This window comes from Triticum aestivum, chromosome 7B (genome assembly GCF_018294505.1).
Source record: "Triticum aestivum cultivar Chinese Spring chromosome 7B, IWGSC CS RefSeq v2.1, whole genome shotgun sequence".
Lineage (NCBI taxonomy): Eukaryota > Viridiplantae > Streptophyta > Magnoliopsida > Poales > Poaceae > Triticum > Triticum aestivum.
Genome location: NC_057813.1, coordinates 458,571,629 through 458,643,717, shown reverse-complemented (window position 1 = coordinate 458,643,717; position 72,089 = coordinate 458,571,629). Strand labels below are relative to the sequence as shown.

General features: G+C 43.9%; 2 protein-coding genes across 2 annotated transcripts in view; one reads left to right on the top strand and one right to left on the bottom strand.

Annotated features, from left to right (window-relative positions):
* Positions 1 to 43,076: 43,076 nt before the first annotated feature.
* Positions 43,077 to 45,939, bottom strand: LOC123158052 (protein FIZZY-RELATED 1; the record flags this gene model as incomplete). Its single annotated transcript, XM_044576193.1, has 7 exons — positions 43,077 to 43,508; positions 43,607 to 43,675; positions 43,810 to 43,872; positions 43,960 to 44,061; positions 44,617 to 44,850; positions 45,389 to 45,493; positions 45,574 to 45,939. Coding segments are annotated over 7 exons (999 nt in total), but the record flags the coding sequence as incomplete, so codon positions are not given.
* Positions 45,940 to 71,425: 25,486 nt separating this feature from the next.
* Positions 71,426 to 72,089, top strand: part of LOC123156346 (RNA-binding KH domain-containing protein RCF3) — an 8,945-nt gene continuing 8,281 nt past the window's right edge. Inside the window, exon 1 of the mRNA XM_044574480.1 lies at positions 71,426 to 72,089. This exon is cut by the window's right edge and continues 271 nt beyond it. Within this exon, the coding sequence (XP_044430415.1) occupies positions 71,620 to 72,089 (470 nt within the window). The 5' untranslated portion in view covers positions 71,426 to 71,619.

Here is a 72,089-nt window from a genome sequence, read left to right as displayed (position 1 = left end):
TTCCTCTCTAGTTGGTGTAGGCATCATGGGAACGGATTTCTTGGATGAGCTACTTTCCAAATTGAGAGAAGGTACAGTTACCTCATCAAGTTCTACTTTCCTCCCACTCACTTCTTTTGAGAGAAACTTCTTCTCTACAAAGGTTCCATTCTTGGCAACAAAGATCTTGCCTTCAGATCTATGGTACAAGGTGTACCCAATTGTTTCCTTAGGGTATCCTATGAAGACGCACTTCTCCAATTTGGGTTCGAGCTTATCAGGCTGAAGCCTTTTGACATAAGCATTGCATCCCCAAACTTTAAGAAACGACAACTTAGGTCTATTGCCAAACCACAATTCATACGGTGTCGTCTCAACGGATTTTGACGGTGCCCTATTTAATGTGAATGCAACTGTCTCTAATGCATAACCCCAAAATGATAGTGGAAAATCGGTAAGAGACATCATAGATCGCACCATATCTAATAAAGTACGGTTACGATGTTCGGACACACCATTACGCTGTGGTGTTCCAGGTGGCGTGAGTTGTGAAACTATTCCACATTGTTTTAAATGAAGGCCAAACTCGTAACTCAAATATTCACCTCCACGATCAGATCGTAGAAACTTTATTTTCTTGTTACGATGATTCTCCACTTCACTCTGAAATTCTTTGAACTTTTCAAATGTTTCAGACTTGTGTTCTATTAAGTAGATATACCCAAATCTACTCAAATCATCTGTGAAGGTCAAAAAATAATGATACCCGCCATGGGCCTCAATACTCATCGGACCACATACATCGGTAAGTCACTGGCTCGTTCCATTGTTCCGGAGAACAGAGTTTTAGTCATCTTGCCCATGAGGCCTGGTTCGCAAGTATCAAATGATTCATAATCAAGTGATTCCAAAAGTCCATCTGCATGGAGTTTCTTCATGCGCTTTACACCAATATGACCTAACGGTAGTGCCACAAATATGTTGCACTATCATTATCAAGTTTGCATCTTTTGGCATCAATATTATGAATATGTGTATCACCACGATTGAGATTCAACAGAAATAGACTGATACATCTCCAACATATCTATAATTTTTTTTTTGTTCCATGCTATTATATTACCTGTTTTGGATGTTTATGGGCTTTACTTTACACTTTTATATCATTTTTGGGACTAACCTACTAACCGGAGGCCCAACCCAAATTGTTGTTTTCTTGCCTATTTTAGTGTTTCAAAGAAAAGGAATATCAAACGGAGTCCAAATGGAATGAAACCTTCGGGAGAGTTATTTTTGAAACGGAAGCAATCCAGGAGACTTGGAGTGCACGTAAGGGAAGCAACGAGGAAGCCACGAGGCAGGGAGGCGCGCCCTACCCCCCTGGGCGTGCCCCCACCCTCGTGGGCCCCTTGTGGCTCCCCTGACCAACTTCTTTCGCCTATATATATATATCCATATACCCTAAAAACATCGAGGAGCACAATAGATCGGGAGTTCCGCCCCTGCAAGCCTCTATAGCCACCAAACACCAATTGGGACCCTGTTTTGGCACCCTGCCGGAGGGGGGATCCCTCACCGGTGGCCATCTTCATCGTCTCGGCGCTCTCCATGATGAGGAGGTAGTAGTTCACCCTCGGGGCTGAGGGTATGTTCCAGTAGCTATGTGTTTGATCTCTCTCTCTCTCTCTCTCTCTCTCTCTCGTGTTCTTGATTTGGCACGATCTTGATGTATCGCGAGCTTTGCTATTATAGTTGGATCTTATGATGTTTCTCCCCCTCTACTCTCTTGTGATGAATTGAGTTTTCCCCTTGAAGTTGTCTTGTCGGATTGAGTCTTTAAGGATTTGAGAACACTTGATGTATGTCTTGCCGTGCTTACCTGTGGTGACAATGGGATATTCACCTGATCTACTTGATGTATGTTTTGGTGATCAACTTGCGGGTTCAATGAACTTATGCATAGGGGTTGGCACACGTTTTCGTCTTGACTCTACGGTAGAAACTTTGGGGCACTCTTTGAAGTACTTTGTGTTGGTTGAATAGATGAATCTAAGATTGTGTGATGCATATCGTATAATCATGCCCATGGATACTTGAGGTGACATTGGAGTATCTAGGTGACATTAGGGTTTTGGTTGATTTGTGTCTTAAGGTGTTATTCTAGTACGAACTCTATGATAGATCGAACGGAAAGAATAGCTTCATGTTATTTTACTACAGACTCTTGAATAAATCGATCAGAAAGGATAACTTTGAGGTGGTTTCGTACCCTACAATAATCTCTTCGTTTGTTCTCCGCGATTAGTGACTTTGGAGTGACTCTTTGTTGCATGTTGAGGGATTGTTATATGATCCAATTATGTTATTATTGTTGAGAGAACTTGCACTAGTGAAAGTATGAACCCTAGGCCTTGTTTCCTAGCATTGCAATACCATTTACGCTCACTTTTATCATTAGTTAGATTGTTGTTTTTATATTTTCAGATTACAAAAACCTGTATCTACCATCCATATTGCACTTGTATCACCATCTCTTTGCCGAACTAGTGCACCTATACAATTTACCATTGTATTGGGTGTGTTGGGGACACAAGAGACTCTTTGTTATTTGGTTGCAGGGTTGTTTGAGAGAGACCATCTTCAACCTATGCCTCCCACGGATTGATAAACCTTAGGTCATCCACTTGAGGGAAATTTGCTACTGTCCTACAAACCTCTACACTTGGAGGCCCAACAATGTTTACAAGAAGAAGGTTGTGTAGTAGACATCAAGCTCTTTTCTGGTGCCGTTTCCGGGGAGGTGAGTGCTTGAAGGTATATCTTTAAATCTTGCAATCGAATCTTTTTGTTTCTTGTTTTATCACTAGTTTAGCTTGTAAAAGAAAACTACAAAAAATGGAATTGAGCTTGCCTCATACGCTTCATCTTTTTAATATCTTTCGCGAGAATGATGGAAAGGAAAAATGTGCTCAAGTGCTAGAAGAAGAAGTCTATAAAATGTTTGGCACTAAATCTTTGAATGATGAGCATGATTGCAATGTTGTTAGTATGAACTCTTTGAATATCCATAGTACTAATGATGATTGCACTAGTTATGATGAAAATGTCTCCTATAAGCATGTCAATTTTTGTGGAGAGTATTGGGTTTGCAAGTACAAACCAAATAGGGAAGATAGATATTGCAAGAGGCATAAGCATTTAGAAACTAAATGGTTGCAAGAAAGGCTAGACAAGAGTGTTGCAAATTTATATCTTTATCGTACTTGTGAACTTTGTAATGAACATGGTCATTTAAATCTCCGATGCAAATTGTTTCATGATGGAATCATGTCCAAAAATTGTGATGATTTGATTTCCCTTGCACATCATAATGAACTCAGTTTGCTTTTGGGTTATGAAGAATTGAAACGTGCAACTAAGCATATTACAGAATTTCACCTTAAGAAATTCCTTGATATTGATCTAGAGGAGATTTATATGTATTATGCGGTGAATTGCATTGAAAATCCTTATATTGCCAATTAGATAAAGAAAAGAAAGAAAATAGAAGATGAAGAGAATACTAATGAAAGGGAAGAGACTTCCCAATATCCTCCTATTATTTCTTATGATGAATCAGGTAACGAGGAGGAGCTTTCTATTCAACCATCTCATTAATAAAGAGCGCAAAAAGGAGGATTGAACCTACACATGATGTGAAGAAGAAAAACAAAAGACGGAGAAGCAAAGGTAAAAAGGTATCCCTCCCAAATGATGCTTCTCCTATTACTCATTGTGATGATGATAATTGTTATACTATTGGTGCTATCCATACTATTAATGATGAGAGTGATTATGCTTATGATATGAAAAGGCCCAAGATTGGGGATGCTATGTTTGATGAGAATGACATGTTTGAGAATATATTTGCTTAAATTAATGTTTGTCCTAAGCTTGGGGATGCTACATTTAATGAAGATGATATTTTTAGCCTCCCAAGTTTTGATTTGCAAAGTTGTTATGATGATAGCATGCCTCCTACCTATGATGATTATATTGATGAAAGTGGGTTTGGAAGAGTGTCAACTTTAGGAAGTAATGATCCCACTATTTTGGAGGATGTTGAATCTTATAATGAATATGAAAGTGGATTTGGAGAGGTCATGACTTTATTTAGTGACGATTCCACTATCTTGGAAGAGGTCTCAATCGATTATGATGAGAACAAAGTTGCTACTTATGATGATTATTGTGATGAAACTTATGCTATAAAAGGTAGTGATGATTATATTTATAAAAAAAATCATGATTATGATTACCCTTTTTATGAACATTACTCTTTTAATGTGGAAACAATTTTTAGTATTCGAGTCTCTTATGATACTCCCACTATTCCGAATAAGAAGAATTTTGCTTATGTGGAGAGTAGTAAATTTTCTATGCAAGTAGATCATGAAAAGAATGCTTTAGGTGCTGGTTATATTGTTGAATTCATTCATAATGCTACTGGAAATTATTATTAGAGAGGAACATATGCTTGTAGGAATTGCGATAATGTCAAGTTTCCTCTCTATGTGTTGAAAATCTTGAAGCTATGCTTGTTTTGCCTTCCTCTGCTAGTTGATTATTGTTTCCATAAGTTATTTTATCACAAAATCCTTATGCATAGGAAGTGGGTTAGGCTTAAATGTGCTAGTCATATGCTTCATGATGCTCCCGTTATGTTTCAATTCTTATCTTTCATGTGAGCATCATTGTCATCATCATGCCTAGCTAAAATGCATTAAAGAAAAGCGCTTGTTGGGAGACAACCCAATATTTACCTTTACTGTTTTTGTGTGTCCACATGATTATGCTGCTGTAGTAATCATGTTTTATAGCTTTTGTTTCAATAAAGTGCCAAGTAAGACCTTTAGGATAGCTTACGGTGATAGTTGTGTTGATCCTGCTGAAAATCAGAAACTTTTGCACCAAGTAAATTAGTTTTGGTAATTCACATAAACGTGATTATGATCTGATTCTTTTTGCTATGGATGGGTACACAAATTTCTTAGGATTTCCTAGTTTGGTAGGATTTTTGGAGTTACAGAAGTATACGTTTGATACAGATTACTACAGACTGTTCTGTTTTTGACAGATTCTGTTTTCTATGTGTTGTTTGCTTATTTTGATGAATCTATGAGTAGTATCAAAGGGTATGAACCATAGAGAAGTTGGAATACAGTAGATATTACACCAATATGAATTTATAATGAGTACACAACAGTACCTAAGTGGTGATTTATTTTCTTATACTAACGGAGCTTACGAGTTTTCTGTTGAGTTTTGTGTTGTGAAGTTTTCAAGTTTTGGGTAAAGATTCGATGGACTATGGAATAAGGAGTGGTAAGAGCCTAAGCTTGGGGATGCCCAAGGCACGCCAAGGTAATATTCAAGTACAACCAAGAGCCTAAGCTTGGGGATGCCCCGAAAGGCATCCCCTCTTTCGTCTTCGTTCATCGGTAACTTTACTTGGAGCTATATTTTTATTCACCATATGATATGTGTTTTGCTTGGAGCGTCATTTTGTTTTATTTTATTTTGCTTGCTGTTTGAATAAAATACCAAGATCTGGAATTCTTAAATGTTAGAGAGTCTTCACATAGTTGCATAATTGTTCGACTACTCACTGATCTTCACTTATATCTTTTGGAGTAGTTTGTCATTTGCTCTAGTGCTTCACTTATATTTTTTAGAGCACGGAGGTGGTTCTATTTTGTAGAAAGTATTGATCTCTCATGCTTCACTTATATTATTTTGAGAGTATTTTAGAACAGCATGGTATTTGCTATGGTTATAAAATTGGTCCTAGAATGATGGGCATCCAAGTTGGGTATAATAAAAACTATCATAGAAAGTGAATTGGATGTTATGGTCAATTTGATGCTTGATAATTGTTTTGAGATATGAGGATGGTGATATTAGAGTCATGCTAGTGGAGTAATTATGAATTTGAGGAGTACTTGTGTTGAAGTTTGTGATTCCCGTAGCATGCATGTATGGTGAACCGCTTTGTGAGGAAGTTGGAGCATAATTTATTTATTGATTGTCTTCCTTATAAGTGGCGGTCGGGGACGAGCGATGGTCTTTTCCTACCAATCTATCCCCCTACGAGCATGCGTAGTACTTTGTTTTCAATGGCTTGTAGATTTTTGCAATAAGTATATGAGTTCTTTATGACTAGTGTTGAGTCCATGGATTATACGCACTCTCACCCTTCCACCATTGCTAGCCTCTCTTGTGCCGTGCAACTTTCGCCGGTACCATACACCCACCATATACCTTCCTCAAAACAGCCACCATACCTACCTATTATGGCATTTCCATAGCCATTCCGAGATATATTGTCATGCAACTTTCCACCGTTCCGTTTATTATGACACGCATCATCATTGTCATATTGCTCTTGCATGATCATGTAGTTGACATCGTAATTGTGGCAAAGCCACCTTCATAATTCCACACATGTCGCTCTTGATTCATTGCATATCCCGGTACACCGCCGGAGGCATTCATATAGAGTCATATTTTGTTCTAAGTATCGAGTTGTAATCTTGAGTTGTAATTAAATAAAAGTGTGATGATCTTCATTGTTAGAGCATTGTCCCAAGTGAGGAAAGGATGATGGAGACTATGATTCCCCCACAAGTTGGGATGAGACTTCAAACTTTACAAAAAAAAGAGAGAAAGGCCAAAAAAAAGAGAAAGGCCAAATAAAAAAATGAGAGAAAAAGAGAGAAGGGACAATGTTACTATCCTTTTTACCACACTTGTGCTTCAAAGTAGCACCATGATCTTCATGATAGAGAGTGTTGTCACTTTCAAATACTAGTAGGAATTTTTCATTATAGAACTTGGCTTGTATATTCCAATGATGGGCTTCCTCAAAAAGCCCTAGGTCTTCGTGAGCAAGCAACTTGGATGAACACCCACTTAGTTTCTTTTGTTGAGCTTTCATACATTTATAGCTCTAATGCATCCGTTGCATGGCAATCCCTACTCACTCACACTGATATCTATTAATGGGCATCTCCATAGCCCGTTGATACGCCTAGTTGATGTGAGACTATCTTCTCCTTTTTTGTCTTCTCCACAACCACCATTCTATTCCACATATAGTGCTATGTCCATGGCTCACGCTCATGTATTGCGTGAAAGTTGAAAAAGTTTGAGATTACTAAAGTATGAAACAATTGCTTGGCTTGTCATCGGGGTTGTGCATGATTAAATACTTTATGTGATGAAGATAGAGCAACAGCCAGACTATATGATTTTGTAGGGATAGCTTTCTTTAGCCATGTTATTTTGAGAAGACATGATTGCTTTGTTAGTATGCTTGAAGTATTATTGTTTTTATATCAATATGAACTTTTATCTTGAATCATTTGGATCTGAACATTCATGCCACAGTAAAGAAAATTACATTGAGAATTATGCTAGGTAGCATTCCACATCAAAAAATATGTTTTTATCATTTACCTACTCGAAGACGAGCAGGAATTAAGCTTGGGGATGCCTGATACGTCTCCAACATATCTATAATTTTTTATTGTTCCGTGCTATTATATTACCTGTTTTGGATGTTTATGGGCTTTACTTTACACTTTTATATCATTTTTGGGACTAACCTACTAACCGGAGGCCCAGCCCAAATTGCTGTTTTCTTGCCTATTTCAGTGTATCGAAGAAAAGGAATATCAAACGGAGTCCAAACGGAATGAAACCTTCAGGAGAGTTATTCTTGGAATGGAAGCAATCCAGGAGACTTGCAGTGCACGTAAGGGAAGCAACGAGGAAGCCACGAGGCAGGGAGGCGCGCCCTACCCCCTGGGCACGCCCCCCACCCTCGTGGGCCCCTCGTGGATCCCCTGACTGACTTCTTTCGCCTATGTATATCCATATTGTTGGAAATATGCCCTAGAGGCAATAATAAATTAGTTATTATTATTATATTTCCTTGTTCATGATAATCATTTATTATCCATGCTCTAATTGTATTGATAGGAAACTCAGATACATGTGTGGGTACATAGACAACACCATGTCCCTACTAAGCCTCTGATTGACTAGCTCGTTGGTCAATAGATGGTTACGGTTTCCTGACCATGGACATTGGATGTCGTTGATAACGGGATCACATCATTAGGAGAATGATGTGATGGACAAGACCCAATCCTAAGCCTAGCACAAAGATCATGTAGTTCTTATGCTAAAGCTTTTCTAAAGTCAAGTATCATTTCGTTAGACCATGAGATTGTGCAACTCCCAGATACCGTAGGAATGCTTTGGGTGTACCAAACGTCACAACGTAACTGGGTGGCTATAAAGGTGCACTACGGGTATCTCCAAAAGTGTCTGTTGGGTTGGCACAAATCGAGACTGGGATTTGTTACTCCGTGTAACGGAGAGGTATCTCTGGGCCCACTCGGTAGGACATCATCATAATGTGCACAATGTGACCAAGGGGTTGATCACGGGATGATGTGTTACGGAACGAGTAAAGAGACTTGCCGATAACGAGATTGAACAAGGTATCGGGATACCGACGATCGAATCTCGGGCAAGTACAATACCGCTAGACAAAGGGAATTGTATATAGGATTGCTTGAATCCTTGACATTGTGGTTCATATGATGAGATCATCGTGGAACATGTGGGAGCCAACATGGGTGTCCAGATCCCGTTGTTGGTTATTGGCCAGAGAGCTGTCTCGGTCATGTCTGCATGATTCCCGAACCCGTAGGGTCTACACACTTAAGGTTCGATGACGCTAGAGTTGTTATGGGAATTGGTGTGCAGTTACCGAATGTTGTTCAGAGTCTCGGATGAGATCCCGGACGTCACGAGGAGTTCCGGAATGGTCCGGAGGTAAAGATTTATATATGGGAAGTCCTATTTTGGCCACCGGAAAATGTTCAGGATTTTTCGGTATTGTACCGGGAAGGTTCTAGAAGGTTCCGGAGTGGGGCCCACCAGCATGGGGGGACCCACATGAACGTGGGTAGTGGGGGCAAGGCCCCACACCCTTGGTCAAGGCACACCAAGATCCCCCCTTAGAAGGAATAAGATCATATCCCGAAGGGATAAGATCAAGATCCCTAAAAAGGAGGGATAACAATCGGTGGGGAAGGAAATGATGGGATTTCTTTCCTCCCACCTTTGCCAACGCCCCAATGGACTTGGAGGGCAAGAAACCAGCCCCCTCCACCCATATATATAGTGGGGAGGCGCATGGGAGCTTCAACCCTTGCCCCTGGCGCAGCCCTCTCCCTCCCCAACACCTCCTCCGTAGTAGTAGTGCTTGGCGAAGCCCTGCCGGAGAACTGCAAGCTCCACCACCACGCCGTCGTGCTGCCGGAGCTCTCCCTCAACTTCTCCTATCCCCTTGCTGGATCAAGAAGGAGGAGACGTCCCCGGTCTGTACGTGTGTTGAACGCGGAGGTGTCGTCCGTTCGGCACTAGGATCTCCGGTGATTTGGATCACGATGAGTACGACTCCTTCAACCCTGTTCTCCTGAACGCTTTCGCTTAGCGATCTACAAGGGTATGTAGATGCACTCCCCTCTCTCTCGTTGCTAGTTTCTCCATAGATAGATCTGTTGGGGAACGTTGCAGAAAACAAAAAGTTTCCTACTCGTTTCACCAAGATCATCTAGGAGTTCATCTAGCAACGAGTGATTAGATGCATCTACATACCTTTGTAGATCGCACACGGAAGCGTTCAAAAGAACGGTGATGATGTAGTCGTACTCGACGTGATCCAAATCACCGATGACCAGCGCCGAACGGACGGCACCTCCGCGTTCAACACACGTACGGAACAGCCACGTCTCCTCCTTCTTGATCCAGCAAGGGAGGGAGGAGAGGTTGAGGGAGATGGCACCAGCAGCAGCACGACGGCGTGGTGTTGATGGAGCTGCAGTACTCCGGCAGAGCTTCGCTAAGCACTATGGAGGAGGAGGAGGTGTTGGGGAGGGAGAAGGAGGCAACCAAAGGCCAAGGCGTTCAGGTATGAAGTCCCTCCTCTCCCCCACTATATATAGGAGGGCCAAGGGGGGGTGGCCGGCCCTAGGAGATCCAATCTCCTAGGGGTGCGGCGGCCAAGGGGGGTTTCCCTCCCCCCCAAGGCACCTAGGAGGTGCCTTCCCCTCCTAGGACTCTTCCCCCTTCAAACCCTAGGCGCATGGGCCTATGTGGGGCTGGTGCCCTTGGCCCATTAGGCCAAGGCGCACCCCCTTACAGCCCATGTGGCCCCCCGGGACAGGTGGACCCACCCGGTGGACCCCCGGGACCCTTCCGGTGGTCCCGGTACAATACCGATAACCCCGAAACTTGTCCCGATGCCCGAAACAGGACTTCCCATATATAAATCTTTACCTCCGGACCATTCCGGAACTCCTCGTGACGTCCGGGATCTCATCCGGGACTCCGAACAACATTCGGGTTACTGCATATACATATCCCTACAACCCTAGCGTAACCGAACCTTAAGTGTGTAGACCCTACGGGTTCGGGAGACAAGCAGACATGACCGAGACGACTCTCCGGTCAATAACCAACAGCGGGATCTGGATACCCATGTTGGCTCCCACATGCTCCACGATGATCTCATCGGATGAACCACGATGTCGAGGATTCAATCAACCCCGTACGCTATTCCCTTTGTCTATCGATATGTTACTTGCCCGAGATTCGATCGTCGGTATCCCAATACCTCGTTCAATCTCGTTACCGGCAAGTCACTTTACTCGTACCGTAATGCATGATCCCGTGACCAGACACTTGGTCACTCTGAGCTCATTATGATGATGCATTACCGAGTGGGCCCAGTGATACCTCTCCGTCATACGGAGTGACAAATCCCAGTCTTGATCCATGTCACCCAACAGACACTTTCGGAGATACCCGTAGTCTACCTTTATAGTCACCCAGTTACGTTGTGACGTTTGGCATACCCAAAGCACTCCTACGGTATCCGGGAGTTACACGATCTCATGGTCTAAGGAAAAGATACTTGACATTGGAAAACTCTAGCAAACGAACTATACGATCTTGTGCTATGTTTAGGATTGGGTCTTGTCCATCACATCATTCTCCTAATGATGTGATCTCGTTATCAATGACATCCAGTGTCCATAGTCAGGAAACCATGACTATCTGTTGATCAACGAGCTAGTCAACTAGAGGCTCACTAGGGACATGTTGGTGTCTGTTATTCACACATGTATTACGATTTCCGGATAACACAATTATAGCATGAATAAAGACAATTATCATGAACAAGGAAATATAATAATAATGCTTTTATTATTGCCTCTAGGGCATATTTCCAACAGTCTCCCACTTGCACTAGAGTCAATAATCTAGTTACATTGTGATGAATCGAACACCCATGGAATTCTGGTGTTGATCATGTTTTGCTCTAGGGAGAGGTTTAGTCAACGGATCTGCTACATTCAGGTCCGTATGTACTTTACAAATCTCTATGTCTCCATCTTGAACATTTTCACGAATGGAGTTGAAGCGACGCTTGATGTGCCTTGTCTTCTTGTGAAACCTGGGCTCCTTGGCAAGTGCAATAGCTCCAGTGTTGTCACAGAAGAGCTTGATCGGCCCCGACGCATTGGGTATGACTCCTAGGTCGGTGATGAACTCCTTCACCCATATTGCTTCATGTGCTGCCTCCGAGGCTGCCATGTACTCCGCTTCACATGTAGATCCCGCCACGACGCTTTGCTTGCAACTGCACCAGCTTACTGCCCCACCATTCAAAATATACACGTATCCGGTTTGTGACTTAGAGTCATCCAGATCTGTGTCGAAGCTAGCGTCGACGTAACCCTTTACGACGAGCTCTTCGTCACCTCCATAAACGAGAAACATTTCCTTAGTCCTTTTCAGGTACTTCAGGATATTCTTGACCGCTGTCCAGTGTTCCTTGCCGGGATTACTTTGGTACCTTCCTACCAAACTGACGGCAAGGTTAACATCAGGTCTGGTACACAGCATGGCATACATAATAGAACCTATGGCTGAGGCATAGGGGATGACGCTCATCTCTTCTATATCTTCTGCCGTGGTCGGACATTGAGCTGAGCTCAATTTCATACCTTGCAACACAGGCAAGAACCCCTTCTTGGATTGATCCATATTGAACTTCTTCAATATCTTATCAAGGTATGTGCTTTGTGAAAGACCTATGAGGCGTCTTGATCTATCTCTATAGATTTTGATGCCTAATATATAAGCAGCTTCTCCAAGGTCCTTCATTGAAAAACTTTTATTCAAGTAGGCCTTGATGCTGTCCAAGAGTTCTATATCATTTCCCATCAAAAGTATGTCATCTACATATAATATGAGAAATGCTACAGAGCTCCCACTCACTTTCTTGTAAACGCAGGCTTCTCCATAAGTCTGTGTAAACCCAAACGCTTTGATCATCTCATCAAAGCGAATGTTCCAACTCCGAGATGCTTGCACCAGCCCATAAATCGAGCGTTGGAGCTTGCACACTTTGTCAGCATTCTTAGGATCGACAAAACCTTCCGGCTGCATCATATACAATTCTTCCTTAAGGAAACCATTAAGGAATGCCGTTTTGACGTCCATTTGCCATATTTCGTAATCATAGAATGCGGCAATTGCTAACATGATTCGGACGGACTTCAGCTTCGCTACCGGTGAGAAAGTCTCATCGTAGTCAACCCCTTGAACTTGTCGATAACCCTTAGCGACAAGCCGAGCTTTATAGATGGTCACATTACCATCCGCGTCTGTCTTCCTCTTAAAGATCCATTTATTTTCTATGGCTCGCCGCTCAACGGGCAAGTCAGTCAAAGTCCATACTTTGTTTTCATACATGGATCCTATCTCGGATTTCATGGCTTCCAGCCATTTGTCGGAATCCGGTCCCGCCATCGCTTCTTCATAGTTCGAAGGTTCACCGTTGTCTAACAACATGATTTCCAAGACAGGGTTGCCGTACCACTCTGGTGCGGAACGTGTCCTTGTGGACCTTCGAATTTCAGTAGGGGCTTGATCAGAAGTATCTTGATCATTATCATTAACTTCCTCTCTAGTCGGTGCTGGCACCTCAGGAACATTTTCTTGAGTTGCGCCATTTTCCGGTTCAAGAGGTAATACTTCATCAAGCTCTACTTTCCTCCCACTTACTTCTTTCGAGAGAAACTCTTTCTCCAGAAAGGACCCATTCTTGGCAACAAAGATCTTGCCTTCGGATCTGAGGTAGAAGGTGTACCCAATAGTTTCTTTTGGGTATCCTATGAAGACGCATTTTTCCGATTTGGGTTCGAGCTTTTCAGGTTGAAGTTTCTTGACATAAGCATCGCATCCCCAAACTTTTAGAAACGACAGCTTAGGTTTCTTCCCAAACCATAATTCATACGGTGTCGTCTCAACGGATTTCGACGGAGCCCTATTTAAAGTGAATGCGGCAGTCTCTAAAGCATAGCCCCAAAAGAAAGCGGTAAATCGGTAAGAGACATCATAGATCGCACCATATCTAACAGAGTGCGATTACGACGTTCGGACACACCATTACGCTGAGGTGTTCCAGGCGGCGTGAGTTGTGAAACTATTCCACATTTTCTTAAGTGTGCCCCAAACTCGTGACTCAAGTATTCTCCTCCACGATCTGATCGTAGAAACTTGATTTTCCTGTCACGTTGATTTTCAACCTCACTCTGAAATTCCTTGAACTTTTCAAAGGTTTCAGACTTGTGTTTCATTAAGTAGATATACCCATACCTACTTAAATCATCAGTGAGGGTGAGAACATAACGATAGCCACCGCGAGCCTCAACACTCATCGGACCGCACACATCAGTATGTATGATTTCCAATAAGTCGGTTGCTCGCTCCATTGTTCCTGAGAACGGAGTCTTGGTCATTTTACCCATAAGGCATGGTTCGCACGTGTCAAATGATTCATAATCAAGAGACTCTAAAAGTCCATCAGCATGGAGCTTCTTCATGCGTTTGACACCTATGTGACCAAGGCGGCAGTGCCACAAGTATGTGGGACTATCATTATCAACCTTACTTCTTTTGGTACTCACATTATGAATATGTGTAGCATCACGTTCGAGATTCATAAGGAATAAACCATTCACCATAGGAGCATGACCATAAAACATATCTCTCATAAAAATGGAACAACCATTATTCTCAGATTTAAAAGAGTAGCCATCTCGAATTAAACGAGATCCCGATACAATGTTCATGCTCAAAGCTGGCACTAAATAACAATTATTAAGGTTTAAAACTAATCCCGAAGGGAGATGCAGAGGTAGCGTGCCGACGGCGATCACATTGACCTTGGAACCATTCCCGACGCGCATCGTCACCTCGTCCTTTGCCAGTTTCCGCTTATTCCGCAGCCCCTGCTTTGAGTTACAAATGTGAGCAACTGCACCGGTATCAAATACCCAGGAGCTACTACGGGCACTAGTAAGGTACACATCAATTACATGTATATCACATATACCTTTTGTTTTGCCGGCCTTCTTATCCGCTAAGTACTTAGGGCAGTTCCGCTTCCAGTGACCGCTTCCCTTGCAATAAAAGCACTCAGTCTCGGGCTTGGGTCCATTCTTTGGCTTCTTCCCGGCAGCTTGCTTGCCGGGCGCGGCAACCTCCTTGCCGTCCTTCTTGAAGTTCTTTTTACCCTTGCCTTTCTTGAACTTAGTGGTTTTATTGACCATCAACACTTGATGTTCCTTCCTGACTTCTACCTCTGCTGATTTCAGCATAGCAAATACTTCAGGAATGGTCTTTTCCATCCCCTGCATATTGAAGTTCATCACAAAGCTCTTGTAGCTTGGTGGAAGCGACTGGAGGATTCTGTCAATGACCGCATCATCCGGGAGATTAACTCCCAGCTGAGTCAAGCGGTTATGCAACCCAGACATAGTGAGTATGTGCTCACTGACAGAACTGTTTTCCTCCATCTTACAGCTGAAGAATTTGTCGGAGACTTCATATCTCTCGACCCGGGCATGAGCTTGGAAAACCATTTTCAGCTCTTCGAACATCTCATATGCTCCATGTCTCTCAAAACGCTTTTGGAGCCCCGGCTCTAGGCTGTAAAGCATGCCGCACTGAACGAGGGAGTAGTCATCGAAACGTGCCTGCCAAGCGTTCATAACATCTTGTTCTGCAGGGAGAACGGGTGCGTCACCAAGCGGTGCTTGTAGGACATAATCTTTCTTGGCAGCTATGAGGATGATCCTCAGGTTCCGGACCCAGTCCGTATAGTTGCTGCCATCGTCTTTCAGCTTAGTTTTCTCTAGGAACGCGTTGAAGTTGAGGACTACGTTGGCCATTTGATCTACAAGACATATTGCAAAGATTTTAGACTAAGTTCATGATAATTAAGTTCAACTAATCAAATTATTAGTGAACTCCCACTTAGATTAGACATCCCTCTAGTCATCTAAGTATTACATGATCCGAGTTAAACTAGACCGTGTCCGATCATCACGTGAGACGGACTAGTCAACATCGGTGAACATCTTCATGTTGATCGTATCTTCTATACGACTCATGCTCGACCTTTCGGTCTTCTGTGTTCCGAGGCCATGTCTGTACATGCTAGGCTCGTCAAGTCAACCTAAGTGTTTGCATGTGTAAATCTGTCTTACACCCGTTGTATGTGAACGTCTGAATAAAACACCCGATCATCACGTGGTGTTTTGAAACAGCGAACTGTCGCAACGGTGCACAGTTAGGGGGAACACTTCTTGAAATTATTGTGAGGGATCATCTTATTTACTACCGTCGTTCTAAGTAAACAAGATGCAAAACATGATAAACATCACATGCAATCAAATAATAAACGTGACATGATATGGCCAATATCACATAGCTCCTTTGATCTCCATCTTGGGGCTCCATGATCATCTTGTCACCGGCTTGACACCATGATCTCCATCATCATGATCTCCATCATCGTGTCTCCATGAAGTTGCTCGCCAACTATTACTTCTACTACTATGGCTAACGCGTTTAGCAATAAAGTAAAGTAATTTACATGGCGTTTCTTGATGACACGCAGGTCATATAAAAGAATAAAGACAACTCCTATGGCTCCTGCCGGTTGTCATACTCATCGACATGCAAGTCGTGAATCCTATTACAATAGCATGAACATCTCATACATCACATATAGATCATTCATCATTCATCACAACTTTGGCCATATCATATCACAAACCACTTGCTGCAAAAACAAGTTAGACGTCCTCTAATTGTTGTTGCAAGTTTTACGTGGCTGAATTAGGGTTCTAGCAAGAACGTTTTCTTACCTACGTTAAAGCCACAACGTGATTTGTCAACTTCTATTTACCCTTCATAAGGACCCTGTTCATCGATTCCGCTCCAACTAAAGTAGGAGAGACAGACACCCGCCAGCCACCTTATGCAACTAGTGCATGTTAGTCGGTGGAACCGGTCTCACGTAAGCGTACGTGTAAGGTTGGTCCGGGCCGCTTCATCCCACAATACCGCTGAAGCAAGAAAGGACTAGTAACGGCAAGAAAGTTGACAAATCTACGCCCACAACAAATTGTGTTCTACTCGCGCAAGAAGAACTACGCATAGACCTAGCTCATGATGCCACTGTTGGGGAACGTTGCAGAAAACAAAAATTTTCCTACTCGTTTCACCAAGATCATCTAGGAGTTCATCTAGCAACGAGTGATTAGATGCATCTACATACCTTTGTAGATCGCGAGCGGAAGCGTTCAAAAGAACGGTGATGATGTAGTCGTACTCGACGTGATCCAAATCACCGATGACCAGCGCCGAACGGACGGCACCTCCGCGTTCAACACACGTACGGAACAGCCACGTCTCCTCCTTCTTGATCCAGCAAGGGAGGGAGGAGAGGTTGAGGGAGATGGCACCAGCAGCAGCACGACGGCGTGGTGTTGATGGAGCTGCAGTACTCCGGCAGAGCTTCGCTAAGCACTATGGAGGTGGAGGAGGTGTTGGGGAGGGAGAAGGAGGCAACCAAAGGCCAAGGCGTTCAGGTATGAAGTCCCTCCTCTCCCCCACTATATATAGGGGTGCCAAGGGGGGGTGGCCGGCCCTAGGAGATCCAATCTCCTAGGGGTGCGGCGGCCAAGGGGGGTTTCCCTCCCCCCCAAGGCACCTAGGAGGTGCCTTACCCTCCTAGGACTCTTCCCCCTTAAACCCTAGGCGCATGGGCCTATGTGGGGCTGGTGCCCTTGGCCCATTAGGCCAAGGCGCACCCCCTTACAGCCCATGTGGCCCCCCGGGACAGGTGGACCCACCCGGTGGACCCCCGGGACCCTTCCGGTGGTCCCGGTACAATACCGATAACCCCGAAACTTGTCCCGATGCCCGAAACAGGACTTCCCATATATAAATCTTTACCTCCGGACCATTCCGGAACTCCTCGTGACGTCCGGGATCTCATCCGGGACTCCGAACAACATTCGGGTTACTGCATATACATATCCCTACAACCCTAGCGTAACCGAACCTTAAGTGTGTAGACCCTACGGGTTCGGGAGACAAGCAGACATGACCGAGACGACTCTCCGGTCAATAACCAACAGCGGGATCTGGATACCCATGTTGGCTCCCACATGCTCCACGATGATCTCATCGGATGAACCACGATGTCGAGGATTCAATCAACCCCGTACGCTATTCCCTTTGTCTATCGATATGTTACTTGCCCGAGATTCGATCGTCGGTATCCCAATACCTCGTTCAATCTCGTTACCGGCAAGTCACTTTACTCGTACCGTAATGCATGATCCCGTGACCAGACACTTGGTCACTCTGAGCTCATTATGATGATGCATTACCGAGTGGGCCCAGTGATACCTCTCCGTCATACGGAGTGACAAATCCCAGTCTTGATCCATGTCACCCAACAGACACTTTCGGAGATACCCGTAGTCTACCTTTATAGTCACCCAGTTACGTTGTGACGTTTGGCATACCCAAAGCACTCCTACGGTATCCGGGAGTTACACGATCTCATGGTCTAAGGAAAAGATACTTTGACATTGCAAAACTCTAGCAAACGAACTATACGATCTTGTGCTATGTTTAGGATTGGGTCTTGTCCATCACATCATTCTCCTAATGATGTGATCTCGTTATCAATGACATCCAGTGTCCATAGTCAGGAAACCATGACTATCTGTTGATCAACGAGCTAGTCAACTAGAGGCTCACTAGGGACATGTTGGTGTCTGTTATTCACACATGTATTACGATTTCCGGATAACACAATTATAGCATGAATAAAGACAATTATCATGAACAAGGAAATATAATAATAATGCTTTTATTATTGCCTCTAGGGCATATTTCCAACAGTCTCCCACTTGCACTAGAGTCAATAATCTAGTTACATTGTGATGAATCGAACACCCATGGAATTCTGGTGTTGATCATGTTTTGCTCTAGGGAGAGGTTTAGTCAACGGATCTGCTACATTCAGGTCCGTATGTACTTTACAAATCTCTATGTCTCCATCTTGAACATTTTCACGAATGGAGTTGAAGCGACGCTTGATGTGCCTTGTCTTCTTGTGAAACCTGGGCTCCTTGGCAAGTGCAATAGCTCCAGTGTTGTCACAGAAGAGCTTGATCGGCCCCGACGCATTGGGTATGACTCCTAGGTCGGTGATGAACTCCTTCACCCATATTGCTTCATGTGCTGCCTCCGAGGCTGCCATGTACTCCGCTTCACATGTAGATCCCGCCACGACGCTTTGCTTGCAACTGCACCAGCTTACTGCCCCACCATTCAAAATATACACGTATCCGGTTTGTGACTTAGAGTCATCCAGATCTGTGTCGAAGCTAGCGTCGACGTAACCCTTTACGACGAGCTCTTCGTCACCTCCATAAACGAGAAACATTTCCTTAGTCCTTTTCAGGTACTTCAGGATATTCTTGACCGCTGTCCAGTGTTCCTTGCCGGGATTACTTTGGTACCTTCCTACCAAACTTACGGCAAGGTTAACATCAGGTCTGGTACACAGCATGGCATACATAATAGAACCTATGGCTGAGGCATAGGGGATGACGCTCATCTCTTCTATATCTTCTGCCGTGGTCGGACATTGAGCTGAGCTCAATTTCATACCTTGCAACACAGGCAAGAACCCCTTCTTGGATTGATCCATATTGAACTTCTTCAATATCTTATCAAGGTATGTGCTTTGTGAAAGACCTATGAGGCGTCTTGATCTATCTCTATAGATTTTGATGCCTAATATATAAGCAGCTTCTCCAAGGTCCTTCATTGAAAAACTTTTATTCAAGTAGGCCTTGATGCTGTCCAAGAGTTCTATATCATTTCCCATCAAAAGTATGTCATCTACATATAATATGAGAAATGCTACAGAGCTCCCACTCACTTTCTTGTAAACGCAGGCTTCTCCATAAGTCTGTGTAAACCCAAACGCTTTGATCATCTCATCAAAGCGAATGTTCCAACTCCGAGATGCTTGCACCAGCCCATAAATCGAGCGTTGGAGCTTGCACACTTTGTCAGCATTCTTAGGATCGACAAAACCTTCCGGCTGCATCATATACAATTCTTCCTTAAGGAAACCATTAAGGAATGCCGTTTTGACGTCCATTTGCCATATTTCGTAATCATAGAATGCGGCAATTGCTAACATGATTCGGACGGACTTCAGCTTCGCTACCGGTGAGAAAGTCTCATCGTAGTCAACCCCTTGAACTTGTCGATAACCCTTAGCGACAAGCCGAGCTTTATAGATGGTCACATTACCATCCGCGTCTGTCTTCCTCTTAAAGATCCATTTATTTTCTATGGCTCGCCGCTCAACGGGCAAGTCAGTCAAAGTCCATACTTTGTTTTCATACATGGATCCTATCTCGGATTTCATGGCTTCTAGCCATTTGTCGGAATCCGGTCCCGCCATCGCTTCTTCATAGTTCGAAGGTTCACCGTTGTCTAACAACATGATTTCCAAGACAGGGTTGCCGTACCACTCTGGTGCGGAACGTGTCCTTGTGGACCTTCGAATTTCAGTAGGGGCTTGATCAGAAGTATCTTGATCATTATCATTAACTTCCTCTCTAGTCGGTGCTGGCACCTCAGGAACATTTTCTTGAGTTGCGCCATTTTCCGGTTCAAGAGGTAATACTTCATCAAGCTCTACTTTCCTCCCACTTACTTCTTTCGAGAGAAACTCTTTCTCCAGAAAGGACCCATTCTTGGCAACAAAGATCTTGCCTTCGGATCTGAGGTAGAAGGTGTACCCAATAGTTTCTTTTGGGTACCCTATGAAGACGCATTTTTCCGATTTGGGTTCGAGCTTTTCAGGTTGAAGTTTCTTGACATAAGCATCGCATCCCCAAACTTTTAGAAACGACAGCTTAGGTTTCTTCCCAAACCATAATTCATACGGTGTCGTCTCAACGGATTTCGACGGAGCCCTATTTAAAGTGAATGCGGCAGTCTCTAAAGCATAGCCCCAAAAGGAAAGCGGTAAATCGGTAAGAGACATCATAGATCGCACCATATCTAACAGAGTGCGATTACGACGTTCGGACACACCATTACGCTGAGGTGTTCCAGGCGGCGTGAGTTGTGAAACTATTCCACATTTTCTTAAGTGTGCCCCAAACTCGTGACTCAAGTATTCTCCTCCACGATCTGATCGTAGAAACTTGATTTTCCTGTCACGTTGATTTTCAACCTCACTCTGAAATTCCTTGAACTTTTCAAAGGTTTCAGACTTGTGTTTCATTAAGTAGATATACCCATACCTACTTAAATCATCAGTGAGGGTGAGAACATAACGATAGCCACCGCGAGCCTCAACACTCATCGGACCGCACACATCAGTATGTATGATTTCCAATAAGTCGGTTGCTCGCTCCATTGTTCCTGAGAACGGAGTCTTGGTCATTTTACCCATAAGGCATGGTTCGCACGTGTCAAATGATTCATAATCAAGAGACTCTAAAAGTCCATCAGCATGGAGCTTCTTCATGCGTTTAACACCTATGTGACCAAGGCGGCAGTGCCACAAGTATGTGGGACTATCATTATCAACCTTACTTCTTTTGGTACTCACATTATGAATATGTGTAGCATCACGTTCGAGATTCATAAGGAATAAACCATTCACCATAGGAGCATGACCATAAAACATATCTCTCATAAAAATGGAACAACCATTATTCTCAGATTTAAAAGAGTAGCCATCTCGAATTAAACGAGATCCCGATACAATGTTCATGCTCAAAGCTGGCACTAAATAACAATTATTAAGGTTTAAAACTAATCCCGAAGGGAGATGCAGAGGTAGCGTGCCGACGGCGATCACATTGACCTTGGAACCATTCCCGACGCGCATCGTCACCTCGTCCTTTGCCAGTTTCCGCTTATTCCGCAGCCCCTGCTTTGAGTTACAAATGTGAGCAACTGCACCGGTATCAAATACCCAGGAGCTACTACGGGCACTAGTAAGGTACACATCAATTACATGTATATCACATATACCTTTTGTTTTGCCGGCCTTCTTATCCGCTAAGTACTTAGGGCAGTTCCGCTTCCAGTGACCGCTTCCCTTGCAATAAAAGCACTCAGTCTCGGGCTTGGGTCCATTCTTTGGCTTCTTCCCGGCAGCTTGCTTGCCGGGCGCGGCAACCTCCTTGCCGTCCTTCTTGAAGTTCTTTTTACCCTTGCCTTTCTTGAACTTAGTGGTTTTATTGACCATCAACACTTGATGTTCCTTCCTGACTTCTACCTCTGCTGATTTCAGCATAGCAAATACTTCAGGAATGGTCTTTTCCATCCCCTGCATATTGAAGTTCATCACAAAGCTCTTGTAGCTTGGTGGAAGCGACTGGAGGATTCTGTCAATGACCGCATCATCCGGGAGATTAACTCCCAGCTGAGTCAAGCGGTTATGCAACCCAGACATAGTGAGTATGTGCTCACTGACAGAACTGTTTTCCTCCATCTTACAGCTGAAGAATTTGTCGGAGACTTCATATCTCTCGACCCGGGCATGAGCTTGGAAAACCATTTTCAGCTCTTCGAACATCTCATATGCTCCATGTCTCTCAAAACGCTTTTGGAGCCCCGGCTCTAGGCTGTAAAGCATGCCGCACTGAACGAGGGAGTAGTCATCGAAACGTGCCTGCCAAGCGTTCATAACATCTTGTTCTGCAGGGAGAACGGGTGCGTCACCAAGCGGTGCTTGTAGGACATAATCTTTCTTGGCAGCTATGAGGATGATCCTCAGGTTCCGGACCCAGTCCGTATAGTTGCTGCCATCGTCTTTCAGCTTAGTTTTCTCTAGGAACGCGTTGAAGTTGAGGACTACGTTGGCCATTTGATCTACAAGACATATTGCAAAGATTTTAGACTAAGTTCATGATAATTAAGTTCAACTAATCAAATTATTAGTGAACTCCCACTTAGATTAGACATCCCTCTAGTCATCTAAGTATTACATGATCCGAGTTAAACTAGACCGTGTCCGATCATCACGTGAGACGGACTAGTCAACATCGGTGAACATCTTCATGTTGATCGTATCTTCTATACGACTCATGCTCGACCTTTCGGTCTTCTGTGTTCCGAGGCCATGTCTGTACATGCTAGGCTCGTCAAGTCAACCTAAGTGTTTGCATGTGTAAATCTGTCTTACACCCGTTGTATGTGAACGTCTGAATAAAACACCCGATCATCACGTGGTGTTTTGAAACAGCGAACTGTCGCAACGGTGCACAGTTAGGGGGAACACTTCTTGAAATTATTGTGAGGGATCATCTTATTTACTACCGTCGTTCTAAGTAAACAAGATGCAAAACATGATAAACATCACATGCAATCAAATAATAAACGTGACATGATATGGCCAATATCACATAGCTCCTTTGATCTCCATCTTGGGGCTCCATGATCATCTTGTCACCGGCTTGACACCATGATCTCCATCATCATGATCTCCATCATCGTGTCTCCATGAAGTTGCTCGCCAACTATTACTTCTACTACTATGGCTAACGCGTTTAGCAATAAAGTAAAGTAATTTACATGGCGTTTCTTGATGACACGCAGGTCATATAAAAGAATAAAGACAACTCCTATGGCTCCTGCCGGTTGTCATACTCATCGACATGCAAGTCGTGAATCCTATTACAATAGCATGAACATCTCATACATCACATATAGATCATTCATCATTCATCACAACTTTGGCCATATCATATCACAAACCACTTGCTGCAAAAACAAGTTAGACGTCCTCTAATTGTTGTTGCAAGTTTTACGTGGCTGAATTAGGGTTCTAGCAAGAACGTTTTCTTACCTACGTTAAAGCCACAACGTGATTTGTCAACTTCTATTTACCCTTCATAAGGACCCTGTTCATCGATTCCGCTCCAACTAAAGTAGGAGAGACAGACACCCGCCAGCCACCTTATGCAACTAGTGCATGTTAGTCGGTGGAACCGGTCTCACGTAAGCGTACGTGTAAGGTTGGTCCGGGCCGCTTCATCCCACAATACCGCTGAAGCAAGAAAGGACTAGTAACGGCAAGAAAGTTGACAAATCTACGCCCACAACAAATTGTGTTCTACTCGCGCAAGAAGAACTACGCATAGACCTAGCTCATGATGCCACTGTTGGGGAACGTTGCAGAAAACAAAAATTTTCCTACTCGTTTCACCAAGATCATCTAGGAGTTCATCTAGCAACGAGTGATTAGATGCATCTACATACCTTTGTAGATCGCGAGCGGAAGCGTTCAAAAGAACGGTGATGATGTAGTCGTACTCGACGTGATCCAAATCACCGATGACCAGCGCCGAACGGACGGCACCTCCGCGTTCAACACACGTACGGAACAGCCACGTCTCCTCCTTCTTGATCCAGCAAGGGAGGGAGGAGAGGTTGAGGGAGATGGCACCAGCAGCAGCACGACGGCGTGGTGTTGATGGAGCTGCAGTACTCCGGCAGAGCTTCGCTAAGCACTATGGAGGTGGAGGAGGTGTTGGGGAGGGAGAAGGAGGCAACCAAAGGCCGAGGCGTTCAGGTATGAAGTCCCTCCTCTCCCCCACTATATATAGGGGTGCCAAGGGGGGGTGGCCGGCCCTAGGAGATCCAATCTCCTAGGGGTGCGGCGGCCAAGGGGGGTTTCCCTCCCCCCCAAGGCACCTAGGAGGTGCCTTACCCTCCTAGGACTCTTCCCCCTTAAACCCTAGGCGCATGGGCCTATGTGGGGCTGGTGCCCTTGGCCCATTAGGCCAAGGCGCACCCCCTTACAGCCCATGTGGCCCCCCGGGACAGGTGGACCCACCCGGTGGACCCCCGGGACCCTTCCGGTGGTCCCGGTACAATACCGATAACCCCGAAACTTGTCCCGATGCCCGAAACAGGACTTCCCATATATAAATCTTTACCTCCGGACCATTCCGGAACTCCTCGTGACGTCCGGGATCTCATCCGGGACTCCGAACAACATTCGGGTTACTGCATATACATATCCCTACAACCCTAGCGTAACCGAACCTTAAGTGTGTAGACCCTACGGGTTCGGGAGACAAGCAGACATGACCGAGACGACTCTCCGGTCAATAACCAACAGCGGGATCTGGATACCCATGTTGGCTCCCACATGCTCCACGATGATCTCATCGGATGAACCACGATGTCGAGGATTCAATCAACCCCGTACGCTATTCCCTTTGTCTATCGATATGTTACTTGCCCGAGATTCGATCGTCGGTATCCCAATACCTCGTTCAATCTCGTTACCGGCAAGTCACTTTACTCGTACCGTAATGCATGATCCCGTGACCAGACACTTGGTCACTCTGAGCTCATTATGATGATGCATTACCGAGTGGGCCCAGTGATACCTCTCCGTCATACGGAGTGACAAATCCCAGTCTTGATCCATGTCACCCAACAGACACTTTCGGAGATACCCGTAGTCTACCTTTATAGTCACCCAGTTACGTTGTGACGTTTGGCATACCCAAAGCACTCCTACGGTATCCGGGAGTTACACGATCTCATGGTCTAAGGAAAAGATACTTGACATTGGAAAACTTTAGCAAACGAACTATACGATCTTGTGCTATGTTTAGGATTGGGTCTTATCCATCACATCATTCTCCTAATGATGTGATCTCGTTATCAATGACATCCAGTGTCCATAGTCAGGAAACCATGACTATCTGTTGATCAACGAGCTAGTCAACTAGAGGCTCACTAGGGACATGTTGGTGTCTGTTATTCACACATGTATTACGATTTCCGGATAACACAATTATAGCATGAATAAAGACAATTATCATGAACAAGGAAATATAATAATAATGCTTTTATTATTGCCTCTAGGGCATATTTCCAACAAGATCTTGGTGACTCGTAGGAAAATTTTGAATTTCTGCTATGTTCCCCAACAGTGGCATCATGAGCTAGGTCTATTGCGTAGATTCTTTGCACAAGTAGAACACAAAGTAGTTGTGGGCGTTGATTTTGTTCAATATGCTTATCGTTACTAGTCCAATCTTGTTTCGACGGTATTGTGGGATGAAGCGGCCCGGACCGACCTTACACGTACACTTACGTGAGACAGGTTCCACCGACTGACATGCACTTGGTGCATAAGGTGGCTAGCGGGTGCCAGTCTCTCCCACTTTAGTAGGAACGGATTCGATGAAAAGGGTCCTTATGAAGGGTAAATAGCAATTGGCATATCACGTCGTGGTTTTGCGTAGGTAAGAAACGTTCTTGCTAGAAACCCATAGCAGCCACGTAAAACATGCAAACAACAATTAGAGGACGTCTAACTTGTTTTTGCAGGGTATGCTATGTGATGTGATATGGCCAAGAAGAATGTGATGAATGATATGTGATGTATGAGATTGATCATGTTCTTGTAATAGGAATCACGACTTGCATGTCGATGAGTATGACAACCGGCAGGAGCCATAGGAGTTGTCTTTATTTATTGTATGACCTGCGTGTCATTGAACAAAGCCATGTAATTACTTTACTTTATTGCTAACCGGTAGCCATAGTAGTAGAAGTAATGACTTGGCGAGACAACTTCATGGAGACACGATGATGGAGATCATGATGATGGAGATCATGGTGTCATGCCGGTGACGATGATGATCATGGAGCCCCGAAGATGTAGATCAAAAGGAGCAAAATGATATTGGCCATATCATGTCACTATTTGATTGCATGTTATGTTTGTCATGTTTATACATCTTATTTGCTTAGAACGACGGTAGTAAATAAGATGATCCCTCTTTAAAATTTCAAGAAAAGTGTTCCCCCTAACTGTGCACCGTTGCGAAAGTTCGTCGTTTCGAAGCACCATGTGATGATCGGGTGTGATAGATTCTTATGTTCACATACAACGGGTGTAAGCCAGATTTACACACGCGAAACACTTAGGTTAACTTGACAAGCCTAGCATGTACAGACATGGCCTCGGAACACAAGAGACCGAAAGGTCGAGCATGAGTCGTATACTAGATACGATCAACATGAAGATGTTCACCGATGATGACTAGTCCGTCTCACGTGATGATCGGACACGGCCTAGTTGACTCGGATCATGTAATCACTTAGATGACTAGAGGGATGTCTATCTGAGTGGGAGTTCATTAGATGAACTTAATTATCCTGAACATAGTCAAAAGCCCTTTGCAAATTATGTCATAGCTCGCGCGTTAGTTCTACTATTTTAGATATGTTCCTAGAGAAAATATAGTTGAAAGTTGACAGTAGCGATTATGCGATCAGTAGAAAGCTTATGTCCTTAATGCACCGCTCAGTGTGCAGAACCCCAAAACGTCGTCTGTGGATGTTGCAAACATCGGCATACACATTTTGATAACTACGTGATAGTTCAGTTAAACGGTTTAGAGTTGAGGCACCAAATACGTTTTTCGAAACGTTGCGGAACATATGAGATGTTTCGAGGGCTAAATTGGGATTTCAGGCTCGTGCCCACGTCAATAGGTATAAGACCTCCGACGATTTTCTCAGCCTGCAAACTAAGGGAGAAAAGCTCAATCGTTGAGCTTGTGCTCAGATTGTCTGAGTGCAACAATCACTTGAATCAAGTGGGAGTTGATCTTCCAGATGAGATAGTGATGTTTCTCCAAAGTCATTGCCACCAAGCTACTAGAGCTTCGTGATAAACTATAACAAATCAGGGATAGATATGATGATCCTTGAGATATTCACAATGTTTGACACCGCGAAAGTAGAAATCAAGAAGGAGCATCAATTGTTGATGGTTAGTGAAACCACTAGTTTCAAGAAGGGCAAGAGGCAAGAAGGGGCACTTCATGAAACGGAAAATCAGTTGCTGCTCTAGTGAAGAAACCCAAGGTAGAACCCAAACCCGAGACTAAGTGCTTCTGTAATAAGGGGAACAGCCACTGGAGCAGAATTACCCTAGACACTTGGTAGATAAGAAGGCTGGCAAGGTCGATAGAAGTATATTGGATATACATTGTGTTAATGTGTACTTTACTAGTACTCCTAGTAGCACCAGGGTATTAGATACCGGTTCGGTTGCTAAGTGTTAGTAACTCGAAATAAAAGCTACGAAATAAATGGAGACTAGCTAAAGGTGAGCTGACGATATGTGTTGGAAGTGTTTCCAAGGTTGATGTGATCAAGCATCGCACGCTCCCTCTACCATCGAGATTGGTGTTAAACCTAAATAATAATTATTTGGTGTTTGCGTTGAGCATAGACATGATTGGATTATGTCTGTCGCAATACGGTTATTCATTTAAGGAGAATAATGGTTACTCTGTTTATTTGAATAATACTTCAATGGTCTTGCACCTAAAAGGAATTGTTTATTGAATCTCGACCGTAGTGATACACATTTTCATGCCAAAAGATATAAGATAGTAATGATAGTACCACTTACTTGTGGCACTGCCATGTAAGTCATATTGGTATAAAACGCATGAAGAAGCTCCATGTTGATGGATCTTTGGACTCACTCGTTTTTGAAAAGTTTGAGACATGAAAACCATGTCTATTGGTGTATACGCATGAAGAAACTCCATGCAAATGGATCATTTGGACTCACTTGATTTTGAATCACTTGAGATATGCAAATCATACCACATAGGCAAGATGACTGAAAAGCCTCGTTTTCAGTAAGATGGAACAAGATAGCAACTTGTTGGAAGTAACACACTTTGATGTGTGCAGTCCAATGAGTGCTGAGGCATGCAGTGAATATCATTATGTTCTTACTTCACGGATGATTTAAGTAGATGTTGAGTATATTTACTTGATGAAACAGAAGTCTGAATTATTGAATGGTTCAAGTAATTTCAGAGTGAAGTTAAAGATCATCGTGACAAGAGGATAAAATGTCTATGATATGATCATAGAGATGAGTATCTGAGTTACGAGCTTTGGCACGCAATTAAGACATTGTGGAAATTGTTTCACAATTAATACCGCCTGGAACACCATAGTGTGATGGTGTGTCCGAACATCATAGTTGCACCCTATTGGATATGGTGCATACCATGATGTCTCTTATCGAATTACCACTATCGTTCATGGGTTAGGCATTAGAGACAACCACACTCACTTTAGTAGGGCACCACGTAATTCCGTTGAGACGACACCGTTTGAACTATGGTTTGGAGAAACCTAAGTTGTCGTTTCTTAAAAGTTTGGGGCTGCGACGCTTATGTGAAAAAAGTTTCATCGTGATAAGCTCGAACCCAAAACGGATAAATACATCTTCATAGGATACCCAAAATGGTTGGGTATACCTCCTATCTCAGATCTGGAAGCAAAAGTAATTGTTTCTAGAAACGGGTCCTTTCTCGAGGAAAAGTTTCTCTCGAAAGAATTGAGTGGGAGGATGGTGGAGACTTGATGAGGTTATTGAACTGTCACTTCAACTAGTGTGTAGCAGGGCACAGGAAGTTGTTCCTGTGGCGCCTACACCAATTAAAGTAGAAGCTTATGATAGTGATCATGAAGTATCGGATCAAGTCACTACCATACCTCGTAGGGTGACAAGGATGCATACTACTTCAAAGTGGTACGCAATCCTGTCTTAGAGGTCATGTTGCTAGACAACAATGAACCTACGAGCTATGGAGAAGCGATGGTGGGCCCGGATTCCGACGAATGGCTCGAGGCCATAAAATCCGAGAAAGGATCCATGACTTTAGAAGAAATACTTGATGGTCGTAAGGCCGTTGGGTACAGATGGATTTTAAAAGGAAGACGGATAATGATGGTAAGAATCACCATTAAGAAAGCTCGACTTGTCGTTAAGATATTTTCTGACAAGTTCAAGGAGTTGACTGCGGTGAGGCTTTCTCACTCGTAGCGATGCTAAGAGTCTGTTGGAATTGGATTGGTAGTTACTGCATTATTTATCAAATCTTGCAGATAGAATGTCAAAACATTGTTTCCTCGACAGTTTTCTTGAGGAAAGGTTGTATGTGATACAACTAGAAGGTTTTGACAATCCTGAAGAATGCTAACAAATATGCAAAACTCCAGCAATCCTTCTAAGGACTGGAGTAAGCATCTCGGAGTTGGAATGTACGCTTTGATGAGATGATCAAAGATTTTGGGTTTATACAAAAGTTTATGAGAAACTTGTATTTCCAAAGAAGTGAGTGGGAGCGCTATAGAATTTCTAATGAGTATATGTTGTTGACATATTGTTGATCAGAAAAGATGTAGAATTTCTGAAAACATATAGGGTTATTTGAAAAGTGTTTTTCAATGGAGAACCTGGATTAAGCTACTTGAACATTGAGCATCAAGATCTATGAGGATAAATCAAAATGGTACTTTCAAATGAGCACATACCTTGACATGATCTTGAAGGTGTTCAAGATGGATCAGTCAAAGAACGAGTTCTTGCCTGAGTTGTAAGGTATGAAGTTAAGAGTTAAAGCTCGACCACGACAAAAGAGAGAGAAAGGACGAAGGTCGTCCCCTATGCTTCAGACGTAGGCTCTATAGTATGCTATGTTGTGTACCGCACCGGAAGTGTGCCTTGCCATGAGTCAGTCAAGGGGTACAAGAATGATCCAGGAATAGATCATTGGACAGCGGTCAAAATTGTCCTTGGAGTAAATAAAGGACATGTTTCTCTATTATGGAGGTGATAAAGAGTTCAGCGTAAAGGGTTACGTCGATGCAAGCTTTAACACCTATCCGAATGACTCTGAGTAGCAAACCGGATACGTATAGTGGAGCAACCATTTGGAATAGCTTCAAGTGGAGCATGGAAGCAGCATTTACAATATGACATAGAGAATTGCGAAGTACATATGGATCTGAATGTTATAGACCCGTTGACTAAAAACCTCTCTCACAAGAAAAACATGATCAAACCCCAGAACTCATTGAGTCTTAATCACATGGTGATGAGAACTAGTTTAGTGACACTAGTAAACTCTTTGGATGTTGGTCACATGGCGATGTGACCTATCAGTGTTAATCACATGGCGATGTGAACTAGATTATTGACTCTAGTGCAAGTGGGAGACTATTGGAAATATGCCCTAGAGGCAATAATAAATTAGTTATTATTATTATATTTCCTTGTTCATGATAATCATTTATTATCCATGCTATAATTGTATTGATAGGAAACTCAGATACATGTGTGGGTACATAGACAACACCATGTCCCTAGTAAGCCTCTGATTGACTAGCTCGTTGATCAATATATGGTTACGGTTTCCTGGCATGGACATTGGATGTCGTTGATAATAGGATCACATCATTAGGAGAATGATGTGATGGACAAGACCCAATCCTAAGCCTAGCACAAAGATCGTGTAGTTTGTATGCTAAAGCTTTTCTAAAGTCAAGTATCATTTCGTTAGACCATGAGATTGTGCAACTCCCAAATACCGTATGAATGCTTTGGGTGTACCAAACATCACAACGTAACTAGGTGGCTATAAAGGTGCACTACGGGTATCTCCAAAAGTGTCTGTTGGGTTGGCACGAATCAAGACTGGGATTTGTCACTCCGTATAACGGAGAGGTATCTCTGGGCCCACTCGGTAGGACATCATCATAATGTGCACAATGTGACCAAGGGGTTGATCACGGGATGATGTGTTACGGAACGAGTAAAGAGACTTGCCGATAACGAGATTGAACAAGGTATCGGGATACCGACGATCGAATCTCGGGAAAGTACAATACCGCTAGACAAAGGGAATTGTATACAGGATTGCTTGAATCCTTGACATCGTCGTTCATATGATGAGATCATCATCGAACATGTGGGAGCCAACATGGGTATCCAGATCCCGTTGTTGGTTATTGGCCAGAGAGCTGTCTCGGTCATGTCTGCATGATTCCCGAACCCGTAGGGTCTACACACTTAAGGTTCGATGATGCTAGAGTTGTTATGGGAATTGGTGTGCAGTTACCGAATGTTGTTCGGAGTCTCGGATGAGATCCCGGACGTCACGAGGAGTTCCGAAATGGTCCGGAGGTAAAGATTTATATATGGGAAGTCCTATTTTGGCCACCGGAAAATGTTCGGGATTTTTCGGTATTGTACCGGGAAGGTTCTAGAAGGTTCCAGAGTGGGGCCCACCAGCATGGGGGGACCCACATGAACGTGGGTAGTGGGGGCAAGGCCCCACACCCTTGGTCAAGGCGCACCAAGATCCCCCTTAGAAGGAATAAGATCATATCCCGAAGGGATAAGATCAAGATCCCTAAAAAGGGGGGATAACAATCGGTGGGGAAGGAAATGATGGGATTTCTTTCCTCCCACCTTTGCCAACGCCCCAATGGACTTGGAGGGCAAGAAACCAGCCCCCTCCACCCCTATATATAGTGGGGAGGCGCATGGGAGCCTCAACCCTTGCCCCTGGCGCAGCCCTCTCCCTCCCCAACACCTCCTCCGTAGTAGTAGTGCTTGGCGAAGCCCTGCCGGAGAATTGCAAGCTCCACCACCACGCCGTCGTGCTGCCGGAGCTCTCCCTCAACTTCTCCTATCCCCTTGCTGGATCAAGAAGGAGGAGACGTCCCCGGGCTGTACGTGTGTTGAACGCGGAGGTGCCGTCCGTTCGGCACTAGGATCTCCGGTGATTTGGATCACGATGAGTACAACTCCTTCAACCCCGTTCTCCTGAACGCTTCCGCTTAGCGATCTACAAGGGTATGTATATGCACTCCCCTCACTCTCGTTGCTAGTTTCTCCATAGATAGATCTTGGTGACTCGTAGGAAAATTTTGAATTTCTGCTACGTTCCCCAACACATATACCCTAGAAACATCGAGGAGCACAATATATCAGGAGTTCCGCCACCGCAAGCCTCTGTAGCCACCAAAAACCAATTGGGACCCTATTCCGGCACCCTGTCGGAGGGGGGATCCCTCACCGGTGGCCATCTTCATCATCCCAGCGCTCTCCATGAAGAGGAGTAGTTCACCCTCGGGAATGAGGGTATGTACCAGTAGCTATGTGTTTGATATCTCTCTCTCTCTCTCTCTCTCTCTCGTGTTCTTGATTTGGCACGATCTTGATGTATCATGAGCTTCGCTATTATAGTTGGATCTTATGATGTTTCTCCCCCTCTACTCTCTTGTGGTGAATTGAGTTTTCCCCTTGAAGTTGTCTTGTCGGACTGAGTCTTTAAGGATTTGAGAACACTTGATGTATGTCTTGTCGTGCTTATCTGTGGTGACAATGGGATATTCACGTGATCTACTTGATGTATGTTTTGGTGATCAACTTGCGGGTTCAATGAACTTATGCATAGGGGTTGGCACACGTTTTCGTCTTGACTCTCTGGTAGAAACTTTGGGGCGCTCTTTGAAGTACTTTGTGTTGGTTGAATAGATGAATCTGAGATTGTGTGATGCATATCGTATAATCATGCCCACGGATACTTTAGGTGACGTTGGAGTATCTAGGTGACATTAGGGTTTTGGTTGATTTGTGTCTTAAGGTGTTATTCTAGTACGACTCTATGATAGATCGAATGGAAAGAATAGCTTCATGTTATTTTACTTTTGACTCTTGAATAGATCGATCAGAAAGGATAACTTTGAGGTGGTTTCGTACCCTACAATAATCTCTTTGTTTGTTCTCCGCTATTAGTGACTTTGGAGTGACTCTTTGTTGCATGTTGAGGGATTGTTATATGATCCAATTATGTTATTATTGTTGAGAGAACTTGCACTAGTGAAAGTATGAACCCTAGGCCTTGTTTCCTAGCATTGCAATACCGTTTATGCTCACTTTTATCATTAGTTACCTTGCTTTTTTATATTTTTCAGATTACAAAAACCTATATCTACCATCCATATTGCACTTGTATCACCATCTCTTCGCCAAAATAGTGCACCTATACAATTTACCATTGTATTGGGTGTGTTGGGGACACAAGAGACTCTTTGTTATTTGGTTGCGGGGTTGTTTGAGAACCATCTTCAACCTACGCCTCCCACGGATTGATAAACCTTAGGTCATCCACTTGAGGGAAATTTGCTACTGTCCTACAAACCTCTGCACTTGGAGGCCCAACAACGTCTACAAGAAGAAGGTTGTGTAGTAGACATCATAGACCACTCTTCAAGGGTGCATGACCATAAAAGATATTATTCATATAAATAGAACAACCATTATTCTCTAATTTAAATGAATAACCATCTCGCACTAAACAAGATCCAGATATAATGTTCATGCTCAACGCTGGCACCAAATAACAATTATTCAGGTCTAAAACTAATCCCGAAGGTAGATGTAGAGGTAGTGTGCCGACGGCGATCACATCGACCTTGGAACCATTCCTGGCATGCATCGTCACCTCGTCCTTAGCCAATCTTCGCTTAATCCGTAGTCCCTGTTTCGAGTTACAAATATGAGCATCCGAACCGGTATCAAATACCCAGGCACTACTACGAGAATTAGTAAGGTACACATCAATAACATGTATATCAAATATACCTTTGTTCACTTTGCCATCCTTCTTATCCGCCAAATACTTGGGGCAGTTCCACTTCCAGTGACCAGTCCCTTTGCAGTAGAAGCACTCAGTTTCAAGCTTGGGTCCAGATTTGGGCTTCTTCCCGGGAGTGGCAACTTGCTTGCCATTCTTATTGAAGTTCCCCTTCTTTCCCTTGCCCTTTTTCTTGAAACTAGTGGTCTTGTTAACCATCAACACTTGATGCTCCTTCTTGATTTCTACCTCCGCAGCTTTGAGCATTGCAAAGAGCTCAAGAATAGTATTTTCCATCCCTTGCATATTATAGTTCATCACGAAGCCTTTGTAGCTTGGTGGCAGTGATTGAAGAACTCTGTCAATGACACAATCATCTAGAAGATTAACTCCCACCTGAGTCAAGTGATTATGATATCTAGACATTCTGAGTATGTGTTCACTGACAGAACTATTCTCCTCCATCTTGCAGCTATAGAACTTGTTGGAGACTTCATATCTATCAACTCAGGCATTTGCTTGGAATATTAACTTCAACTGCTGGAATATCTCATATGGTCCATGATGTTCAAAACGTCTTCGAAGTCCCGCTTCTAAGACGTAAAGCATGGTACACTGAACTATCGAGTAGTCATTAGATCGAGATTGCCAGACGTTCACAACATCAACATTTGCTCCTGCAGCTGGCCTTTCACCTAGCGGTGCATTAAGGACATAATCCTTTTGTGCAGCAATGAGGATAATCCTCAAGTTACGGACCCAATCTGTGTAGTTTCTACCATCATCTTTCAACTTGGCTTTCTCTAGGAATGCATTAAAATTCAAGGGAACGGTAGCACGGGCCATTGATCTACAACATAGATGTGCAAAAACTACAGGACTAAGTTCATGATAAATTAAGTTCTATTAATCATATTACTTAAGAGATCCCACTTAGATAGACATCCCTCAAGTCATCTAAATGATACGTGATCCAAATCAACTAAACCATGTCCGATCATCACGTGAGATGGAGTAGTCATCAATAGTGAACATCTCTATGTTGATCCTATCTACTATATGATTCACGTTTGACCTTTTGGTCTCCAATGTTCTAAGGCCATGTCTGTACATGCTAGGCTCGTCAAGTTTAACCCGAGTATTCCGCATGTGCAAAATTGGCTTGCACCCGTTGTATGTGAATGTAGAGCCTGCCACACCCGATCATCACGTGGTGTCTTAGCACGAAGAACTTTCGCAACGGTGCATACTCGGGGTGAACACTTATACCTTGAAATTTAGTTAAGGGATCATATTATAATGCTACCACCATACTAAGCAAAATAAGATGCATAAAGATAAACATCACATGCCATCAAAATATGTGACATGATGTGGCCATCATCATCTTGTGCTTTTGATCTCCATCTCCAAAGCATCATCATGATCTCCATCGTCACCGGCTCGACACCTTGATCTCCATCGTAGCGCCATGGTTGTCTCTCCAACTATTGCTTCTACAACTATCGCTACCGCTTAGTGATAAAGTAAAGCAATTACATGGCATTTGCATTTCATACAATAAAGTGACAACCATAAGGCTCCTGCCAGTTGCCGATAACTTTTACAAAACATGATCATATCATACAACAATGTATATCACATCATGCCTTGACCATATCACATCACAACATGCCCTGCAAAAACAAGTTAGACGTCCTCTACTTTGTTGTTGCAAGTTTTACGTGGCTGCTACGGGCTTCTAGCAAGAACCGTTCTTACCTACGGCACAAAACCATAACGGTGATTTATCAAGTTTGCTATTTTAACCTTCAACAAGGACCGGCCGCAGTCAAATTTGATTCAACTAAAGTTGGAGAAACAGCCACCCGCCAGCCACCTTTATGCAAAACTAGTTGCATGTCTGTCGGTGGAACCGGTCTCATAAATGTGATCATGTAAGGTTGGTCCGGGCCGCTTCATCCAACAATACCGCCAAATCAAAATAAGACATTGGTGGTAAGCAGTATGACGATCACCGCCCACAACTCTTTGTGTTCTACTCGTGCATATCATCTACGCATAGACCTGGCTCGGATGCCACTGTTGGGAAATGTAGCATGCAATTTCAAAAATTATCCTACGCTCGCACAAGATCTATCTAGGAGATGCATATCAACGAGAGGGGGAGACTGTGTCCATGTACCCTCGTAGACAGAAAGAGGAAGCGTTTGTTAACGCGGATGATGTAGTCGAACTTCTTCTCATTCCGACCAATCAAGCACTGAACGTACGGCACCTCCGAGTTCTACACACGTTCAGCTCGATGACGTCCCTCGAACTCTCGATCCAGCAAAGTGTTGAGGGAGAATTGCGTCAGCACGACGGCGTGGTGGCAGTGATGGTGAAGTGTTCCATGCAGGGCTTTGCCTAAGCACTACATGAATATGACCGGAGGTGTAAACTGTGGAGGGGGGCGCGCACACGGCTAGGAATCAATGATGTGTGTTCTAGCGGTGCCGCCCCCCACATATATATAGGTGGGAGAGGGAGAGCGGCAGCAAGGGGTGCCCCAAGTAGGAGTAATCCTACTTGGGCGCCTCCTACAAGTTGGCCTCCCCCCTTCCATATGTGTCGGAGGGGGAAGGAAAGAGAGGGGGAGAAGGGAAGGGGGCGGCCGAATATTCCGCTTTCCTTCTCCCTTCCCTCCTTTCCTCCCCCCCCCCCCAATTCGGCCTACATGGGGGCGCACCAGCTCCTTAGGGGCTGGTCTGTCCCCCTCTTGGCCCATTAGGCCCATGTAGTTTGTCGGGGTTTGCCCGGAACCCCTTCCAGTGACCTGATACGTACCCGGTACCCCCGGAACACTTCTGGTGTCCGAATACTATCGTCCTATATATGAATCTTTACCTCTTCACCATTTCTAGACTCCTCGTCATGTCCGTGATCCCATTCGGGACTTCGAACAACATTCGGTCACCAAATCACATAACTCATATAATACAAATCGTCATTGAACGTCAAGTGTGCGGACCCTACGGGTTCGAGAACTATGTAGACATGATCGAGACACCTCTCTGGTCAATAACCAATAGCAGAACCCGGATGCTCATATTGTCTCCCACATATTCTATAAAGATCTTTAGAACCGTTATGACGTTATTCCCTTTGTCATCGGTATGTTACTTGCCCAAGATTCGATCGTCGGTATCTTCATATCTAGTTCAATCTCGTTACCGGCAAGTCTCTTTACTTGTTACGTAATACATCATCCCGCAACTAACTCATTGGTCACATTGCTTGCAAGGCTTCTTATGATGTGCATTACTAAGAGGGCCCAGAGATACCTCTCCGATACTCGGAGTGACAAATCCTAATCTCGATCTATGCCAACCCAATAAACACCTTCGGAGATACCTGTAGAGCATCTTTATAATCACCCAGTTACGTTGTGACGTTTGACAGCACACAAGGCATTCCTCTGATATCCGGGAGTTGCATAATCTCATAGTCGGAGGAATATGTATTTGACATGAATAAAGTAGTAGCAATAAAACTAAACGATCATTATGCTAAGCTAACGGATGGGTCTTTTCCATCACATCATTCTCCTAATGATGTGATCCCGTTCATCAAATGACAACACATGTCTATGGCTAGGAAACTTAACCATCTTTGATTAACAAGCTAGTCAAGTAGAGGCATACTAGGGACACGGTGTTTTGTCTATGTATCCACACATGTATCAATTTTCCGGTTAATACAATTCTAGCATGAATAATAAACAGTTATCATGAATAAGGAAATATAAAATAACAACTTTATTATTGCCTCTAGGGCATATTTCCTTCACCGAGACCATGTTTGTACATGCTAGGCTCGTCAAGTTTAACCCAAGTATTATGCATGTGCAAAACTTTCTTACACCCGATGTATGTGAACATAGAGTCTATCACACCCGATCATCACAAGGTGCTTCGAAATTATGAACTTTAGCAACGGTGCATACTCGGGGAGAACACTTTTATCTTGAAATTTAGTGAAGGGATCATCTTATAATGCTACCACCGTACTAAGAAAAATAAGACGCATAAAGGATAAACATCACATCCAATCAAAATATGTGACATGATATGGCCATCATCATCTTGTGCGTTTGATCTCCATCTCCAAAGCATCATCATGATCTCCATCATCACCGACTTGACACCTTGATCTCCATCATTGCGTCGGGATCGTCTCGCCAACTATTGCTTCTACAACTATTGCTAACGCATAGCGATAAAGTAAAGCAATTATGTGGTGATTGAATTTCATATAGTAATCAAGAGACAACCCAAAGGCTTCTGCCGGTTGTCGATATTACAAAACATGGCCATCTCATACAACAACGTGTATCACATCACGTCTTGACCATATCACATCACAACATGCCCTACAAAAACAAGTTAGACATCCTCTACTTTGTTGTTGCAAGTTTTACGTGGCTGCTACGGGCTTCTAGCAAGAACCGTTCTTACCTACGGCAAAAACCACAACAGTGATTTATCAAGTTTGTTGTTTTAACCTTCCTCAAGGACAGGTCGTAGTCAAATTCGATTCAACCAAACTAGGAGAAACAGACACCCGCCAGCCACCTTTATGCAAAACAAGTTGAATGTCTGTCGGTGGAACTGGTCTCATGTACGTGGACATGTAAGGTTGGTCCGGGCCGCTTCATCCCACAATACAGCTGAATCAAAATAAGACGTTGGTGGTAAGCAGTATGACTATCACCGCCCACAACTCTTTGTGTTCTACTCGTGCATATCATCTACGCATAGACCTGGCTCGGATGCCACTGTTAAGAAACATTGCATGGAAAACAAAAACAAGTCACGCACATGCAAGATCTATCCATGGAGATGTATAGCAACAAGTGGGGAGAGTGTGTCTACGTACCCTCGTAGACCGTAAGAGGAAGCGTTTAGTAACGTGGTTGATGTAGTCGAACTTCTTCGTGATTCAACCGATCAAGTACCAAACGTACATCACCTCCGTGTTCAGCACACGTTCAGCTCGGTGACGTCCTCACCTTCTTGATCTGCAATACAGCGAAGTAGTGGATGAGTTCTGGCAGCACGACAGCATGGTGACGGTGGTGGTGATGTTATCTCCGTAGGGCTTCTCCTAAGCACTACGAAAATATGACTGAGGGACGAAACTGTAGAGAGGGGCGTCGCACACGGCTAAGAGATTGTCGTGGGCTATGTGTGGCGCCCCCTCCCACACATATATAGGTGGGGGCAGGGAGGAGCTGTTGGGGAATGTAGTAATTTCAAAAAAAATCCTACGCACATGCAAGATCATGCTGATGCATAGCAACGAGAGGGGAGAGTGTGTCCACGTACCCTCGTAGACCGAAAGCGGAAGCGTTAGCACAACGCGGTTGATTTAGTCGTACGTCTTCATGGTTCGACCGATCAAGCACCGAAAGCACGACACCTCCGAGTTCTTGCACACGTTCAGCTCGATGACGTCCCTCGAACTCCAATTCAGCCGAGTTTCGAGGGAGAGTTCCGTCAGCACGACGACATGGTGACGACGATGATGTTCTACTGACACAGGGTTTCGCCTAAGCACTGCTACGATACTATAGAGGAGGACTATGGTGGAGGGGGGCACCGCACATGGCTAGGAGATCAATGATCAATTGTTGTGTCTATGGGGTGCCCCCTCCCCCGTATATAAAGGAGTGGAGGAGGGGGTCGGCCAAGGGGAGGAGCCACGCCCAAGGGGGGAGTCCTAATCCCACCAGGAGTAGGACTCCTCCTTTTCCTATTTGGAGAGGGAGAGGGAAGGAAGAGGAAGGAGGGAGGAAGGAAAGGGGGGCGGCCCCCCTCCCAATTTGGATTGGGCTTGGGGGGCGCCCCTCCCTTGCTCCTTTCCCCTCCTTTCCACTAAAGCCCATTAAGGCCCATATACCTCCCGGGGGGTTCCGATAACCTCCCGGAGCTCCGGTATTGTCCCAATCTCACCCGGAACCATTCCAGTGTCCAAATATAGTCGTCCAACATATCGATCTTCATGTCTCGACCATTTCGAGACTCCTTGTCATGTCCGTGATCACATCCGGACTCCAAACAACCTTCGGTACATCAAAACACCTAAAATCATAATATAACCGTCATGTAGCTTTAAGCATGCGGACCCTACGGGTTCGAGAACTATGTAGACATGACCGAGAACCGTCTCCGGTCAATAACCAATAGCAGAACCTGGACGCTCATATTGGCTCCTACATATTCTACAAAGATCCTTATCGGTCAAATCGCATAACAACATACGTTGTTCCCTTTATCATTGGTATGTTACTTGCTCGAGATTCGATCGTCGGTATCTCAATACCTAGTTCAATCTCATTACCGGCAAGTCTCTTTACTCGTTATGTAATGCATCATCCCGTAGCTAACTCATTAGTTACATGATACGTCTCCAACGTATGTACTTTTCCAAACACTTTTGCCCTTGTTTTGGACTCTAACTTGCATGATTTGAATGAAACTAACCCGGACTGACGCTGTTTTTAGCAGAATTGCCATGATGTTGTTTTATGTGTAGAAAGCAAAAGTTCTCGAAATGTCTTGAAAATCCACGGAGGCACTTTTTGGAAAAAATATAAAAAATACTAGTGAAAGAATCAAGACTAGGGGGCCCACACCCTGTCCACGGGGGTGGGGGCGCACCCCCTCCCCCTGGGCGCGCCCCCTTGTCTCGTGGGCCCCCTAGACCTCCACCGACCTCAACTCCAACTCCATATATTCACGTTCGGGGAGAAAAAAATTAAAAAAGTTTTTTTGCGTTTTACGATACGGAGCCGCCGCCAAGCCCTAATCTCTCTCGGGAGGGCTGATCTGGAGTCCGTTCGGGGCTCCGAACAGGGGGATTCGTCGCCATCGTCATCATCAACCATCCTCCATCACCAATTTCATGATGCTCACCGTCGTGCGTGAGTAATTCCATCATAGGCTTGCTGGACGGTGATGGGTTGGATGAGATTTACCATGTAATCAAGTTAGTTTTGTTAGGGTTTGATCCCTAGTATCCACTATGTTTTGAGATTGATGTTGCTATGACTTTGCTATGCTTAATGCTTGTCACTAGGGCCCGAGTGCCATGATTTCAGATCTAAACCTATTATGTTTTCATGAATATATGTGTGTTCTTGATCCTATCTTGCAAGTCTATAGTCACCTATTATGTGTTATGATCCGACAACCCCAAAGTGACAATAATCGGGATACTTCTCGGTGATGACCATAGTTTGAGGAGTTCATGTATTCACTATGTGCTAATGCTTTGTTCCGGTTCTCTATTAAAAGGAGGCCTTAATATCCCTTAGTTTTCGTTAGGACCCCGCTGCCACGGGAGGGTAGGACAAAAGATGCCATGCAAGTTCTTTTCCATAAGCACGTATGACTATATATGGAATACATGCCTACATTACATTTAGGAACTAGAGCTAGTTCTGTGTCACCCTATGTTATAGCTATTACATGAGGAATCACATCCGGCATAATTATCCATCACTAATCCATTGCCTATGAGCTTTTCACATATTGTTCTTCACTTATTTACTTTTTCGCTGCTACTGTTACAATCACTACAAAACCCAAAAACATTACTTTTGCTACCGTCACCTTTATTAGTAAATACTTTGCTGCAGATACTAAGTTATCCAGGTGTGGTTGAATTGACAACTCAACTGCTAATACTCAAGAATATTCATTGGCTCCCCTTGTGTCGAATCAATAAATTTGGGCTGAATACTTTACCCTCGAAAGCTGTTGCGACCCCCTACACTTGTGGGTTATCAAGACTAATTTCTGGCGCCGTTGCCGGGGAGCATACCTCTATTCTCTGAGTCGCTTGGGATTTATATCTGTTGATCACTATGAAGAACTTGAAAGACGACAGAACTACGATTTTCCCCTCAACTACGAGGGGAGGTAGGGAACTGCCATCTAGCTCAGCACTAGATTCTCCTTCTGTTTTGAGTAAGCTTGCGACACCTAAACCTGCTACTGCTATGAATTCTGATATGTCACATGTTATTGATGATGCCACTTCTGCTTTGCATGATACTTATGATGAAACTACTTCTGTGTGTGATACTACTTTGCCATTAGGTGAATTTCTTGATGAACAACTTGCTAGAGTTATGGGGAATGAAATTATTGAAGATGCTATTATTGATGATAGTGATGATGAAAATTCTCCCAATGATTATGAATTGCTTGTTGTTCCTGAGGATTATGTTATGAATGAAAAAGCCGCTAGAGCTATCTTTGCTTGCAATGATAGATATGATCTTAAGAAATTATTAGCTAAATGGAAGCAACAGTCTCTTAATGCTAGAATGAAACCTGGCCCTGATTTTGCTACTTCACCTATCTATGTTACTGATAAGGATTATGAATTCTCTGTTGATCCTGAAATTATTACTTTACACTACTAGAAAAACCCCTACTAATGGCGCACCTAATTTGGCCATTAATGGCGCATCAGTGGTGCGCCATTACTAGCACGCCATTAGTAATTTTTACTAATGGCGCACCACTGGTGCGCCATTAGTATAGGCCAGGGTGCGCCATTAGTATGCCTCCCAGGGGCCATGTATACCCAGGTGCTTTGGCATACTAATGGCGCACTACAATGGGATGCGCCATTAGTGACTGCGGCATACTAATGGTGCACTGTCCAGTGATGCGCCATTAGTACGCTTTGTCATACTAATGGCGCACTGTCATGTGATGCGCCATTAGTATGAATATTAGGTTTTTTTTATTTTTTATTTTCTATTTTTTGCACAGGTTACAAAATGTATAATTTGACAAAATATAGACAGCACACATTACTAGTTTAAACTAATGGCGCACTCTGTCATGCACTGTCCGATCGCGACGTCCAACCAAAACCAATCACTCTCACATTCACGGACACAACAGTGACTGCCACCGCTAGGCTGTACTTGAAAAAATCGGATGATCAACATGTGGATTTTCACCCAGACAGATAATTTTAACCCACTGCATCCATCAGAGGACATGGCCAAATTCTGAATTCCTCCACATGCCTTGACACAGGCCAACGAGGTCCAGTTCTGAATTTCATGATGTTCTGAATAGAGCTACAGCTTGTATATCATCAGTCAAGCGCATAATCGACATGCCAACAGATTTCTCAGTTGCTAAAACAAGAGGAATTTCCCGCTAAACAACAATAGATATGTGCCGCTTCCAGCGCGGGAGAGGGGATCGGATCCGCGCTAGCCAGCCAGTCAATCATCCCCTGCCGTGCAATCTCTAAAATGGTGCTGGCTTCGGCGGCAGATGGACAGAAGGAGGTCGTGTGGGAATTGAATGGTGCTGATGACGATCAGCACTTGCCGCAATAACTTATAAGCTCGATTTCGTCGAGTCACCGGATGTAGCTCCTAACAAATGATGTCGCTCCAATGCTACTTAAGCTGTCAGAACTCTGTATATAATAGGAAAAAGGAAAGCAGTTAGAGGAACGCCGCCTGAAGTGGAGTTATATAGACAGGAAAACCATATTTTCAAACATCAAGCAAGTACCTGGGACTTGGGAGACGGAAACACGTTCCAAAACCGGAGCGTCTCGTCACCAGCACCAGTAAAAATTGTCTGTTGATGTCGATATTGACAAGAAAAAAGAACAGTGAGAACAAATTACACTAGACACCTCTAACAGAAGAACAGAACTAAAACAAAATGTCAGGTCCATAGCATATATAGGGATCAAAGAGGGAGTATTTCACCTGTCCATCAGGGGAGATGGCTAAATATAATACTCTGAATGTATGTCCTGTCAACGTGGCAAGCTATACAAATAGAGAGAATGGACACAATTAATAACAAACGAGAGACAGTATGGTATAAATGAGCTACAGTGTAAGCTTGTGGCATACCTTTGACATCGTTGGATACCGCCACACTATTATCTGATTCTGGGAGTATCCGTGTGTGCTAACAAGCTCATTCACATTCTTTGACCACACAAGATTACAGACCTGTTAAGACATTTAGCATAATCAGTACATGTGAAGAGCAGCATGTTTTTAAATCTACCCCTTCCACAATTCTACATAAGCAATCCCATGCCTTCAGAACACATGATATCTGTGCAGGTCTCTAACATGACAACTACAAGAATCAATTTTATCTACAGCTACAAAAACATAGCAATTAAAATGTCCATAGACTGTTTCCAAAAGGAATCCATGATGCCATTTTGATATAAATTTGGTGCTTTCTAGAAGGATGGGGCTATAAGGACTTCAGTTGCATTATATTAGAGCTGTATAGGTGATCCAAAACTTCAGTTTTTGTACAACAGAGCTCAGCCAGTCTTGATCTTTTCTGATTTTTGCAGGAAAACTAGTGAATTGGTATGACTGAAGTATTCAGTCAGTAACGGTGCTAAAAGGTTCTGAGAGTTATCCGGCTTAAGAGTAGATATGATTATACTTGAAATTTGGAAGTGCAAATAAGAAATCAATTTAATTCAAAAACACAAACAAGGGCTGCATGTAGCTGATAGATAAACTAGATAGCTAGATTATTACCTGACTCCCTGTATCCATGGAACTCAAGTGTGTATTTGTGGTCGTATTCCAAAATCTTATGCACCTATCTGCAGTTCCACCACCAGATGCAAGAAGGCCGTGTAGATCATGATGAAGGATGTTCTTGTCACGACTGCCAGAAGAAAGCAATGAAGAGTTCCATGCAAGAGCACCTACTCGCATGCGATGGCTTTCCATGGTTCTCATTCTTTTACAGCGTGTTGCATCCCATATCTAAATAAGATAACATCGAAGATGATAATCAGGAATTCAGAATTTAGACACCCTTGGAATGTCAAATTGTTATACCAATACCAAACATCAACAGGATTACTAAGTTTTACCAACCGAAATACTATGGGCTAAAAGTACACATCGATAAAGATGATGTTTACATTAGTTCAGGTTATTTACAAAACTTTATCGTTTCCCTCATCCATTGGTGGTATGTGCGCAGCACTGACTTGACGCATTGGTCATGATTTTTTTAGAAGAAATGGGTATAACCAGGAAGAAATAGTATCATCAACTAAGTAACCCCTGATGAAAGTACCACAATGCAAGGCCTGCTGGTGAGCTGTGGTAGTATTGCAAAATTCTGAAACTCTCACAATCTTACTTTGATGTCGTTTCCACAATGCAAGGCTTACTACTGTATTATTTTGTGTCTGAATTGAAGCTTTTGGCAAAAGTAAATTAAAGTGTCATCCTAAACTTTGACAGATCCTGAACATGTCATTTGATCAATTTCAGATGGGAGCAAGATGAAAACCTGGACGGTGCCTTGGTTAGTCCCTACAGCCAGGTGGGTGCCACGCTGCGCCCAACTCACGGAACAAACGGTGTCGTCCGCCCCCAAATCGCAGAGCTTGGTGACCTGTGGAGTGATAAACTTGTTTATTAGGATCTCTCTCTTCAATTCTCAGAAAAGAAATCGTGCGAGGATGACATTGATACCTTGCTGCTGCATGCATTCCACAGGTAGACGCAATTCCCCAATCCGACCGAGAGGACATTGTGCGAAGACCAATCCACGAGGTTGAGGTAGAAGTCGTCCTGCAATGCGGGCACATCCAGCACCTGGCAGAAGCAGTAGCCGACGGGGGAGGCCGCGGAGGAGGAGGAGGCCCCGGCGGAGGAGGCGAGGTGGTCGGGCGTGTCGGGCCCGAAGAGCGCCGCACGGAGGAGCGCGCAGTAGGGTGAGGGGGGAGCGGCAGATCCGGAGGCAGAGGAGGAGGGGGCCGGGGCGAGGTCGAAGAGCGCGAGGTTGGATCCGGTGCTGCTGGGGATGAAGCGGTCGCTGTAGATGGCGCACCGCGTGTGAGTGCGCCATTAGTACTTTTGCAAAAAAAGGAATAAAAAAAATAAAAAAAATAACATTAGTGGCGCACTTTCTGGCTGGTGCGCCATTACTAGTTACAACTAGTAATGGCGCACTTACTATGGATGCGCCATTAGTATGTTTGGACAGGCGCACTAGTTCAAAAAAAAATTGATACTAATGGCGCACCATGGACATGGTGCGCCATTAGTAGTTTCAACTCTAATGGCGCATCAGAAGGTGGTGCGCCATTAGTATATACTAATGGCGCACCACCTGTCTGGTGCGCCATTAGTGTCAATCCCATCTATAGCCCTTTTTCTAGTAGTGTTAGTTGAATCTGATCCATTTTATGGCCTTGAATCTGAAACTATTGTGGCACATCTTACCAAGTTGAATGATATAGCCACCCTGTTTACTCATGATGATAAATCTCGCTATTATTATATCATTAAGATATTTTTGTTCTCATTAAAGGGTGATGCTAAGACTTGGTATAATTCTCTTGCTCTTGGTTGTGTGCGTAGTCCCCAGGATATGATTTATTACTTCTCTGCTAAATATTTCTCTGCTCATAAGAAACAAGCTGCCTTGCGGGGAATATATAATTTTATGCAAATCAAAGAAGAGAGTTTCCCACAAGCTTGGGGAGGCTTCTCCGATTACTTAATGCTTTGCCCGATCATCCTCTTAAGAAAAATGAAATACTTGATATCTTTTATAATGGACTAACTGATGCTTCCAAGGATTACTTGGATAGTTGTAATGGTTGTGTTTTCAGGGAAAGAACAGTCGACGAAGCTGTATTACTATTGAATAATATGTTGACTAGTGAAAATAATTGGACTCTTCCTGAGCCAATTCCTGAGGCAATACCTGAGGCAATTCCTGAACCAATTGAGCCAACTCCTGAGCCTATTCCTAAACCCACTCCGAAGAAGAGAGGTGTTTTATTTCTCAGTCTTGAAGATATGCAAGAGGCAAAGAAATCAATGAAAGAAAAAGGTATTAAAGCTAAAGATGTTAAGAATTTACCTCCTATTGAAGAAATACATGGTCTTAATATACCGCCTGTTGAAGAACCACATTGTCTTAATAACCCGACACAGGTAGTAAAGGTAAATTCTCTCTATAGACATGATAAAGTTGAAATCCCCTCTACTAAACTTTATAGCCCGTGCTTAGATGAATTTGATGACTTTATGGCTAGACAAGAAAGTTTTAATGCTTATGTTGGTAGAGAGTTAAAGAACAATGCTTTCGAGATAGGACGTGTGAGCGATGATATGGCTAGAGTTAAAGGTGAACTCAAACTCGTTAGCAAATATGCTTCTATGGTTGCTACTCAAGCTGAGCAAGTACTTAAAGCTCAAAATGATTTGCTTGATGAATTAAATAATAAAAATGACTTTGCTGTTAGAGTGGCTACTAGAACTAGTAGAATGACTCGGGAACCTTTGTATCCTGAAGGCCACCCTAAGAGAGTCGAGCGAGATTCTTAGAGAAATAATTTAGAGGCAACTAGTTCTTCCAAAAAGAAGAAAAAGAAAGACGATAGGACTTTGCATGCTTCTAGTGAACCTGTTGTAGACACACCTGAGAATCTCGATGATATTTCTATTTCTGATGCTGAAACACAATCATGTGATGAACATGAACCTAGTGATAATGTTAATAATGATGTTCATGTTGATGCTCAACCTAGCAAAAACAATGATGTAGAGATTGAACCTGCTGTTGATCTTGATAACCCACAATCAAAGAATCAACGTTATGATAAGAGAGATTTTGTTGCTAGGAAGCACGGTAAAGAAAGAGAACCATGGGTTCAGAAACCCATGCCCTTTCCTCCTAAACCATCCAAGTCAAAGGACGATGAGGATTTTGAGCGCTTTGCTGAAATGATTAGACCTATTTTCTTACATATGCACTTAACTGATATGCTCAAAGTAAATCCTTATGCTAAGTATATGAAGGATATCATCACAAATAAAAGAAAGATACCGGAAGCTGAAATTTCCACCATGCTTGCTAATTATACTTTTAAGGGTGGAATACCAAAGAAACTTGGAGATCCCGGGGTACCAACTATACCATGCTCCATTAAAAGGAATTATGTTAGAACTGCTTTATGTGATCTTGGAGCCAGTGTTAGTATTATGCCTCTCTCTTTATATTGTAGACTTGAATTGAATAAGTTGACACCTACTGAAATATCTTTGCAAATGGCTGATAAATCAACTGCTATAACTGTCGGTATTTGTGAGGATGTGCCTGTTGTGGTTGCAAATGTCACTATCTTAACGGACTTTGTTATTCTTGATATTCCCGAGGATGATAGTATGTCGATTATCCTTGGTAGACCCTTTTCGAATACTGCAAGGGCTGTTATTGATTGCAACAAAAGCAATGTCACTTTTCATGTTAATGGTAATGAGCATACGGTACACTTTTCGAGGAAACAATCTCAAGTTCATAGCATCAATTCTATTGGAAAAGTTCCAACTATCATTATTGGGGTTTTTGAATTTCCTCTTCCTACTGTCAAGAAAAAGTATGATATTCTTATTGTTGGGGATTTTCATATCCCCGTTGAGGTAACTTAGTGTTATTCGAAATTTCTCCGGTTCCGTGTTATTCGGAATGAGTTTGTTAACAAGACTTGATCAACCTTGTTAGTGGATTCATTTTTATGATCACGAGATGGATGAAACTAGAAGGCACAACCTTTTGTACCCTCTTTTTACTTTCTGTTATTTAGAATAAATAAAGAAAACATAGTATTATCTGTCTGTTTTCTGAATTATCCGTGCATTAAAAAATATCCCAAAAATAAAAGTGCTCCAAATGCCCTGCAAATTTAGTATGATTTTTTATGGAATATTTGAGGATTTTAGGCACTGAAATCACCGCAGGAGGGGCAAGCACTAGGCCACGAGAGTGGAGGGCGTGCCCACCCCCTGGGCGCGCCCCCTGTCTCGTGGGCCCCTGGTGGCCCCCTTCACTTATGCCAGCACCCACACACTTCATCTTATACCCAAAAAAATCCCCATCCAGCTGAAGCATGAGTTCTAGCTCGTTTTGCTGCGATTTTCGATCTCCTTGCTCAAAGCTCCATTCACAAAACTGCTTTGAGGGATTGTTGCTTGGTATGTGACTCCTCCATTGGTCCAATTAGTTTTTGTTCTAGTGCTTTATTCATTGGAAATTTTTTCTTCATAGGTGACCATGTTCTTGAGCTTGCATGTTGAATTTATGAGGTCCCAAGCAATTCTAATGCATGATAGGCTCTAGGCACTTGTAGGAGTAGTTGTTATCAATCTTGTTTAGTTTTATTCACTTTTATTTTGAAGTTACTAAAATTTCAGAAATTTTCAGAAAATGTTAAGGAAACTTTTGAGGGGCTCTTCTAGCCAAGGCTCTCAGGAAAAACAAGCCAAAAAGAAGGAAAAAGCCAAGTATAATCTTCCTCGCTTAGCGGAAGTACGGTCGTGTGAATGGCCATGTGATGATTTCTTGAAAGAAGCTGGAATCCATGAAGATTTTTATTCTTTGATCGAGAATGCAGGCCTCACCGGTTTCCTCCACGACCGGATCGATTAGTATCTCTTACTCACCAATGCTTTCGTGCAAAAAAAATATTATTATCCTAAGAAGTCACCGTCTTCAGTATCATTTCATTTATATGATGACTTCAGAGAAATGTCTTTACGTAATTTTTGCGCGGTATGTAGGACGCGCTATGAGGGAGAATTAGAGGAACCCCGTCATAAAGATGTGGATAGCTTTGTTAACACCATAGCTGTAGAGGAGCCAAATAAGGGTTCCGAGGCGAAAATCTCTAGCATACACTTTCCTGTTTTACGCTACTTTGCCATATTTGCTAGTAGATGCTTGATTGGTCGTGGAAATAGTGGAAACTTTAGTGTTCCTGATATTATCATTCTTCAACATGCCTTGCTTGGAGATAATAGTTTTAGTATGGGTGCCGTCATTGCTAAACGGCTAGGCCTGAATCGTACAAAAGGCCCCATATTTGGAGGTATCTATGCTTCACGTCTTGCTAGACATTTTCAGATACCTATTAGGCACCATGAGAAAGAGGAGACAAAATTGCCTCCTCACATTTTAGATTATAATAGCATGGTAGCACACACGTTTATTGTTGACAACGAAGAGAAGATGCTCTTGTATAACCTTAGATTTAATAAGAAACACAATGAGACTATTATTTTGCCTGTGCCTCTGTTGTTTTATTTGACTGCAGATAATTTTCTTGTTACACCGAAAGCGGTGTACACTCATCGAGCCCAAGCATCCACCCCGGAACCTGAACCTGAGCCGGAACCTGCACTGGACCCTTATCATGCATCATCTTTCCAGTGGGATCCGGAGATGACCAGCCAGTGGTATCCTGATTACACCTCCCAGTACACCAGGGAGAGCAGCAGCAGTCCTTGGTACTAGACCAACTTAGGCCAAAAGCCTAATCTTGGGGGAGTACGTATTTCTCACCGACTTTACATTCATGTTCACACACTAGTCGTCGGTGCTCATACTCTTTCATTGTATTATCCATGCTAGTTTAAATTTCCTTTTTCTAGTTTTCTTCTTGTGTGTTTGATAAACCTTAAGAAAAACCAAACAAATTAGTTAGTTTAATTTCCATGCTTGTAGTAGAAATTAAAATGAAAACCCAAAAAGATTTCTAGTTCTTCTTCTTTTTTTGTTGGGAGCTTTCCCGTGTAAATAGTTTTATTTTCTATTCTTTCCTTTGGGGGTCGAGAAGACCATATTGAAAATGTTTAGTGGCTCTCATATGCATGATTGTTTATTTAACTTAGAGCCCATATTACTTTGTCTTCTCTCTTGAGTTGAATGCTTGCAGATTCCAGCTTAGTCCAATGCACGTGCACTCTTATTATTATACACATCGTTCGGTCATGCAAGTGAAAGGCAATAATGACAATATATGATGGACTTATTGGGATGAGAAAAGCTGGTATGAACTCGACCTCTCTTGTTTTTTTAAATATGATGAGTTCATCGTTTCTGATTCGGCATATTATGAAGTAAACATATTTGCAATGACATTTAGAGATTATATTTGCTTGTGCCATGCTTGATTAGCTATGAGTTATAATGGTTTACCTTGCATGCCAACATGCTATTAGAATGATTATGATGTGGTATGATGGGATGGTATCCTCCTTTGAATGAATTGAGTGACTCAACTTGGCACATGTTCACGCATGTAGTTGAAACAAATCAACATAGCCTTCATGATATTTATGTTCATGGTAGATTATATCCTACTCATGCTTGTACTCAGTGTGAATTAATTTTAATGCATGCTCATGACTGTTGTCGCTCTCTCAGTTGGTCGCTTCCCAAACTTTTGCTATCCTTCACCTGTACTAAGTGGGAATACTGCTTGTGCATCCCAACTCCTTAAACCCCAAAGTTGTTCCATATGAGTCCACCATACCTTCCTATATGCGGTATTTACCTGCCATTCCTAGTAAATTTGTATGTGCCAAACTCCAAACCTTCAAATGAAATTCTGTTTTGTATGCTCGAGCAGCTCATGTTTCAACTAGGGCTGCATATATCTTCCATGCTAGGTGGGTTATTCTCAAGAGGAGTGGACTCCGCTCCTCATTCACGAGAAAGGGCCGGTAACCGGGATGCCCAGTCCCATGATCCAAAAAGATCAAAGCAAATCAAAATAATTAAACAAAACTCCCCCAGGGCTGTTGTTAGTTGGAGGCACTCGTTGTTTCGAGCAAGCCATGGATTGATGCTTGTTGGTGGTAGGGGGAGTATAAACCTTTACCATTCTGTTTGGGAACTGCCTATAATGCATGTAGTATGGAAGATACAACCATCTCATAATTGTTGCGTTGACAGCGAAAGTATGCCGCTCAAAATGTTATTCAATATCTATTTTAAAATCGAGCTCTGGCACCTCTACAAATCCCTGCTTCCCTCTGCGAAGGGCCTATCTATTTACTTTTATGTTGAGTCATCACCCTTCTTATTAAAAAGCACCCGCTGGAGAGCACACTGTCTTTTGCATTCATTATTATTGGCTTATATTGGGTATGACTTGACTGGATCTCTTTTACCATGAATTACATTGTTTAGTTAGTCCTTGATCTTTAAAGGTGCTCTGTATTATGTTTTGCGGTCTCAGAAAGGGCTAGCGAGATACCATTTTGTTATATCATGTTATGATTGTTTTTAGAAAGTGTTGTCATCCGAGTTTTATTATTATGGCTCGCTAGCTGATTATGCTATTGATATGAGTAATTGTGAGACCTAAGTGTTATTATGAGTATGGTTAGTTCATAATATTTGCTGAAACCTGAATGATGGCTTTGCATGTTTATAACAACAAGAGCAGACAGAGTTTGTAAAAGTTTTTCTTTATCACTTTCAGTTTATCAACTGAATTGCTTGAGGACAAGCAAAGGTTTAATCTTGGGGGAGTTGATACGTCTCCAACATATCTACTTTTCCAAACACTTTTGCCCTTGTTTTGGACTCTAACTTGCATGATTTGAATGAAACTAACCTGGACTGACGATGTTTTCAACAGAATTGCCATGATGTTGTTTTATGTGTAGAAAGTAAAAGTTCTCGGAATGTCCTGAAAATCCACGGAGGCACTTTTTGGAAAATATAAAAAATACTGGCAAAAGAATCAAGACCAGGGGGCCCACACCCTGTCCACGAGGGTGGGGGGCGCGCCCCCTCCCCCTGGGCGCGCCCCCTGTCTCGTGGGCCCCTTGGACCTCCACCGACCTCAACTCCAACTCCATATATTCACGTTCGGGGAGAAAAAAATAAAAAAAGTTTTTTGCGTTTTACGATACGGAGCCGCCGCCAAGCCCTAATCTCTCTCGGGAGGGCTGATCTTGAGTCCGTTCGGGGCTCCGGAGAGGGGGATTCGTCGCCGTCGTCATCATTAACCATCCTCCATCACTAATTTCATGATGCTCACCGCCGTGTGTGAGTAATTCCATCGTAGGCTTGCTGGACGTTGATGGGTTGGATGAGATTTACAATGTACTCAAGTTAGTTTTGTTAGGGTTTGATCCCTAGTATCCACTATGTTCTGAGATTGATGTTGCTATGACTTTGCTATGCTTAATGCTTGTCACTAGGGCCCGAGTGCCATGATTTCAGATCTGAACCTATTATGTTTTCATGAATATATGTGTGTTCTTGATCCTATCTTGCAAGTCTATAGTCACCTATTATGTGTTATGATCCGACAACCCCGAAGTGACAATAATCGGGATACTTCTCGGTGATGACCATAGTTTGAGGAGTTCATGTATTCACTATGTGCTAATGCTTTGTTCCGGTTCTCTATTAAAAGGAGGCCTTAATATCCCTTAGTTTTCGTTAGGACCCTGCTGCCACGGGAGGGTAGGACAAAAGATGTCATGCAAGTTCTTTTCCATAAGCATGTATGACTACATACGGAATACATGCCTACATTACATTGATGAACTGGAGCTAGTTCTGTGTCACCCTATGTTATAGCTATTACATGAGGAATCGCATCCGGCATAATTATCCATCACTGATCCATTGGCTACGAGCTTTTCACATATTTTTCTTCGCTTATTTACTTTTCCGTTGCTACTGTTACAATCACTACAAAACCCAAAAACATTACTTTTGCTACCGTTACCTTTATTACTAAATACTTTGCTGCAGATATTAAGTTATCCAGGTGTGGTTGAATTGACAACTCAACTGCTAATACTCAATAATATTCTTTGGCTCCCCTTGTGTCGAATCAATAAATTTGGGTTGAATACTTTACCCTCGAAAGCTATTGCGATACCCTACACTTGTGGGTTATCACTACATTGCTTGCAAGGCTTCTAGTGATGTGCATTACCGAGAGGACCCAGAGATACCTCTCCGATAATCGGAGTGACAAATCCTAATCTCGAAATACGTCAACTCAACAAGTACCTTCGGAGACACCTATAGAGCACCTTTATAATCACCTAGTTACGTTGTGACATTTGGTAGCACACAAAGTGTTCCTCCGGTAATCGGGAGTTACATAATCTCATAGTCATAGGAACATGTATAAGTCATGAAGAAAGCAATAGCAACATACTAAATGATCAAGTGCTAAGCTAACGGAATGGGTCAAGTCAATCACACCATTCTCCTAATGATGTGATCTCGTTAATCAAATGACAACTCATGTCTATGATTAGGAAACTTAACCATCTTTGATTCACGAGCTAGTCAAGTAGAGGCATACTAGTGACACTATGGTTGTCTATGTATTCACACATGTATTATGTTTCCGGGTAATACAATTCTAGCATGAATAATAAACATTTATCATGATATGAGGAAATAAATAATAACTTTATTATTGCCTCTAGGGCATATTTCCTTGAGTCTCCCACTTGCACTAGAGTCAATAATCTAGATTACACAGTAATGATTATAACACCCATGGAGCCTTGGTGATGATCATGTTTTGCTCATGGAAGAGGCTTAGTCAACGGGTCTGCAACATTCAGATCCATATGTATCTTGCAAATCTCTATGTCTCCCACCTGGACTTGGTCCCGGATGGAATTGAAGCATCTCTTGATGTGCTTGGTTCTCTTGTGAAATCTGGATTCCTTTGCCAAGGCAATTGCACCAGTATTGTCACAAAAGATTTTCATTGGACCCGATGCACTAGGTATGACACCTAGATCGGATATGAACTCCTTCATCCATACTCCTTCATTTGTTGCTTCCGAATCAGCTATGTACTCTGCTTCACATGTAGATCCCACCACGACGCTTTGTTTAGAACTACACCAACTGACAGCTCCACCGTTCAATATAAACACGTATCCGGTTTGCGGTTTAGAATTGTCCGGATCAGTGTCAAAGCTTGCATCGACGTAACCATTTACGACTAGCTCTTTGTCACCTCCATAAATGAGAAACATATCCTTAGTCCTTTTCAGGTATTTCAGGATGTTCTTGACCGCTGTCCAGTGATCCAGTCCTGGATTACTTTGGTACCTCCCTGCTAAACTAATAGCAAGGCACACATCAGGTCTGGTACACAACATTGCATACATGATAGAGTCTATGGCTGAAGCATAGGGAACTTCTTTCATTTTCTCTCTATCTTCTGCAGTGGTCAGGCATTGAGTCTGACTCAATTTCACACCTTGTATTACAGGAAAGAACCCTTTCTTTGCTTGATCCATTTTGAACTTTTTCAAAACTTTATCAAGGTATGTACTTTGTGAAAGTCCAATTAAGCGTCTTGATCTATCTCTATAGATCTTGATGCCCAATATGTAAGCAGCTTCACCGAGGTCTTCCATTGAAAAACTTTTATTCAAGTGTCCTTTTATGCTATCCAGAAATTTTATATCATTTCCAATCAATAATATGTCGTCCACATATAATATTAGAAATGCTACAGAGCTCCCACTCAGTTTCTTGTAAATACATGCTTCTCCAAAAGTCTGTATAAAACCATATGCTTTAATCACACTATCAAAGCGTTTATTCCAACTCCGAGAGGCTTGCACCAGTCCATAAATGGATTTGCTGGAGCTTGCACACTTTGTTAGCATCCTTTGGATCGACAAAACCTTCTGGTTGCATCATATACAACTCTTCTTCCAGAAATCCATTCAAGAATGCAGTTTTGACATCCATTTGCAAAATTTCATAATCATAAAATGCAGCAATTGCTAACATGATTCAGACAGACTTAAGCATCGCTATAGGTGAGAAAGTCTCATCGTAGTCAACCCCTTGAACTTGTCAAAAACCTTTCGCAACAATTCGAGCTTTGTAGACAGTAACATTACCATCAGCGTCAGTCTTCTTCTTGAAGATCCATTTATTCTCGATGGCTTGCCGATCATCGGGCAAGTCAACCAAAGTCCACACTTTGTTCTCATACATGGATCCCATCTCAGATTTCATGGCCTCAAGCCATTTTGCAGAATCTAGGCTCATCATCGCTTCCTCATAGTTCGTAGGTTCGCCATGGTCAAGTAACATGACCTCCAGAATAGGATTACTATACCACTCTGGTGTGGATCTTACTCTGGTTGACCTACGAGGTTCGGTAGTAACTTGATCTGAAGTTTTAGGATCAATATCATCAACTTCCTCACTAATTGGTGCAGTCATCACAGGAACCGGTTTCTGTGATGAACTATTTTCCAATAAGGGAGCAGGTATAGTTACCTCATCAAGTTCTACTTTCCTCCCACTCACTTCTTTCGAGAAAAACTCCTTCTCTAGAAAGGATCCATTCTTTGCAACAAATATCTTGCCTTCGGATCTGTGATAGAAGGTGTACCCAATAGTTTCCTTTGGGTATCCTATGAAGACACATTTCTCCAATTTGGGTTCGAGCTTATCAGGTTGAACCTTTTTCACATAAGCATCGCAGCCCGAAACTTTAAGAAACGACAACTTTGGTTTCTTGCCAAACCATAGTTCATAAGGCGTTGTCTCAACGGATTTTGATGGTGCCCTATTTAACGTGAATGTAGCTGTCTCAAAAGCATAACCCCAGAATGATAGCGGTAAATCAGTAAGAGACATCATAGATCGCACCATATCTAGTAAAGTACAATTACGACGTTCGGACACACCATTACGCTGTGGTGTTCCAGGTGGCGTGAGTTGCGAAACTATTCTGCATTGTTTCAAATGTAGACCAAACTCGTAACTCAAATATTCTCCTCCACGATTAGATCATAGAAACTTTATTTTCTTGTTACGATGATTTTCAACTTCACTCTGAAATTCTTTGAACTTTTCAAATGTTTCAGACTTATGTTTCATTAAGTAGATATACCCATATCTGCTCAAATCATCTGTGAAGGTGAGATAATAACGATACCCGCCACGAGCCTCAACATTCATTGGACCACATACATCAGTATGTATGATTTCCAACAAATCAGTTGCTCGCTCCATAGTTCCGGAGAACGGCGTTTTAGTCATCTTGCCCATGAGGCATGGTTCGCAAGTACCAAGTGATTCATAATCAAGTGATTCCAAAAGTCCATCAGTATTGAGTTTCTTCATGCGCTTTACACCAATATGACCTAAACGGCAGTGCCACAAATAAGTTGCACTATCATTATCAACTCCGCATATTTTGGCTTCAACATTATGAATATGTGTATCACTACTATCGAGATTCATCAAAAATAGACCACTCTTTAAGGGTGCATGACCATAAAAGATATTACTCATATAAATAGAACAACCATTATTCTTAGATTTAAATGAATAACCATCTCGCATCAAACAAGATCCAGATATAATGTTCATGCTCAACGCTGGCACCAAATAACAATTATTTAGGTCTAAAACTAATCCCGAAGGTAGATGTAGAGGTAGCGTGCCGACGGTGATCACATCGACTTTGGAACCATTTCCCACGCGCATCGTCACCTCGTCCTTAGCTAGTGTCCGCTTAATCTGTAGTCCCTGTTTCAAGTTGCAAATATTAGCAACAGAACCAGTATCAAATACCTAGGTGCTACTGCGAGCTCTGGTAAGGTACACATCAATAATATGTATATCACATATACCTTTGTTCACCTTGCCATCCTTCTTATCCGCCAAATACTTGGGGCAGTTCCGCTTCCAGTGACCAGTCTGCTTGTAGTAGAAGCACTCAGTCTCAGGCTTAGTGTCGGTGTCAAAACCGGCGGATCTCGGGTAGGGGGTCCCAAGCAGTGCGTCTTAGGAACAATGGTAACAGGAGGCAAGGGACACAATGTTTACCCAGGTTCGGGCCCTCTCAATGGAGGTAAAACCCTACTCCTGCTTGATTAATATTGATGACATGGGTAGTACAAGAGTTGATCTACCACGAGATCAGAGAGGCTAAACCCTAGAAGCTAGCCTATGGTATGATTGTTGTTGTATATATCTATCAACTAGCCTAGCCCCAGTTTATATAATGCACCAGAGGCCTAGGATAACAAGAGTCCTAGCCGAATACGCCGGTGGGGGAGGAGTCCTTGTCTTGATCGCCAAGTCTTGTGGATTCTTCCTTGTATGCGGCAGCTGTCCGGATTGGCCCACGAGTATACGGCCATGGGGGTCCTCGGCCCAATCCTTTTTGAAGGAAGTTTTTGTATGGGGTGTTGTGTTTTATTCTCAAACACATCCCAGTAGTATTAAAAGTATTCTTGCAATACGAACTTCACCGTCACGCCGGTGTCAAACCATCCCGACAACATCACTCCACGGCGTCCGACCCGCGTTAGACACGTCGTCGCTTTGTTGAGCCGAGCTCAATTTCTTCAGATCATCATCTCGGCCAGCCGAACAACAGTTCGGCATCGCGAAGGATAAATCGTCACCAACATCGCCGCCCCACGGATTACACGGAGCGGGCACACCTGCATCGCCACACGGTCACTTCATCAAGCCGGCATCGACCACGTCACGACCTGCATCGCTGGACCGGGGGCTTCATCATCTCTTCATCAACCTACTCCGAAGACTTCGACGTCGCTGGCCGACCAGCTCCGTCACGTTAGCTGGACTGAGGGCTTTGCCTCCGCGAGCCAACCTTTGCCATCATTGCCATGCCATTGCTTTATCGCCCATCAGGCGATAGGTGTGCGGATCGAGTCCCAATTTTGGGAATCACCTTTCTTTGGATTGCTACAACAAATAAGCCAGGTGCTATTAATCCTAGTATTTTTTGCTTGTTAGGGTTCATTTTTCCCAATGAATTATTACTCTGGTTTGTCCGTCATATGTACGCAGGTCTATCAAATGGTGGCCGCATTAACGACGGTCGCATGGTGGTTCGGTCAGTTTCCGTACGCCGCATCCGGAACTCGAACCGACCTATGAATTCAGGCCTTGCCATGCCTTTACTGCATCACGCCGCCGCCCTGCATCGACATTGACTTCGGCGCCAGGCCATATTTCTTTTATTACTCACTTTGCATAAATTATTTGTTATGCAACGAATTTTTTTATTTTTATTTTTATTACTATTATCTCCGGTTTGCACTATTTTTTGTGCACAGGAAAATGATCCAGCCGGACTATATCCTTTGGCGTCACCTCGGCTGGACGGGGGGCTTCGTCAACACTTCATTACCCCATGCCGGGGACTTCGGCATCACACTGCCGTCCTGCATTGACCGTGCTATGTCACCACTTCGGAGTGACGAGCTCTTTGCTCTGCCACCTCGGGACCGGCTCGGGGATGGAACCTTGTCCCGCATCAAGATCGGACCGCGTCATCAATACCGAACACATTAACCAGCTAAGTTGTCTTCATGCTCAAAGTTTTAAATTTTTAACTTGTGTTCGGCTCGACCAAGCATTATACTTTTTGGAAAAAAATTGCTTGTAAAAATTTCCTTGTCCAAACTTTATTTGTGACGCGCAAATTCAAATACCTCGTTCACTTGGGGGCTTCCTTCATGAAGCTTTTTCCTCTTGCATATGGTTATACTTGTACGGCTTCGTTCCTTGTTCGTGTATTACGCCACAATATGCACCATATTGACTTAAGCGATTTGCAAGCTGGGTTGCCTGGCTCCTGTGCTTACCCCTACGTTCCCGATTGTTCGGCTAGGGAGTAAAGGGAGCACCTCTGCGATTGTCACGATCGGGTCACCCGAGCCAGACCTCAGACTAGGTGAAGCCGAAAGCTCGCGCTCTTATTGTTTTCAATCATGGTCGGCACACAACGGAACTCATGAGTACAAAAAATCTATTGCACAAGTCTCATAATAACAATGAGCACCGAAGAAAGGTATCGGTGGGGGTACTATTTTCTTCAAAGATGCTTCTTACACTTCGCAGTAATATAGCATAAGTTCCCTGAGGGCGCTTTGTCTGTTACAGCCTTATGGCCTGATTGCCTGGTTATTGGAAACACCGTCGATATTCTCGACAGATGGAGTACATAACACTTTTCGGTCCTTGACCAAAGAGGGAGAAGCTGACGGTCGGTTAAGATGCGTTTAAAGTTCGGTTGAACATAGATATGATATAAGTACTTCGGTACATGCAATCATTCTTTTACCCAAGTCACTTGGGGGCTCTTAAATTTATATGAGCCGTTTTATGATAAGTGTTTTTCTTCTTAGTCGTTGCAAAGTTTTTATTATTATTTATCACTCCTTTTTTGACACAAGTGTGCGGTCACTAGCCGGGGAGCCTAATTTCTCTCTCAAAGCCGCTAGAGTTTAGTTTGCTAAACTGGCCTAGTAAGAAGTACTCCGCCTTCGGGATAGGAGGTTGAAGCCGTAGGCTGACCCGCTTGAAGTTTTGAGATAGGATGTGTCATATTAAAGCACGGCAGAAGAACCTTTTTTTTCTAAAGTCCAATTTTCAGATTAGCACCGAACACTTGATCTAGTTCAGACATTAACCTTTTGAATAAGTTATTTGGCTTTTCGAGCCCATGGCACTTTTAAACTATTTGTGTGTTTTCAGCACAAGTCTCGCAGTGCAACGCTGGACACCTTTAGAGATTCGGCAAAAACATTCTCGGATATTGCTCTATATGCATCGGTTTCGAATTGTGTCTTCGGTCAATAGTTGGGTTGCCCGGCTCCTGCGCTTGCCTCCTATGTTCCGCTTTGTTCGGCTAGGTGTGCAAAGGGAGAACCACTGCGATTGTGCTTCCAGCTCACATGGTTAAGCATCTCAGTGGAGAAAGCCGAAAACTAACTGTCACAATAAGCGTAAACTGGTCGGCGATCCGATGACGGCGTTAAACGACGGGCCATTCATAGCAATGGCCGAAGTGTTTACGGCTTGACCTCGACTGTCGCCGAACACTACCGGGGGCTATTAACTGGCCTCCCAAACTAAATCCTCGATATTTTGCTCTTACATTGGAGCTGAGGTTTCATGATCATGCTTAGCATGACAACCCAAAGAAAGGAACCGATAGCGGGACTATTTTCTTTGAAAGACATTTCTTCTGTTAAACAGTAATATAACATGTCTCTCCGCGTACCTTTGTTTATAAAACCGTATGGCCAGATTGCCTTGTTTGTTGTAAATCTTTGCCCTCATAAAGGCTTTATAAAGTAGGACAAACACTCCTCGGCTATTGGCCGAGGAGGTGGAAGCCGATGGTCGGTCAACAAAGTTTTGTACAATGCGGATCCGAGCATTAATGACGTAAAGTACTTGGATACATAGAGTCATTACACATAATTTGTGATTTTACTATGGATATCGATCCTTAATTCGGCCTCCCGTGCCCGCATTAAGTCTCGGGGGCTACTGGCCTTCGGGCTTATTATTTACAAATATTAAAGGGGCACATCGATCCCCTGATCTGGTGTTGCCACCCGACCAGTGTCTCGGGGGCTACTGCATCGCCTGTTCTATGCAGAAAATTTTAAGTGCAATACAGTTTCCGAGGAGATTTTGATCCTCAGGTTGGTCGGCCGCACCCAACCTGAGTCTCGAGGACTGGGCACGCCGCTTTTTGTGTCCCGAAGTATTCTGCCAAGCTAGGACTTGATCCTCAGACCGATTTTGCAAATCAACCTGAGTCTCAGTGGCTACGGGGATCAGCGGTCTTATGTCATCCTTCATGTGCATCTCGGGTTTTAGACCGATACCCACCTTGAGGGCTACTGGCTATGTATCTCGGCACAGAATAAATTGCACCAATCAAAAATATTGACAAAAATCGGCCCACATTCGAGGAGGTGCACCACCTCGGAAGCAGTCCGGCATAAAGCTCGGGCGCTAGTGGCTGGCTCCATAGAGGGCATTTCCAGCATTAAGCTCGGCTAAACTCCTTCAAACTTCTTTGAACCAAGGTGATTTACGACACCTCGGATACAGTCCGGCGTTGGAGCTCGGATACATAGTCCGGCGTTGGAGCTTGGATACAGTCCGGCGTTGGAGCTCGGATACACAGTCCAGTGTTGGAGCTCGGATACAGTCCGGCATTGGAGCTCGGATACATAGTCCAGTGTTGGAGCTCGGATACATTCCAGCGTTAGAGCCGGGAAGCAGTCCGGCATTGGTGCTCGGCTGCAAGAGATACCTTGAATGCAGCCCGGCGTTAGAGCTTGGACGCAAGAGGACACTGCCTCCCGGGAACAACTCCGAACCCGAGGTGTGGCATAAAAATAACAAGGCATTGATAAAGGCCGGAAACTTAAAGGGGCTCCTCGGATACCCGACGTGTAAACTCGTCGAATGCATTTTGGCGATCCTCAAGATAGAAGATGAGAAGATTTGTTGAACCAGTTTTCAAGACCGACAACCGAAGATGAAGAACGGTTCGGAAGAATCGAGGAGCGTCCCTAACTTGAAGACCGGTTCGGGGGGCTACTGACGGTGTCCTGGACTAGGGGGTACTCAACGCGTCGTCTCCCGATCAATTGGATTGGGCCGAGGACCCCCATGGCCGTATACTCGTGGGCCAGTCCGGACAGCTGCCGCATACAAGGAAGAATCCACAAGACTTGGCGATCAAGACAAGGACTCCTCCCCCACCGGCGTATTCGGCTAGGACTCTTGTTATCCTAGGCCTCTGGTGCATTATATAAACCGGGGCCAGGCTAGTCGATAGATATATACAACAACAATCATACCATAGGCTAGCTTCTAGGGTTTAGCCTCTCTGATCTCGTGGTAGATCAACTCTTGTACTACCCATATCATCAATATTAATCAAGCAGGAGTAGGGGTTTACCTCCATCGAGAGGGCCCGAACCTGGGTAAACATTGTGTCCCTTGCCTCCTGTTACCATTGATCCTAAGACGCACTGCTTGGGACCCCCTACCCGAGATCCGCCGGTTTTGACACCGACACTTAGGTCCAGACTTGGGTTTCTTCTCTTGAGCAGCAACTTGTTTGCTGTTCTTCTTGGAGTTCCCCTTCTTTTTCCCTTTGCCCTTTTTCTTGAAACTGGTGGTCTTATTAACCATCAACACTTGATGCTCCTTCTTGATTTCTACCTCCGCAGCCTTTAGCATTGCGAAGAGCTCGGGAATTGTCTTATCCATCCCTTGCATATTATAGTTCATCGGGAAGCTCTTGTAGCTTGGTGGCAGTGATTGAAGAATTCTGTCATTGACGCTATCATCCGGAAGATTAACTCCCAGTTGAATCAAGTGATTGTTATACCCAGACATTCTGAGTATATGCTCACTGACATAACTATTCTCCTCCATCTTGCAGCTGTAGAACTTATTGGAGACTTCATATATCTCAATCTGGGCATTTGCTTGAATTATTAACTTCAACTCCTGGAACATCTCATATGCTCCATGACGTTCAAAACATCGTTGAAGTCCCGGTTCTAAGCTGTAAAGCATGGCACACTGAACTATTGAGTAGTCATCAGCTTTGCTCTGCTAGACGTTCATAACATCTGGTGTTGCTCCTGCAGCAGGTTTGGCACCTAGCGGTGCTTCCAGGATGTAATTCTTCTGTGCAGCAATGTGGATAATCCTCAAGTTATGGACCCAGTCCGTGTAATTGCTACCATCATCTTTCAACTTTGCTTTCTCAAGGAATGCATTAAAATTCAACGGAACAACAGCACGGGCCATCTATCTACAACAAACATAGACAAGCAAAATACTATCAGGTACTAAGTTCATGATAAGCTTAAGTTCAATTAATCATATTACTTAAGAACTCCCACTTAGATAGACATCCCTCTAATCATCTAAGTGACCACGTGATCCAAATCAACTAAACCATAACCGATCATCACGTGAAATGGAGTAGTTTCCAATGGTGAACATCACTATGTTGATCATATCTACTATATGATTCACGTTCGACCTTTTGGTCTCAGTGTTCCGAGGCCATATTTGCATATGCTAGGCTCATCAAGTTTAACCTGAGTATTCTGCGTGTGCAAAACTGGCTTGCACCCGTTGTAGATGGACATAGAGCTTATCACACCCGATCATCACGTGGTGTTTGGGAACGATGAACTTTGGCAATGGTGCATACTCAGGGAGAATACTTTTATCTTGAAATTTAGTGAGAGATAATCTTATAATGCTACCGTCAATCAAAGCAAGATAAGATGCATAAAAGATAAACATCACATGCAATCAATATAAGTGATATGATATGGCCATCATCATCTTGTGCTTGTGATCTCCATCTCCGAAGCACCGTCATGATCACCATCGTCACCGGCGCGACACCTTGATCTCCATCATAGCATCGTTGTTGTCTCGCCAACTATTGCTTCTACGACTATTGCTACCTCTTAGTGATAAAGTAAAGCAATTACAGGGCGATTGCATTGCATACAATAAAGTGACAACCATATGGCTCCTGCCAGTTGCCGATAACTTGGTTACAAAACATGCTCATCTCATACAATAAAATATAGCATCACGTCTTGACCATATCACATCACAACATGCCCTGCAAAAACAAGTTAGATGTCCTCTACTTTGTTGTTGCGAAGTTTTACGTGGCTGCTACGGGCTTAGCAAGAACCGTTCTTACCTACGCATCAAACCACAACGATAATTCGTCAAGTTAGTGTTGTTTTAACCTTCTCAAGGACCGGGCGTAGCCACACTCGGTTCAACTAAAGTTGGAGAAACTGACACCCGCTAGCCACCTGTGTGCAAAGCACGTCGGTAGAACCAGTCTCGCGTAAGCGTACGCGTAATGTCGGTCCGGGCCACTTCATCCAACAATACCGCTGAACCAAAGTATGACATGCTGGTAAGCAGTATGACTTGTATCGCCCACAACTCACTTGTGTTCTACTCGTGCATATAACATCAATGCATAAAACCAGGCTCTGATACCACTGTTGGGAACGTAGTAATTTCAAAAAAAAATCCTACACACACGCAAGATCATGGTGATGCATAGCAACGAGAGGGGAGAGTGTGTACACGTACCCTCGTAGACCGAAAGCGAAAGCATTAGCACAACGCGGTTGATGTAGTCATACGTCTTCACGGTCCGACCGATCAAGCACCGAAAGCACGGCACCTCCGAGTTCTTGCACACGTTCAGCTCGATGACGTCCCTCGAACTCCGATCCAGCCGAGTTTTGAGGGAGAGTTCCATCAGCACGACAGCGTGGTGACGATGATGATGTTCTACCGACGCAAGGCTTCGCCTAAGCACCGCTACGATATTATCGAGGAGGACTATGGTGGAAGGGGGCACCGCACACGGCTAAGAGATCAATGATCAATTGTTGTGTCTATGGGGTGCCCCCCTCCCCCGGATATAAAGGAGTGGAGGAGGGGGGCAGCCAAGGGGAGGAGGCGCGCCCAAGGGGGGAGTCCTACTCCCACCGGGAGTAGGACTCCTCCTTTTCCTATTTGGAGAGGGAGAGGGAAGGAAGAGGAAGGAGGAAGGAAGGAAAGGGGGGCGGCCCCGCTCCCAATTCGGATTGGGCTTGGGGGGCCCTACCTTGCTCCTTTCCCCTCCTTTCCACTAAAGCCCATTAAGGCCCATATACCTCCTGGGGGTTCCGATAACCTCCCGGAGCTCTGGTATTGTCCCAATCTCACCCGGAACCATTCCGATGTCCAAATATAGTCGTCCAATATATTGATCTTCATGTCTCGACCATTTCAAGACTCCTCGTCATGTCCGTGATCACATCCGGGACTCCGAACAACCCTCGGTACATCAAAACACATAAAGTCATAATATAACCGTCATCTAACTTTAAGCATGCGGACCCTACGGGTTCGAGAACTACGTAGACATGACCGACACACGTCTCCGGTCAATAACCAATAGCAGAACCTGGATGCTCATATTGGCTCCTACATATTCTACGAAGTTCTTTATCGGTCAAACCGCATAACAACATACGTTGTTCCCTTTGTCATCGGTATGTTACTTGCCCGAGATTCGATCGTCGGTATCTCAATACCTAGTTCAATCTCGTTACCGGCAAGTCTCTTTACTCGTTACATAATGCATCATCCCGTAACTAACTCATTAGCTACATTGCTTGCAAGGCTTATAGTGATGTGCATTACCGAGAGGACCCAGAGATACCTCTCCGACAATCGGAGTGACAAATCCTAATCTCGAAATACGTCAACTCAACAATTCCCTTCGGAGACACATGTAGAGCACCTTTATAATCACCCAGTTACATTGTGACGTTTGGTAGCATACAAAGTGTTCCTCCGGTAATCGGGAGTTACATAATCTCATAGTCATAGGAACATGTATAAGTCATGAAGAAAGCAATAGCAACATACTAAACGGTCAAGTGCTGAGCTAACAGAATGGGCCAAGTCAATCACATCATTCTCCTAATGATGTGATCCCGTTAATCAAATGACAACTCATGTCTATGGTTAGGAAACTTAACCATCTTTGCTTCACGAGCTAGTCAAGTAGAGGCATACTAGTGACACTATGTTTGTCTATGTATTCACACATGTATTATGTTTCCGGGTAATACAATTCTAGCATGAATAATAAACATTTATCATGATATGAGGAAATAAATAATAACTTTATTATTGCCTCTAGGGCATATTTCCTTCAGGAGCAGCCAAGGAGGCGCCCCAAGTGGGGCCAAATCCCACTTTGGGTCCTGCCACTAGCCGCCCCCCTGTCTTTCTAGGCGCGCGGGAAAAGGCAGGGGAGGGTGTCCTCCTTCCTTTCTCCCATGTGGAGGGGAAGGCGAAATGGGCTAGTCCTCCCCCTTTCCTTCCCTAGGGCCGGTGGCCAGGGAGAGGGGCGTGCCAGCCCCCTTTGTGGGCTGGTGTATCTCTCCCCTTGGCCCATTAGGCGCATAGACCTCCCGGGGGTGTGCGGAACCCCTTCCGGTGACCCAATGACTACCCGGTGCAATCCGAACTCTTCTGGTGTCTGAATTGTAGGGGAACGTTGCATAAAATAAAAAAATTCCTACGTTCACCAAGATCAATCTATGAGTTCATCTAGCAACGAGAGAGGGGAGTGCATCTACATACCCTTGTAGATCACGAGCGGAAGCGTTCAAGAGAACAGGGTTGAGGGAGTCGTACTCGTCGTGATCCAAATCACCGGAGATCCTAGCACCGAACGGATGGCACCTCCGCGTTCAACACACGTACGGTCAGCGTGACGTCTCCTCCTTCTTGATCCAGCAAGGGGGGAAGGAGAGGTTGATGAAGATCCAGCAGCACGACAACGTGGTGGTGGATGCAACTGGGTTCCGGCAGGGCTTTGCCAAGCGACTACGGGAGGAGGAGGTGTAGCAAGGGGGAGGGAGGCACCAGATGTCAGGGTGCGGCTGCCCTCCCACCCCCCTCTTTATATAGGGACCCCAGGGGGGCGCCGGCCCTGGAGATGGGATCTCCCAAGGGGGGGGGGGGCGGCCAGGGGGTGGAGTGCTCCCCAAGGCAAGTGGAGGCGCCCCCTCCCCTAGGGTTCCCAACCCTAGGCGCAGAGGGGGGCCCAGGGGGGGTGCACCAGCCCAACAGGGGCTGGTTCCCCTCCCACTTCAGCCCATGGGGCCCTCCGGGATGGATGGACCCACCCGGTGCACCCCTGGGACCCTTCCGGTGGTCCCGGTACAATACCGATGACCCCCGAAACTTCCCCGATGGCCGAAACTCGACTTCCCATATATAATTCTTTACCTCCGGACCATTCCGGAACTCCTCGTGATGTCCGGGATCTCATCCGGGACTCCGAACAACTTTCGGTTTGCTGCATACTCATATCTCTACAACCCTAGCGTCACCGAACCTTAAGTGTGTAGACCCTACGGGTTCGGGAGACACGTAGACATGACCGAGATGGCTCTCCGGTCAATAACCAACAGCGGGATCTGGATACCCATGTTGGCTCCCACATGCTCCTCGATGATCTTATCGGATGAACCACGATGTCGAGGATTCAAGAAACCCCGTATACAATTCCTTTGTCAATCGGTATGTTACTTGCCCGAGATTCGATCATCGGTATCCCAATACCTCGTTCAATCTCGTTACCAGCAAGTAACTTTAATCTTACCGTAATGCATGATCCCGTGACCAGACACTTGGTCACTTTGAGCTCATTATGATGATGCATTACCGAGTGGGCCCAGAGATACCTCTCCGTCATATGGAGTCCAGTCTCGATCCGTGTCAACCTAACAGACACTTTAGGAGATACCTGTAGTGCACCTTTATAGTCACCCAGTTACGTTGTGATGTTTGGTACACCCAAAGCACTCCTACGGTATCCGGGAGTTACACGATCTCATGGTCTAAGGAAGAGATACTTGACATTGGAAAAGCTCTAGCAAAATGAACTACACGATCTTGTGCTATGCTTAGGATTGGGTCTTGTCCATCACATCATTCTCCTAATGATGTGATCCCGTTATCAGTGACATCCAATGTCCATAGTCAGGAAACCATGACTATCTGTTGATCAACGAACTAGTCAACTAGAGGCTCATTAGGGACATATTGTGGTCTATGTATTCACACGTGTATTAAGATTTCCGGATAATACAATTATAGCATGAATAAAAGACAATTATCATGAACAAGGAAATATAATAATAATCCTTTTATTATTGCCTCTAGGGCATATTTCCAACATGAATATCATCGTCTTATATATAAATATTTACCTTTGGACCATTCCGGATCTCCTCGTCATGTCCGTGATCTCATCCGGGACTCCGAACAACATTCGGTCACCAAATCATATAACTCATATAACACTAGATCATCAATGGATGTTAAGCGTGCGGACCCTACGGGTTCGAGAACTATGTATACATGACCGAGACACCTCTTCGGTCAATAATCAATAGCGGAACCTGGATGCCCATATTGATTCCTACATATTCTACGAAGATCTTTATTGGTCGAACCTTATGACAACATACGTAATTCCCTTTGTACATACATATGTTACTTTCCCGAGATTCGACCGCCGGTATCTTCATACCTAGTCCAATCTCATTACCGGAAAGTCTCTTTACCCGTTTCGTAATACATCATCTCGTAACTAACTCCTTAGTCATTTTCTTGCAAGCTTATTATGATGTGTATTACCGAGAAGGCCCAGAGATACCTCTCCGATACATGGAGTGACAAATCCCAATCTTGATCTATGCCAACTCAACAAACACCTTCGAAGATACCTGTAGAGTATCTTTATGATCACCCAGTTATGTTATGACATTTGATAGCACACAAGGTATTCCTCTTGTATTCGGGAGTTGCATGATCTCATGGTTGAATGAACATGTATTTGACATGAGAAAGTAATAGCAATAAACTGAATGATCATATGCTAAGCTAACGGATGGGTCTTGTCCATCACATCATTCTCCTAATGATGTGAGTTATCAAATGAAAACTCATGTCTATGGTTAGGAAACCTTAACCATCTTTGATCAACGAGATAGTCTAGTAGAGGCTCACTAGGGACACATGATTGTTTATGTATCCACACATGTATTTAAGTTTCCGGTCAATACAATACAATTCTAGCATGAATAATAAACTTTTATCACGATCAAGGAAATATAATAATAACCATTTTATTATTGCCTCTATGGCATATTTCCATCACCTTCTTCCTCGTGGAGCCGTCCCCAGGGTCATCACCTCTAGATCCTGACATCCCGTCGCGTGACCGACGGGAAGGTCGCAACGGCGACGGTGAAGAAGATAAAGATATTGAAGGGGATGGGCTTCGAGCCATCTTTCCACTTCCTCTCCAAAGCTCCTCGTCAATGTCGCGCCCCCCGGGTTCATTGCCACATGACTGTAGAGCGTGATCCCACAGATAGGCCCTTGTGGCCCCTGCTGAAAGGCCATTTTCCTCCCTAAGTAATTTTGGTATAGATAACAACGCAATTTGCGGTTTAATTGTGTGCCAACCCAAGGAGCCAAGGGGAGTGCTCGAGGTTCGCCCCGATTAGCTAGAGCCAAGCTAAGGACAATTGCTCGCAAGGTGAATTAGTGTGTGAGATGTCTTGTGAAGGGACTTGGACTAAGTAAGTGGTCGTGATTGTGAGTTGTATTAACCATGTGCCGTAGTTAGATTTGTACACTGCGAGTCAGCTTGTATGCATAGCATAATAACACATAGAAGTTTAAGGAAAGGGTAATTTTAGTTAACCATGGCTTGTTTCCGTTTGATTTTCTTAGATATATTCCCTTTTTCTTTACATTTCTTATGAGCATAAAAGTGTTGTCTTTGTGGCCATTGAAGAATAAGGAGAGACGGGCATTGTCATTGCGAGCCTACTTGGTTTGATGCCAACATTTAGTATTATCAATATTTGGCAACCTTGACATTTTTAGGCCAGGAAGAAATTTGATAACCCAATCACTAGCCAACATTGTGAACCTTTTTGCATCGAACTTCTGTTATTCAATATGCCATTACCTCTCTCCGTCTAGGTGTATCACAACACACCATCATCTCTCCCAAGATGATAGAATTTGAAGCGATGAAAATGCTAGAGCAAGGGGTAAAGGCAATGGCAATGCGAGGGGTAAGAGGGGCCAAGTGAAAGATACTGCTTTATCTTTTCGCAGGGAAGAATAGGGGTAAGGAAGCATGGTGATTTTCAAGCATTAAAAAAGCGGGAGAGAATCAATGTTGTCGCCATACAAATTGGAAAACACATGTCATCATAAATACTCCTTCCGTCTAGGTGTATAAGTCACCCTACGAAAATCAAATAATCCCAAAACACTTAGGCGCGGTACATTAACTCTCACCTCGTTTCTTGTTTCGTGACATATCAACCAATACGAGATGTGGGCCGTGCATGCTTTTAAAATTTGAGACTAGCAAACACGACATGCAGTGGTTTGTTTATTGCATGCAATGCTATTAATTAAAAAAAACATTAACTTCTCTCGTTTTCCACTTCACCCTGGTCACGGCGCATAATCTAAGTGTAAAAACTTGAGACACTTATTTTGAAACGGACGGAATATAACATATATCTGGATGATTCGTATTTTTTTTACTGTGGTAATACATGACAATTTAGCTATTCAGTCATAATAACACAAACTACCATCAATATTGAAAATGTAAGGCACGGTCCACATACTGTAAAACTTCTCATTTAGTGATCTACTCGTATATGCTAAGGCCGGTTGTAATGGGGAGTATCATATACTAGTATCATGCATATGATACTAGTGTATGATACTACCTCCTTAATGTATAGTATCATATATTAGTATCATGTAGTACTCTATTTATTGCCATGCATGACACAAAGTAGCACAACATCTAATATGATACGGTATCATGATATGATACTATACCCTCTCTTTCTTCATTTAATGCTAGGACACCTCATTAAAATTGCCTAGTTGGCATGCATGATATTAGCTATGATACTACTATTACAACCCGCCTAAGTTGATTGAATAGATCAAGGTTTTTAAAATAAAATAAAAATAGCACTGAATTTTATACGTATAGTATAGTGAGCTTGTGTGGGGAATCCGGATGTCTGGATCCGACCACGCACCGTTCCCATCCTCTGCCTACCATCCCATGGCGCGTTCCCTGTCAGCCAACTCCCCTCCCTTCCCCAACCTCTCTAAACCCTAAATCCGAATCGCATCGCATCGCATCGCGTCGATCCAACGGGATTCAAATCAAATCGAACGAGAACCGAAAAACGAACGCGAAGCTCCGGAATCCAGCAATGGATCGCTCCCGCTCCAAGCGCGGGTACCACTACGACCAGGACTCGCCGCCGCCCCGCTCCAAGCCCCGCTTCGACCGCCGCGGCGGGGGCGGGGGCCCGAACCCTAACGCCAACTACCACCGCCGCGGACCACCCGGAGGTGGCGGCGGCGGCGCCTCCGACCGCCGCGGCGGCTTCCTCCCCCCTGACGCCGCACCGCCCCCTCTCCCGCCCCCGCCGCCGCCCGCTTCCTCCGCGGCGGTGGGGGGCGGGGGTCCCGGCCAGACCACCTCCTTCCGCATCCTGTGCCCGGAGTCCAAGACCTACGGCTTCCCCGCCAGCTTCATTAACAACGCCCAGGATGACAGCGGCGCGATCATCACTATCCACCCGCCCTTCCCCGGGGACCCTGTCCGCGTCATCGAGACGACCGACGGCGTGCCACGCGAGGCGGATGGCCGCCCGCCGATGTTCTCGCCGGCGCAGGA